Consider the following 60,948-nt stretch of genomic DNA (forward strand, 5'->3'; position numbering starts at 1 on the left):
TACAGCAGTAGTCCTACCTACCAATCTGTGGTCTATGTTCAGAAAGGGATGAAAGACTATAGAGTGGCTCTGCAGCTGTCTTTGGGTTGACTGCGTGTGCCAACACATTCTGGGAGTGTTTTTCTGTGTATGTGAATCACTTTCTCTCAGGCCTGCCTTGTTCTAGGTCTACGCCTGTGTCGTCTTCGATCAGGCAATATGATGCCTTCATCAATCACCTTGACCTTATTCTGAACTGCTTCCAACAGGCAAAGGCTCTGCTTACCAGAGTCTGTAGAGACAACATGTGTGGTAAGAGTTCTGATGTCTCACAGGCTATTCAACATGGTCAGTGGATGAGATAAACGAGACAGTACACCAAGTCAGTACACCAAAAGTACACCAAGTCAGAGTTTCTGTAACATTCAGGTTAGCAGGGGTGTATTTTCTATAGGCCTAATCATAGAATTCCATATAGAACTGCTATTAATTCAATAGGATCTCTGTAGACCTAGTTGTAAATATTTGTCATTTAACTTTTAAATGCAATCACTTCAAAGGAATCCCTTACTAGGCTAACCTCACACATTCATCCACTCTCAACATACAGTGCATTCGGAAAGTATTCAGACCCCTTGACTTTTTCCACATTCTGTTATGTTACAGCCTTATTCTGTAACATTAAATTGTTTTGTTTTTTACCTCATCAATCCACACACAATACCCCATAATAACAAAGCAAAAACAGGTTTTTAGGAATGTTTGTACATTTAGAAATAAATAAATAACTGAAATATCAAATTTACATAAGTATTCAAACCCTTTACTCAGTACTTTGTTGAAGCACCTTTGGCAGCAATTATAGCCTAGTCTTCTTGGGTACGGCGCTACAAGCTCGGCACACCTGTATTTGGGGAGTTTCTTCCATTCTTCTCTGCAGATCCTCTCAAACTCTATCAGGTTGGATGGGGAGGATCGCTGCACAGCTATTTTCAGGTCTCTAAAAAAAGAGGTTTGTTCGGGTTCAAGTCCAGGCTCTGGCTGGGCCACTCAAGGACATTAAGAGACTTGTCCAGAAGCCACTCCTGCGGTGTCTTGGCTGTGTGCTTAGAGTTGTTGTCCTGTTGGAAGGTGAACCTTTGCCCCAGTCTGAGGTCCTGAGTGCTCTGGAGCAGGTTTTCATCAAGAATCTTTCTGTACTTTGCTTCATTCATCTTTCCCTCGATCCTGACTAGTTTCCCAGTGCCTGCCGCTGAAAAATATCCCCACAGCGTGATGCTGCCACCACCATGCTTCACCGTAGGGATGGTGCCAGGTTTCCTCCAGACGTAATGCTTGGCACTCAGACATTCAGGTTTTATCACACCAGAGAATCTTGTTTCTCATGGTCTGAGTCTTTAGGTGTCTTTTGGCAAACTCCAAGTGGGCTGTCATGTGCCTTTTACTGAGGAGTATTTTAATAAATAAATTAAACAATAAACACGAAACACAAACAACGCACCGACATCAAAACAGAGTCAATAACACCTGAGGAAAGAACCAAGGGGAGTGACAGATATAGGGAAGATAATCAAGGAAGGGATGGAGTCCAGGTGAGTGTCAAGAGGGGCAGGTGCGCGAGACGATGGTGACAGGTGTGCGGGATAATCAGCAGCCTGATGACCTTGAGGCCGGAGAGGGAGCATACGTGACAGAGACATCTGTTACACAAAACACCAAACATTTGAATGAGGTTAGACTTATGAAGGTCAGTGTTTGCATATACTTTATACAGTAAGCATAATTAATGACATCATCCACATTGAATGTAATCTCCTCAATCCCATCTCTGAACGCTTTTCCCCCGATCTCCACATGCATCCATTTTATTCATCTTTTCCCCCGATCTCCACATGCATCCATTTTATTCATCTTTTCCCCCGATCTCCACATACATCCATTTTATTCATCTTTTCCCCCGATCTCCACATGCATCCATTTTATTCATCTTTTCCCCCGATCTCCACATGCATCCATTTTATTCATCTTTTCCCCCGATCTCCACATACATCCATTTTATTCATCTTTTCCCCCGATCTCCACATACATCCATTTTATTCATCTTTTCCCCCGATCTCCACATGCATCCATTTTATTCATCTTTTCCCCCGATCTCCACATGCATCCATTTTATTCATCTTTTCCCCCGATCTCCACATGCATCCATTTTATTCATCTTTTCCCCCGATCTCCACATGCATCCATTTTATTCATCTTTTCCCCGATCTCCACATGCATCCATTTTATTCATCTTTTCCCCCGATCTCCACATGCATCCATTTTATTCATCTTTTCCCCCGATCTCCACATGCATCCATTTTATTCATCTTTTCCCCCGATCTCCACATACATACATTTTATTCATCTTTTCCCCCGATCTCCACATGCATCCATTTTATTCATGGTTGTTTTTTGTTCTCTCTTTAACAATGTTTCTTTCTTTGAAATTTCAGCTGACTGAAAAATACATTTCAGCATTTGATTAGCGCCTCTATTTGAACGGTCCTGGCTAATCAAATTAAACTATGTAGTGTGTCTTGCTCCCATCTGGTTTGCTGGTTTGGGATCAACCGCACATTCTGATGATTCAGCAATTCACCACACTATGTGTGTGTGTGTGTGTGTGTGTGTGTGTGTGTGTGTGTGTGTGTGTGTGTGTGGTGTGTGTGTGTGTGTGTGTGTGTGTGTGTGTGTGTGTGTGTGTGTGTGTGTGTGTGTGTGTGTGTGTGTGTGTGTGTGTGTGTGTGTGTGTGTGTGTGTGTGTGTGTGTGTGTGTGTGTGTGTGTGTGTGTGTAAGAACCATATCTACCAGACATCGATGGTGACTCCATGTTTGTGAACACTTACCTGATGATAAGAGAATAGAGAACGAGACTCCAACAGTCCAATGAACCCTCACATATGGTCCTGTTTTTAACTGTGGTTTGGCTAAGGTCACATGCTCCATACTTTGTGGTTTTAACATTTTATTTTCATTAGCTTGAGGCCTTTTTCAGAAATACTTTGGGGGTAATTCTAAAGGGGAACCTTTTGGGTATTTTCATACAGAAAGCCAAAACTGTCAATGAGACACAAACCCACAGAGATTATTCCTGTAACTGTTGATAAAAGATCAGTTATACATGAGGGTCGGGAGAGTTTGTACTGGGTGCTGTCCAATATTGTTGTAATCAAGGATTTCCCGGGAGAGATAGCCGACTACCAGTGTTAAACATTGGCAATTTTAGATGTTTTAAGCGAAGAAGCATATTTCAGTGTATTGTGTCCACTATATTTCTTTCCCAAGCAACAACGAATTCACAGTAGGGAATGAGAATCCATCAGCTGACTTGCTACATTATCAACATTCAGTATTGAGGACAAATGACTTGACAAAGGTGCAATTACATTTGTTTTATTCTATCAGATAATTAATTTGTTTGCTTTTTCAATTTTATCGTGTATTTATATATTGTAACAACTCTAAGAAATTCACATTTACACAATGCATTTTACACTAATAGGTAAGTACATGTAACATTCAGCTTTTGGGGGGGAGGGGTCTGAAATTTCTGTGTGGATTTATTATATCTTGGATATTACCGTAGAGAATCACAGTGAATCCTCCTCATACATGGCATGTCTGTCCACAACCTCTGGACAAACTGAACATGTAAAAACATACTGGTCATGCTCATCACATATTGCCACTTTTGCACTGTAGGTAGAGTATATTGTGGTCGGTAAAATAGGACCACAGCAGATGGCATGTACGTAGATGATGCTATATGGATTTCAACAACATTAGTAGTACGTTTGAACCTATGGCCTATACTTCCTGAAACCTTCATTAACACTCACATGAAACAAAACACAGATCATACAACAAGTGAGAATAAAAACAGAAGAAGAAGAAGAACAGAAAGTGTTCTGAACAGAACTCAAAGACACCTGACTCTGTACACAGGCACTTGTATAGCACAGTCTGTGAGTGTGCCTATTACATCTAATAAGTGCTAAAACAAGAAACCGTTTTACAAAAAAATACTGATTTCAAGAAAGAGAATAATATTCATAACAAAAACAATAGAAGAACATTGAATGTTTTGCATATTTATGTCTGTAACGTTATTCAGCTTTACATTCTTATATTATCGCCCTTCACTTTACCAGTGTCCCCTGCTGTGGAGGAACAGTACAGATTGAGTCATACTGTAGATTCTATATTGACACCTCTATTCACCTGTGAGACAGCACAGTGTTAGATTGGGCCCGTGGGGCCGCCAGCCACAGTGAAAGGTTCAGTTGTTCACTAGTCGTTGATGACAATCCCTCCTGTCAGTCAGTGGTATTATGCCAATCAGTTGGTCCACGGGGTCCTACTGCACTTCCATTGTGGAGCAATATGAATCACACTGCTGTCAATAATATTGTGTGAAACACTGTGTGTGTGAAGCCACTGGATATGTCACAAGCAGAAAGAGGCCCCCAGGGGGAATATAGTGTGGGTGTGTTGGTCTGTTTTCTATTCAAAAGCCTCAAAACTCACTACTATGAGAGCGTCTTCCCTGCTGTATCTTTGCTATGCCAGATTATCTCTCTCTCTCTCACAACACACAAAAGTATCTCTGCTAATATCTCTACTTTGCTGTCTACCTACATCTAAATTCAAGCACCAAACCACACCAAAGGGACCCTGAGTAATCGCATGTCCCTGGGAATCAAACCTGGACTTCAAAGCAGTACAGTTACAGTAAGCGTAGCTACATTGCTAACATCTAATACCTACTGCGTGTTCAGTATGCTGCGTGCCAATATAGATACATACAAAAGTGATCCAAGGCAACACATACATACAGTTTATCATGAGAGAGTGTTGGGGGTGTATAAGTGCTTCAGATCACTATTGTGATACAGTAAAATGTCACTGCTCTCTGACACATGAGAGGTGAGTAATGGTACTGTCACATTGTTGCCACTTTAAAAGTGTTCTGTATGTCTCTGTGCAGTACAGAACAGAGGGATTCAGATGAGAGCCAGCTGACTGAGTGAAGCTAAATGAACCTGAAACCCTGAGGTAATTATACCTGCCTGTCAGGAATGTCTCCCTAATGGCCCATGTGTTTACACCCATACCCCTACCATACCATACCACAGCAGACACATTAGCGCCACCGCACACTCTTTAGCACACACACATATCTGCACGTGAGTGTGTGTGTGCAAGTGCTTGTGTTTATTTCAGTGAGACGGAAGTCTCTGACGAGTGTCCCATGTCTCCACTCATTAGCAAGTACAATATAATGGATAATTAAGGGGAGTCTTGAGTATAGCCTACTATACAGTGTTTGTATATAAACTGTGTACTATTTCTAGACAACTCTCGTCAGGCTACCATGGACCAGCCTCGAATACTGATACTGCAGAGCCTCTTTCTGATGATGTCACCAGTTCCATGGTTTGGCAATGTGGGTGGGGTTATATCCTTCCTGTTTGGCCCTGTCCGGGGGTGTCCTCGGACATCACATTACGCGTCAGGTCAATGAGTCAGCAATGTTCAACAGTCCCAAATTGCTCCTCATATTGCATATCACAGCTCCTGGGGTAATGGAGCTACACTGCTGAGGAGGCCTTGTAACTCAAACCACTAAGAGAGGCGGATGTGCCACAAACAGACACGAGAGAAACATCTAGAATCTGTTACATTCAAAGCATGAATCATTCCAACATAATCCTGGAGTCCATGTTGGATGGAGGAAAGGACTCAAGTGTGTCAGAAAACAGAGGAGGGATGGTGTTTCATGTTGCTGTGACAGAATGATGGAATGATCCACAGCCAATGAGAATATGAGAGCAGTAATCAGAGGCAACAGTCTAACAACAACACACATGTGTCAGTCACATGTGTCAGTCCCTGTACACCTTAGGAATGTCTGTGTCTGTGGTAAAGAAAAAGGATAGGAGATTTTGGAATGGATGACTAATGCTGCATTTAGACGAGGGACGCAGAAACCGTCATACAAGAAGAAAGCAAGTCAGCACGACGGTATGTGTTGCTATGGTGATTTCGGTAAACAAACAGTGCAAATCAACATCCGGTAGAAAACAACGCTACGACAGACAACAAAAGTTTAAATATTTTAACTCTGGTGGCATGTCCCGTCTACCGTGACCTCCACAGCATTTACCGTCATGCTCTCATTGAAAACAATGACATCCAGACGCCGTCTACCTCGTACCATCTAAACGCAGCATAACAGTTCCCCCACTGAGTTGTGTTGAATAGATAACAGTGGGATACTATCAGACAGGTTCACATGGAGGATTACAACAAGCTGCTACTGCTGAGGTCTGAGAAGACAGTCTGGGGGTGTGACGGAGAGACTACTGCAGGACTTGCCCTGAGAACACACTAGGGTAGGTACAGATGGAGGGATGGAAAGGGGGACAAATAGTTACACGCTGAGAGAGAGAGAGTACAGACAAGGGGAGAGAGGGGACAGAGAGTTTATCTACCTCTGAGGCACAAACATTTGATGATGTGAGTGAGTAGGGGGGAACCGGGGGGTGGATGAATAATAATTTTAGCAAATGGTCAAAGGAAGTTGGGGGTGAACTTATGGGGACACAGGATGAAACTCCTTCATGGGATAACATACTAACACACTTTTCATAATGATTGGTCAACACCAGCTGACAGAAAAGACGGAGACCAGGATATCTAACACAGTGATGCTTCTTGGATTATGGGTGGTAGTGATATTGCAACTTTAGTGACTTGAGGCAGAGGGTTGGTGTTAGGGTTGGTGTTAGGGTTGGTGTTAGGGTTGGTACTGGCAGAGAGGTTTAGTGTTCAAAGACACACTGGCAGAGTTGAGTTCTGTGTAGAGATAATGGGTCAGTCTCTGATGTTCCAGTCTGTCTAATAAGGGTCCATACTGGGACAAGAGGCCAGTCAGAAACCAGTGGCCACACTTGGTGAAAAGGGTAATGTCGTCAACTTCCTTGTTGTATCCAAGAAGCCCACTCAGTCTGTACTCTTATACTGTATGTCCGTTCCCACATCAAGGTTTCCATGGCAACCCCACTTCCCCCTCTCCTCCTTTTCCTCCTTCCTGTCAGCGGCTTCTCTTCTTCCTCAGACCTGGGGGGGAGGTGAGTCAGGTCCCCCATCCACCCTCACCACTGAGAGAGAGAGAAACATGTTAAAAACATATATGATCAGTGGTGAAACATGCAGATGTTCTCTGGTCGTATGAATTAGCACAGTATCAGTGGTCAGCGGTCTATGACGCTGTGTCCACTCTGACACACTTTGCCCTGTAGGGGGCCTTGTGAGGTCACAAACTCATCAACCCCTCCAACTGTTTCACTGAACTCATTACTACAGGGATAGAGGAAGTGGGACAAATGTCCCCTTTTCCCACAAGCCCTCTCAACCTGTTGTCAGTTGAGGGTTGCCATGGAAACGCTTCCGGAATGCAGAGGCATTTTTTAGAGGAGCTCCGAGCTCACTGGTTGTTTTTTTGTCTTGATCAATGCACCCCTGTGCCAGCCAGAAGAGAGCTCTAATTCTAAAGGTTCACAAGAAGGGCTTTTTTGTATCAACCACGCTATGACATCATCAGGCCTGTTTAAGTGTATGTGGTGCACACAGAGGCGGAGCTTCTGCTACAGTCGATCTTCTCTCATTCTACACACATTCCATATTATTTCTGAAATCCTCTCTTTTTCCTCTGGCTCTCCTTTAGCTCTCGTTATTCATGCTGATTCTCTCCAGAGCATGTCATGCAGTCTGTGACTTGTTCTCCTTCCTGTTCAGACAGCCATCCTGCAGGCATGACAGACACTGCAGACAGACACTGAGCAGTCTTGCTGAATCAGTCTGTCTTTTCATGATAGCAGCAAAATATTTGTGTTCCTCTTCAGGATCTCCACTTTGAATGGTTCATGCAGCCCTCCCTAGACTTCATATGTTAACCTACTGAGTCAGTTGGTGGCTTCCTTGATAAATATTGTTGACACAGAAAATGTAATGGTTGCTTTAAATGGGAACCACTGTTTCACCCATTCCATTTCTAAGCTATTGACCAGTCTTTATCAGATTAAATTCTACTGGGCATGTTCAGAATAGTCGATCTAACAGCCGATCTTCCATTAGCATGTTCAGCCGTTGCTGATTGAATTTCAGCCCACTCCGAAGCTTTAAAGATAGCTGATTAAGACGGAGATTGAGATCGGTAGTGAATAGGCAATCAACTGCTCTCCTCTTAATGGCAAGAATGGAATACAGGAGACATGCTGATTACTTTCTGTTGCCCCAGGGTCATTTGACCAGCCCTAACCAGACCCCTCATACACTACCTGTCAATCAGCCGGCAGTTACATGTATGTCATTGTCTCTGGCACCTTGAGGCGTCTCACATTCCTCCTCACATTCGATGACCCTCTCTGTGATGGGATTTTGCTTAAACAGGGACTGTGATTTGTGGTTGTCTTACCTACATTAATTGAAAGTGTACATGCAAAATGTAAATGTGACCTGGCCCTAGCTTCTCTGTCTGATTGTCGCACTGTACCACTCCCACCACTGACATCCCTCTTTCTTTTAGAACTGAGTCAATACAGACTCAAGTTATTCTATTTAACTCAATACAGAGGTCCCCACTACAATATGTTACATTTATTCATGATTAATACCAATAATGGATTAGCATTTATATAGCTCTTCATTTAGTCTCAAAGTGCTTTGGACAACGCAATACGTCAGTATTTGTCCTGCTCTAAAGCTCTTGCTGTCTACCTCATCCACATCCCAGGGCTGCCTCCTCAACAGAAAGGGCTTTACTCCCTACTACACCAGCTTTCTACTGCACAAACTACTCTCCTACCCCACTAGCTACTCTCCTACTCTACTAGCTACTCTTCTACTACACTAGCTACTCTTCTTCCCCACTAGCTATTCTTCTACTAGCTACTCTCCTACCCTATGAGCTACTCTCCTACTACACTAGTTACTCTCCCACCCCACAAGCTACTCTCCTACTCTACTAGCAACTCTCCTACCCTACTAGCTACTCTCCTACCCCACCAGCTACTCTCTTATCCTACTATCTAGCTTCTCTCCTACCCCACTAGCTAGCTACTCTCTTACCCTACTAGCTACTCTCCCAAAGCACTAGCTACTCTCCTAACCATCTAGCTACTCTTCTACGCTACTAGTTACTCTCCTACCCCACTGGCTACTCTCCTACTCTACTAGCTACTCTCCTACCCTACTGTCTACTCTCCTACCCCACTAGCTACTCTCCTACCCCTCTAGCTACTCTCCTACCCCACTAGCTACTCTCCTACCCCACTAACTACTCTCCTACCCATCTAGCTACTCTCCTACCCATTTAGCTACTCTTCTACCCCACTAGCTACTCTCCTACCATCTATCTACTCTCCTACCCATCGAGCTACTCTCCTACCCCACTAGCTACTCTCCTACCCTACTAGTTACTTCCCTACCCCACTAGCTACTCTCCTACCCATCTATCTCCTCCCCTACCCCACTAGCTACTCTCCTACCCATCTATCTCCTCTTCTACCCCACTAGCTACTCTCCTACCCCTCTAGCTACTCTCCTACCCCACTAGCTACTCTCCTACCCCACTAGATACTCTCCTATCCTACTAGCTACTCTCCTACCCCATTAGCTACTCTCCTACTACGCTAGCTCCTCTCCTACTGCACTAGCTACTCTCCCAATGCACTAGCTACTCTCCTACCCCTCTAGCTACTCTTCTACCCCACTAGCTACTCTCCTACCCCACTAGCTACTCTCCTACCCCACTAGCTACTCTCCTACCCCACTAGCTACTCTCTTACCCCACTAGCTACTCTCCTACCCCACTAGCTACTCTTCTACCTTACTAGCTACTCTCATACTGCACTAGCTACTCCCCTACCTCTAATAGTTACTTTCCTACCATCTATCTACTCTCCTACCCCACTAACTACTATCCTACCCATCTAGCTCCTCTCCTACCCTACTAGCTACTCTCCTACCATCTATCTACTCTCCTACCCCACTAGCTACTCTTCTACCCTATTAGCTACTCTCCTACCCCACTAGCTACTCTCCTACCCTACTAGTTACTCCCCTACCCCACTAGCTACTCTCCTACCCCTCTAGCTACTCTCCTACCCCACTAGCTACTCTCCTACCCCACTAGCTACTCTCCTATCCTACTAGCTACTCTCCTACCCCATTAGCTACTCTCCTACTACGCTAGCTCCTCTCCTACTGCACTAGCTACTCTCCCAATGCACTAGCTACTCTCCTACCCCTCTAGCTACTCTTCTACCCTACTAGTTACTCTCCTACCCCACTAGCTACTCTCCTACCCCACTAGCTACTCTCCTACCCCACTAGCTACTCTCCTACCCCACTAGCTACTCTTCTACCTTACTAGCTACTCTCATACTGCACTAGCTACTCTCCTACCCCTAATAGTTACTTTCCTACTACACTAGCTACTCTCCTACTACACTAGCATTGTACTACACTAGCATTAGCCCACTGCCCCTCTAACCTGGGACGAGCAGACTTTGACTGACAGTTTCCGTGACTATCGTTCAGGTAGAGAATGGGATCAGATTAAGGACAGAGGCACGATGATGAGAGATGAGTGAGAGGTTTGAGTCTCATTTAAATTTTAAACACCCCTCTGCCCCTTGAGGAAGGAATACTCCAGCGTAAAGGGGAAGGAGCCTCAGAGGGAAAAGACAGATTGCTATTTAAAAGATCACCAGATTGCACTGGAGAGTAGAGAAGACTTATTATAGATGTCTGTAAGTCTTTTGGGAGTTATTACCCCAAGGCAGGGACGCGGGGAGTCCTTTTGAGCTTGTCAATCAAAGCACAGGGCATCTTTTATAGACTTTAATATTTCACTTGAAATCTTAATTGACTTGTTGTTGACTGGGTATGACACCGTCTACAAAGACTGCTGTGGGATTTTCAGTCATACTGTATGTGTAAAATGTGGTTCATTTGAAAAGGGAAATCCATATGATTTTATGGATTTATTGTACATATTCTCACCCCCCTTGGGTGTTTTATATTTTAACAAGTCCCCATTTACTAGTGGAGTAGCCGCCCAGCCCACAGCATGCTGTGTGCAGTACTGTATTTTAATGGCTTCTGCGCCAGAAGACAGAGCTGACGCTAATCAGCAGACATTAAACACTGTTGCTGGATCAAATTTAAACAGGCAGGGGGATCGGGCCTGGCCTCCATCACACAACACCTGCTAATGAGGCTCCATCACACAACACCTGCTAATGAGCCAATCACACAAAGAGACAAGGGTTAAAGGGGCGGGCATCTACTCAATGACCCAATCACATGCTAATCCCCAGGAAAAGATGCCCCCTTTTCTCCATTATACTGAGGCTTTGCATTTCTGAGTGGGGGGAAATGAATAGAATTCCCACAACACAAAATAAAACAATAGCAGCATTTCCCAGGCTTCCCAAACATCACATGGGCATGGGTATGCATTTGGGTTGTGGGTAAGATCCAAAACAGCAGAAGTCCAGGGTCAGATCAGGTGATGGTGCATAAGTTAACTATTAACAAACATAACTTTATAATTGTCTTCTGAACTACCTCATTACTACTTCATAACTTCTTCAGTTATGCATTCATGACTGCATAGAGAGAGATGCTGAGTCACTGGATGTGTGGGGCCCCTTAGGCTCTGGCTCAGCACTTAGGAGGTTGACGACAAAGCTCTCTCTATCACTCCTCTGAGTGGATAGAAGCCGTGCCACGCCACTGAGACTCCAGAGAGAGAGATAAAGAAAAGGGGAGATAGAAAGGGAGGGAGAAAGAGTAGATATGTAGAGAGAGACAGAAAGAGAGAGATAAGTTGAAAGAGCTAAAGAGATGGAGAGAGGAGTAAGTAGAACATGGTTCTCCTCAGTATAAGAGGACTGACTGTGTCTCTGCCATGGATTTTTAAATGAAAGGAAGGTAGGTTGCTCCAGGCTCTATAGAGAGACCACTTCACATTCCTGAAGCTCTTGCTTTTGTTTTCACTTGTTCCGTTTAAAAAGTTGCTCTCCTCCTTCACAACCATTCTTCATGTATTTCCCACAAGGCAGTGGTGCTGTCTCCCACCGAATACTGGACCACCCTGTCCTCTCTCTCTCTCTCTCTCTCTCTCTCTCTCTCTCTCTCTCTCTCTCTCTCTCTCTCTCTCTCTCAAATATCAAAGGCTGGGTCACATGTAGCATAGGTAAAGGGGTATACTGTACATTGGTAAAACACAGATATCAGATGTAAATTGTGTAGACTACTCATCCTTCCCACCTTCATAACCTCCCATGTTAAGACTTCTTTGGTGACATTTCCAAAGTCGTGTCTAAGTATGTACCCAGAACGGGATAATATCTGAGACTCGCTATGTACAATAATAAAATATGTATCCTAAATTCACTTTGTTACCACTTTCATCTCTATATGCCTAGTCCAGCTAGCATAGAATCTCCATACAGACCCAACAGGTGAACACACAGACATACAGACTTCCATTACAGCATCTAGCTAAGTGTACAGTGTGTGTTGTAGAGCTCACCTATCTGTTCCTGTCTGTGTGTCTGTGTCTGGGCCTGGGCTGTATGCTGCTGCTCCTGCAGACTCTGGCTGTCCACTGAGATGCCGCTGTCGCTGTGCAGCTTCTCCCCCTCCGGCGTCACCGTTTGATTGGCTGCTGTGGCTTGGTGGTTGTTAGCCGGCTGTTTGTTCTGCTTGCAGCTGTTCCACCTGGGAAGGTGTGAACGGAGAAGAAGTGAGTCAAGCCCACAACACTGTGTTCCCAGAAGTGGTTTAATTGATGTGATACAAGTAATGGACGTTTTGTGATTGAGATGGTCATCAGGAAACATGGAAGGGAAGAGGAGTGATCAGTCATCAAACATCTCTGAAAGTCTTCCAGTAAACAGAAAGGACCAGCAGGGAAACAAGCCTTCTGGCTTCATAGTGGTTTTATCCTCAGTCATTTTTACTGTAATGTTGTCTCTGGCTGGAACAGCCTCCTAGTCGTAATGATCCAATCTAATCAATCAGTCAATCAAGGCCTTTTAACAGACCGTGTTGGACCTGTTTATACAGTGGAAGGAGACAGATATTAAAGTAGCCCCGTAACTGTTTGTGTTGACGAAGTAGCCACTCGGATTTCAACTGGACTGCACTTTACAATCGATACTGGATTTGATGATGAGCTTGTTTACTTGGTACATGGTGTGTCTGAATTGGCGTGTATGCTTGTGTGTGTATGTGTGCGTGCGTCTGTGTGCGTAATTTCTAATGTTAAATATGTCACTCACCTCTGTCAATCTTTTTGTGTGACCTTTGAAATGCATTATTGTGTGTGTGTGTGTGTGTGTGTGTATGTGTGTGTGTGCGTGTGCGTGTGCAATCATGTGGTGTAACTGGGTCAATATCTTGCCATTCCACAACAGGCATGAATATTTCACCATACAGTCACTCTCTATCTGGCTCCCTGCCTTTCTTTAGCCATGGGCTACATCACTCAAACACCATCCTGCCTGTCATTCCCCTTCCCTGACAAGTCAACCTCTCTGTCCTAGTTCACTCTCTCTCCCTCATCCAGCCTGACCCCACTGTCTGCATACATGTATCATCCTCCCTGCTTTGTCTCTGGTCCTATCGGTGTGATAGCTGCTTCTATTTGTGTGATAGCTGCTTCTATTTGTGTGATAGCTGCTTCTATCTGTGTGATAGCTGCTTCTACTTGTGTGATAGCTGCTTCTATCTGTGTGATAGCTGCTTCTATCTGTGTGATAGCTGCTTCTAACTGTGTGATAGCTGCTTCTATCTGTGTGATAGCTGCTTCTATCTGTGTGATATATTATTCTAACTGTGTGATAGCTGCTTCTATCTGTGTGATATATTATTCTATCTGTGTGATAGCTGCTTCTATCTGTGTGATATATTATTCTAACTGTGTGATAGCTTTTTCTATCTGTGTGATATATTATTCTAACTGTGTGATAGCTGCTTCTATCTGTGTGATATATTATTCTACCTGTGTGATAGCTGCTTCTATCTGTGTGATATATTATTCTAACTGTGTGATAGCTGCTTCTATCTGTGTGATATATTATTCTAACTGTGTGATAGCTGCTTCTATCTGTGTGATATATTATTCTAACTGTGTGATAGCTGCTTCTATCTGTGTGATATATTATTCTAACTGTGTGATAGCTGCTTCTATCTGTGTGATATATTATTCTATCTGTGTGATAGCTGCTTCTACCTGTGTGATATATTATTCTATCTGTGTGATAGCTGCTTCTATCTGTGTGATATATTATTCTATCTGTGTGATAGCTGCTTCTACCTGTGTGATATATTATTATATCTGTGTGATAGCTGCTTCTACCTGTGTGATATATTATTCTACCTGTGTGATAGCTGCTTCTACCTGTGTGATATATTATTCTATCTGTGTGATAGCTGCTTCTACCTGTGTGATATATTATTCTATCTGTGTGATAGCTGCTTCTATCTGTGTGATATATTATTCTATCTGTGTGATAGCTGCTTCTACCTGTGTGATATATTATTCTATCTGTGTGATAGCTGCTTCTACCTGTGTGATATATTATTCTACCTGTGTGATAGCTGCTTCTATCTGTGTGATATATTATTCTATCTGTGTGATAGCTGCTTCTACCTGTGTGATATATTATTCTATCTGTGTGATAGCTGCTTCTACCTGTGCTCATATCCTATCTCCCTGCTTTGTCTATGCTCCCACTCCATGGCCCCTCACCTTTTGAAGACGATGTAGGCCACCAGCCCCACCACCACAGCAGCCAGGATGGAGCAGTAGATAGGGATGAGGTTCTCGTTGAAGCCTGGTCTGATGAAGTGAGGGCTGGGCTGGGCCGTGGTGCTCTCTCCCCCTGGGGAGGGGCTGCTGGAGCTGTCTGGTGGGAAGATGTCTGTGAAAGAGGGGGAAGACCGGTCCAGGGGAGTGGTGGGAGACGTGTAGGATGGGAGGAGAGGATCTAAGGAGAGGAAAAAGGAGAGAATGCTATTATATAAGACGGGAAGAGGTCATTTTCGTATGAGGTCATTATTTTACGGTAAGAATGTTTTTTTGTTTTTTTAAATCACACACTTAACCAGCAGTAATTAATAGCCAGTTTAGGAATACATTATCATTGGCTAAGCAACCTACATCAAGTCTCCTTGGAACCAGCACATGGTACTGTAGTTAGCACACCGGTATATCAAAAAGGTCATTTACAATGGGGACCAGGGAAATAAAAACAAACCAAAAAGATACGTTTCCCCATAATGAAAAAATAACTATAACTGTATACATCCTTCTTCAAGTAGTTCTGAGCCTGGGTTTAGTCACGACAATGTCCCTAAGCAGATGTTTGAGTGACAGTGCACACATGTGAATGCTTGTTCTTATTAATCGGAATGGCCGATTTCAAGTTTTCATAACAATCGGAAATCTGTATTTTTGGACACAGATTTGGCCGGACACAGATTTTTCATAACACCTTTATTTAATCTTTATTTAACTAAGCAAGTCAGTTAAGAACACATTCTTATTTTCAATGATGGCCAAGGAACAGTGGGTTAACTGCCTCGTTCAGGGGCAGAACGACAGATTTTTACCTTGTCAGCTCGTGGGACACAATCTTGCAACCTTACAGTTAACTAGTCCACTAGTTCTAGTTCTCTTGTGTTCATTGCACGCAGAGTCAGTGTATATGCAACAGTTTGGGCCACCTAATTTGCCATAATTTTACGTAATTATGACATAACATTGAAGGTTGTGCAATGTAACAGGAATATTTAGACTTAGGGATGCCACCCGTTAGATAAAATACGTAACGGTTCCGTATTTCACTGAAAGAATAAACGTCTTGTTTTCGAGATAATAGTTTCCGGATTAGGCCATATTAGTGACCTAAGGATCGTATTTCTGTGTGTTATCATGTTATAACTAAGTCTATGATTTGATAGAGCAGTCTGACTGAGCGATGGTAGGCACCAGCAGGCTCGTAAGCATTCATTCAAACAGCATTTTCCTTTGCCAGCAGCTGTTTATGACTTCAAGCCTATCAACTCCCGAGATTAGGCTGGTGTAACCGATGTGAAATGGCTAGCTAGTTAACGGGGTGTGCACTAATAGCGTTTCAAACGTCACTCTCTCTCCGACTTGGAGTGGTTGTTCCCCTTGCTCTGCATGGGTAACGCTACTTTTGTGGAGCGATGGGTAACGCTGATTCGAGGGTGGCTGTTGTCGTTGTGTTCCTGGTTTGAGCCCAGGTAGGAGCGAGGAGAGGGACGGAAGCTATACTGTTACACTGGCAATACTAAAGTGCCTATAAGAACATCCAATAGTCAAAGGTTAATGAAATACAAATGGTATAGAGAGAAATAATCCTATAATTCCTATAATAATTACAACCTAAAACTTCTTACCTGGGAATATTGACGACTCATATTAAAAGGAACCACCAGCTTTCATATGATCTCATGTTCTGAGCAAGGAACTTAAACCGTTAGCTTTCTTTCATGGCACATATTGCACTTTTACTTTCTTCCCCAACACTTTGTTTTTGCATTATTTAAACCAAATTTAACATGTCATTATTTATTTCAGGCTAAATATATTGTATTGATGTATTATATTAAGTTAAAATAAGTGTTCATTCAGTATTGTTGTAATTGTCATTATTACAAATAAATACATTTTGGTCCTCCAATAATCGGTATCGGCGTTGAAAAATCATAATCGGTCGACCTCTGGTTCTTATAGGCAGATGGGTTCCGGCTAAGATGCTATCTGGAGAAAAAGGGGGAATGCTTCTAGAGGAGGAGGAGATGGGAGGCAAACTGTCACTCACCCACATAATAACCCAAGCCCAGCAGCACATAATGACTCTCTCACCAGGGCCGCATCCCAAAGGGCACCCTATTTCCTACATAGTGCATTACTTTTGACCAGAACTCATAGGGCTCTAGTCAAAAGTAGTGCACTATTATATAGGGAATAGGGTGCCATTAGGGACGCACTCCAAGTCCTACTCCATATGGGAGCATGACTGTGATCTCTGTACATAACATGACACACACCATGTGGAGTACCCGCAGTACAAACTGAAGGGCTTTAGAGGGTCAGTGTGTTCAGCTTAACCTCTCGTGCTGCAGGCCAGGCCTGGGAGTGCAGCAGTAGGAACTCTCTCTCTCTCTCTCTCTCTCTCTCTCTCTCTCTCTCTCTCTCTCTCTCTCTCTCTCTCTCTCTCTCTCTCTCTCTCTCTCTGCTACTGGAGGGGTCTGGTTTTCATCAGGCTTAACTCACTAAAGAGGAGACATTTTTATAAATTGTCCCATTTCCTCTCTCTCTTTCTGTTTCTCTATTAATTGCATTAATGAACAACTGCTATTTTCCAGTGTGCCAGCAACACCATTCACCATGGCTGCCCAGAGGCCTTCTTGCTTCTGCTTCCCTTGGCAACGTACATACAGCACAGGACAACTCAGTCATGTTCTTTGTAGTGGTTACCCTGTTATCTGCTGTGTCACGCACTCCTACTGTGTGTGTTGTGTAATAAAACTGTTATGCTTCAAGCATTAGATGTAGTTACAGTATGTCTGCCATTATCCACACCCCGAGGGGAGTGTGGTGGATGGTGGAGATGGGCCTTGTCTCTCTCTCTGGTGGTGTGGATGTGAAGGAGTAATCCCCAACAGAACAGAACCCCATGCAGGCTTCCTCAGCCCTCAAATAATATGATTTTCCTGTGTTTTATAATCACCGGGTCAGACCTAAAAGTCGGAAACATTCCACAGTGTTGTTGGTCTGTTGACACCAGGCAGGATGGGTCCATGGACTCATGCTGCTTACGCCAAATCCTGACTCTGCCATCAGCATAAAGAAACAAGAACCGGGATTCGTCCAGTGTTGGTGATCGTGTGCCCACTGGAGCCGCTTCTTCTTGTTTTTAACTGATAGGAGAGGAACCCAGTTTGGTGGTTTTCTGCAATAGTCCATCCGTGACAAGGACCGACGAGTTGTGCGTTCCCGAGATGTCGTTCTGCACACCACTGTTGTACTGCCCCGTTATTTGTCTGTTTGTGGCATGCCTGTTAGCTTGCCCGATTCTTGTAATTCTCCTTCGTCGTTGCTTATCCACAAGTTGTTGTCCCCCACAGGACTGGCGTTGACTGGATTTTGTATTTGTTGCACCATTCTCTTCATAAAAAGCTCAAAAGGCCAGCTGTTTCTGTGATACTGGATCCGGCGCGCCTGGCACTGACGATCAAACCAGACTCAAGGTCACTCGTTATGCCCATTCTAACATTCAATCCAACAGGAACTGAATGCCTCGATGCCTGGCTGCCTGCTTTAGATAGCAAGCCATGGCCAAGTGACTCACTGTGTGTAGGAGCGATCCATTTTTATGAAACGTTGTGGTGTACTTAATAAACTGGCTGGTGAGTGGATATTTCCACACTATGAGTGAGGTTGGTATAACACTGTGAAATTTTGAAAATTATGATAATGCCATTTTAGTGAAAGAACTGTTTGAAAATAATGCCTGAAATTTCTGCCTGTTTTTGGTGGGACGGAGTTTTGACATCACCAGGCTGTAAATTAGTTAATAGACCAATAAGAAAGAGTTCCAAACCTCTCTGCCAATAACAGCTAGTTTTCACTTTTCCCCACCCCACTTGAGAAATTGCTCTTTGCTAAGAAGCTATTTTTCTTTCTTTTTGACCATTTTAATTCAAAACAATCACTGTAAAGTACTTAATCGTTTCCCAGAAATGATTTGATATTGAGATAAAAATGACTGCGATGGAACTTTAAGAACACAGTGAAGTATGAAATGGCAGTCCTGGTCAGTGATGTGGTCTCTTGACAGTTTGACACAAAGTTAAGCAGTGGACTATCACAATAATAACGAACTGTCAAAATTCAGCACTTCTTTTTATTACTGACAAGGCTGTTTTTCAGTATTTTTTCTCCACATTGATTGAATGCATATTTATTTACGCTCCCCAGGGACACTGATGGGAATCTTAGGGTACATTTGTTCAATTCTGCAGCTTGTGAAGATTAAGATATCTCCTGGCTGTTTCCTTGGCGATGACAGGACATTCCTTTGTCCGTAGGTTTACTGAAACTGTAGAGAATACCGTTCCATACTGGACACTCCCTGCTCACAGCCACATCACACCAAGACACAAAAATTAAACTCAACCTATTTAAAGGCATGGTATCGATTGCAGGGAATTATTTTAGGCCAAGGTCAGGTCACAAGTGATGTTGCCAGTAGGAATGGTAGTCACGTTTCCAGTCTGTCAGTCCCAGTGCAGGTGTAACAGAACATGCTTGAACTTTCAGGAAGTGCGCTTCTCCTTCCATCTCTATTCACCTATCAGTTACAGTCAGTTTAGCATTATGGTGATAAAACAAGAGGATCCCAAAGATGAGATTTCCACAATCACTTCAAATTCCCCTCTTTCCACTTTTTCCACTGTGTGAGTCATACAGTGCATGCAGCGACTACGTCAGCCATATAATTCTACAATGACCACACACACACACACCATTTATTCACACCTTTGGAGACGGTGTGTGTGAGTTCTGATAGCCGTGTCCATTTCATCCGGTACCCTACGGATGGCAATCTGGGGTGATCACAGTGAGTCAGAGTGACTCAAAACTCACTGTCAGCAACACAAACCTTCTGTATCTCTTTTTCCTCTCTTTCTTTCTATATTCCTCTGAAACCCTTGCCCTCTTTCTCTCTCTTTCTCCCTATTCTATGTCTCTCTGTTTTTCTCTCATATCTCATGCTTACCTGCATGTATGCATCTGCCCTGTGCTGATCTAGAAAGTAAGGCAGTTAACTGGGAAATAAACCTGCGGCTCCAGTGCCTGTCTCGGTCGGCTAAGCGTGTTACCCAAAGGCAGTCGTGGTTTAACTGTTTTATTTCAGCTTCAATGGATTTAAACGTCTCTGAAACAAATAAAACTTCCCTGAGCTTTTATGAGCCCAGGCTGGTGAATAACTGTTTATTAGGGGGAGTGGAGGAGGATAGAGAAATGCTATTCAATTGTATTTTATTTGGCATTTTAGGTTTTGTATTGTAAAGTTAACCCTGTACAGTGCCTTCAGAAAGTATTCATACCCCTTGACTTACTCCACATTTTGTTGTTACAGCCTGAATTCAAAATGGATTAAGTAATGTTTTCCTCACCCATCTACACACAAATATGACAAAGTGAACACGTTTTTTAATTGTTTTTGCAAATGTATTAGGACATGAAATACAGAAATATCTCACTTACATAAGTATTCACACCCCTGAGTCAACGCTTTGTAGAAGCACCCTTGGCAGCTATCTTCAAATAGATTTAAGTCAAAACTGTAACTAGGCCACTCAGGAACATTTATTGTCTTCTTGGTAAGCAACTTTAGTGTAAATGTGGCCTTGTGTTTTAGTTTATTGTCCTGCTGAAAGGCAAATTCATCTCCAAATGTCTGGTGGAAAGCAGACTGAAGTTTCCTGTAGGATTTTGCCTGTGCTTCGTCCATTCCATATATTTTTTATCCTAAAAAACTCCCCAGTCCTTAATGATTACAAGCTTACCCATAACATGATGCAGCTACCACTATACTTGAAAATATGGAGAGTGATACAGGTGATGTATTGATTTGCCACAAATATAACACTTTATATTAAGGAAAAAAAGTGAATTTCTTTGCCACATTGTTTGCAGTATTACTTTAGTGCTTTATTGTAAACAGGATGGATGTTTTGGAATATTTGCATTATGTACAGGCTTCCTTCTTTTCACTCAATTAGGTTAGCATTGTGAAGTAACTACAATGTTGTTGATCGATCCTCAGTTTCCTCTTATAACTGCCATTAAACTCTATAACTGTTTAAAAGTCACCATTGGCCTCTTGTTGGAATCCCTTGTAACTGAGTTAGGAAGGATGTCTGTATCTTTGTAGCAATTGGGTGTATTAATACACCATCCAAAGTGTAGCTAATAACTTCCCCATGCTCAAAGGGATATTCAATGGGATATTTAACCCATCTTCCAATAGGTGCCCTTCTTTTTGCGAGGCATTCGAAAACCTCCCTGGTCTTTGTGGTTGAATCTGTATTTGAAATAGACTGCTCAACTGAGGGACATTACAGATAATTGTATGTGTGGGGTACAGAGATGAGGTAGTCATTCAAAAATCATGTTATACACTATTATTGCGAACAGAGTGAGTCCGTGCAACTTATTATGGGACTTGTTAAGCATATTTTTAGGCTTGCCATAACACAGGGGTTGACTACGTATTGACTCAAATACATTTCAGCTTTTCATTTTTAATTAATTTGTCCAACAACAAAAGAAGTATAGAAACATAATTCCACTTTGACATTATGGGGTATTGTGTGTTGGCCAGTGACAAAACATCTCAATTGAATAAATGTTTAATTCAGGCTGTAACACAACAAAACATGGAAAAAGTCAAGGCACTGTATTCCCTCCTTGGTTCCTTGCAGTCAAGTTGGGGTGGAGGACAGTTATCAAACACACCACACGCACAATGACCTCTTTATCTATCAGAGAACACTCTCCCACTGTCTCATTACGGCCTATCTCTATTTGCCTAGGCCTCTTGTAAACACCACACACACACACACACACACACACACACACACACACACACACACACACACACACACACACACACACACACACACACACACACACACACACACACACACACACACACACACACACACACACACACACACACACACAGACACTTCTCTCTCTGGATGAAATGATTCAAGTTGGCGTTCTGCTTTCCATAGAGAGTGAGAGTTAATAGGGAGAGTGAGGGTAGAGAGAGTCAGAAAGGGACGGTATTAGGAGGGGGAGAGAGGAGGTGAGAGGATGGAGGAGTAGAGGAACAGAAGCACTGCTGTAAAGTGCTCTGATTAGCAGGAGTAATTACACTGCAGCAGTGAAGCACTGAATGACCCACTCCTCCCCTCATCCCTTTTCTCCCTCTTTTCCCTCGGCCACCACTCAAGGCTGCTCGGGGAGAAAGGGAGGAAGGAGAGAGGGGAGGAGAAGAGAAATTGAGAAAGAGAGAGTGGGGAAGAGATAAGGAGGGAGAGAAATAATTTCTCCCTCTTTATCTAAGAAGGGTCTGTAGGTGATAAACTGAGTCATGAAAAGCTAAACTTTAGTGTGTAAGGAATTGTGCAATAACCCTGTTACACACACAGTCTGCACACTCACAGACACACACAACTAACCGTATGGTGGAGGAGAGAGACCGCTGAGCTGAGGGATGAAGAGATGAACAGAGAGGGAAGGAGAGAGATAGAGATGTGAGCTGAGAGAGGATGAGAGAGGGAGAGATGTGAGCTGAGTAAGAGAGAGATAAAGAGATGTGAGCTGAGAGAGGATGAGAGAGCGAGATGTGAGCTGAGAGAGAGAGATGTGGGCTGAGAGAGAGATGTGGGCTGAGAGAGAGATGTGAGCTGAGAAAGAGATGTGAGCTGAGAGGAGGAGAGAGAGAGATGTGAGCTGAGAGAGGATGAGAGAGAGAGATATATGAGCTGAGAGAGAGATGTGAGCTGAGAGAGAGAGTGTCTAAGTCTGTGTGGGTCCTGCTGCAGAGTGTTCGGTGCTCTTAAAGGTCACCCAGCGAAACCTGAGTGTGAGCAGGAGAAACCCCAGCACTCTTATCGACCCTCCAGTCCACACAGAACAGCACAGTACATCTGATGCACCCCCCCCTCTCTCTCTCTAATCATTCTCTCATTGTGTGTGATTGCCACTTGGAAACAGCTGGATATGAAGGGAGTATGTGAAAATGCCTGCCGCAGCTACTTAAGCACACACGTGCATGCACACACACACACACACACACACACACACAAGCACACACGCACACTGTGTCAGCAAGATTGAAATCTAGTATCACACACATTGACTGAGTTAGGCCTAAATTCAATCAGATCAAGCGTTAACCGCCGAGGTCTGGATAATTTTTTATTGAAAAAACGGTTTGAATGGTCCACTGGCTCCCAGAGGCAAGATTTTGATTGGATGTTACATTTCAAGAACCCTCCCCCACTGATATCCCTCCAGTAGTTGTGGCCTATGCTAGTTTCAAGTTATGAAAGGTGGCCGACAGTCTGCAATTTATTTTCATTGAAATTGAAAGTGAATTATACTGGTAAAGTCAAACATCACAACTAAACCACTCTGGTGACTTTTTTCCCCTGTCTCCATTCATCAACATGGCTGCTTGCTGCACTTTGTTACCACTGCAAATATCGTGAAGATTGCCCATTATATATTTGTTTTTGTGTAGGACCCAAAAAACTGAGGCAGTGGGAGAACCTAGAAAGTAAATACAAAAACAATGTATTATTAACTAGCTAGCTGGCTACAGTAGGCCACTTGTAGGGTAATGCCAGGTGTGCACTACATGACTTTCAAAATCCTAACATGGCTGAGCCTCTCACACTAAACGACCGCCTTTCCAGTAGTATTTTGTTGTCTTGCCAACGTAGTGGTGCCACACTAAACCATGTGGCACAGACAGGGTTCACACACTAAACCATGTGGCACAGACAGGGTTCACACACTAAACCATGTGGCACAGACAGGGTTCACACACTAAACCATGTGGCACAGACAGGGCTCACACACTAAACCATGTGGCACAGACAGGGCTCACACACTAAACCATGTGGCACAGACAGGGCTCACACACTAAACCATGTGGCACAGACAGGGCTCACACACTAAACCATGTGGCACAGACAGGGCTCACACACTAAACCATGTGGCACAGACCGGGCTCACACACTAAACCATGTGGCACAGACAGGGCTCACACACTAAACCATGTGGCACAGACAGGGTTCACACACTAAACCATGTGGCACAGACCGGGCTCACACACTAAACCATGTGGCACAGACAGGGCTCACACACTAAACCATGTGGCACAGACAGGGCTCACACACTAAACCATGTGGCACAGACAGGGCTCACACACTAAACCATGTGGCACAGACAGGGCTCACACACTAAACCATGTGGCACAGACAGGGCTCACACACTAAACCATGTGGCACAGACAGGGCTCACACACTAAACCATGTGGCACAGACAGGGCTCACACACTAAACCATGTGGCACAGACAGGGCTCACACACTAAACCATGTGGCACAGACAGGGCTCACACTCTAAACCATGTGGCACAGACAGGGCTCACACACTAAACCATGTGGCACAGACAGGGCTCACACACTAAACCATGTGGCACAGACAGGGCTCACACACTAAACCATGTGGCACAGACAGGGCTCACACACTAAACCATGTGGCACAGACAGGGCTCACACACTAAACCATGTGGCACAGACAGGGCTCACACACTAAACCATGTGGCACAGACCGGGCTCACACACTAAACCATGTGGCACAGACCGGGCTCACACACTAAACCATGTGGCACAGACAGGGCTCACACACTAAACCATGTGGCACAGACAGGGTTCACACACTAAACCATGTGGCACAGACAGGGTTTACACACTAAACCATGTGGCACAGACAGGGCTCACACACTAAACCATGTGGCACAGACAGGGTTCACACACTAAACCATGTGGCACAGACAGGGTTCACACACTAAACCATGTGGCACAGACAGGGCTCACACGCTAAACCATGTGGCACAGACAGGGCTCACACGCTAAACCATGTGGCACAGACAGGGTTCACACACTAAACAATGTGGCACAGACAGGGCTCACACACTAAACCATGTGGCACAGACAGGGCTCACACACTAAACCATGTGGCACAGACCGTGCTCACACACTAAACCATGTGGCACAGACCGTGCTCACACACTAAACCATGTGGCACAGACCGGGCTCACACACTAAACCATGTGGCACAGACCGGGCTCACACGCTAAACCATGTGGCACAGACAGGGCTCACACGCTAAACCATGTGGCACAGACAGGGCTCACACACTAAACCATGTGGCACAGACCGGGCTCACACACTAAACCATGTGGCACAGACAGGGCTCACACACTAAACCATGTGGCACAGACCGGGCTCACACACTAAACCATGTGGCACAGACAGGGCTCACACACTAAACCATGTGGCACAGACAGGGCTCACACACTAAACCATGTGGCACAGACCGGGCTCACACACTAAACCATGTGGCACAGACAAGGCTCACACACTAAACCATGTGGCACAGACAGGGCTCACACACTAAACCATGTGGCACAGACAGGGCTCACATACTAAACCATGTGGCACAGACAGGGCTCACACACTAAACCATGTGGCACAGACAGGGCTCACACACTAAACCATGTGGCACAGACAGGGCTCACACACTAAACCATGTGGCACAGACAGGGCTCACACACTAAATCATGTGGCACAGACAGGGCTCACACACTAAACCATGTGGCACAGACAGGGCTCACACACTAAACCATGTGGCACAGACCGGGCTCACACACTAAATCATGTGGCACAGACAGGGCTCACACACTAAACCATGTGGCACAGACAGGGCTCACACGCTAAACCATGTGGCACAGACAGGGCTCACACGCTAAACCATGTGGCACAGACCGGGCTCACACACTAAACCATGTGGCACAGACAGGGTTCACACACTAAACCATGTGGCACAGACAGGGCTCACACACTAAACCATGTGGCACAGACAGGGTTCACACACTAAACCATGTGGCACAGACAGGGTTCACACACTAAACCATGTGGCACAGACCGGGTTCACACACTAAACCATGTGGCACAGACAGGGCTCACACACTAAACCATGTGGCACAGACAGGGCTCACACACTAAACCATGTGGCACAGACAGGGATCACACGCTAAACCATGTGGCACAGACAGGGCTCACACGCTAAACCATGTGGCACAGACAGGGTTCACACGCTAAACCATGTGGCACAGACAGGGCTCACACTCTAAACCATGTGGCACAGACAGGGCTCACACACTAAACCATGTGGCACAGACAGGGTTCACACACTAAACCATGTGGCACAGACAGGGCTCACACACTAAACAATGTGGCACAGACAGGGCTCACACACTAAACAATGTGGCACAGACAGGGCTCACACACTAAACCATGTGGCACAGACAGGGCTCACACACTAAACAATGTGGCACAGACAGGGCTCACACACTAAACCATGTGGCACAGACAGGGCTCACACACTAAACCATGTGGCACAGACAGGGCTCACACACTAAACCATGTGGCACAGACCGGGCTCACACACTAAACCATGTGGCACAGACAGGGCTCACACACTAAACCATGTGGCACAGACAGGGCTCACACACTAAACCATGTGGCACAGACAGGGCTCACACACTAAACCATGTGGCACAGACAGGGCTCACACGCTAATCCATGTGGCACAGACAGGGCTCACACACTAAACCATGTGGCACAGACAGGGCTCACACACTAAACCATGTGGCACAGACAGGGCTCACACGCTAAACCATGTGGCACAGACAGGGCTCACACACTAAATCATGTGGCACAGACAGGGCTCACACACTAAACCATGTGGCACAGACAGGGCTCACACACTAAACCATGTGGCACAGACCGGGCTCACACACTAAATCATGTGGCACAGACAGGGCTCACACACTAAACCATGTGGCACAGACAGGGCTCACACACTAAACCATGTGGCACAGACAGGGTTCACACACTAAACCATGTGGCACAGACAGGGCTCACACACTAAACAATGTGGCACAGACAGGGCTCACACACTAAACCATGTGGCACAGACAGGGTTCACACACTAAACCATGGCTCACACACTAAACAATGTGGCACAGACAGGGCTCACACACTAAACCATGTGGCACAGACAGGGCTCACACACTAAACCATGTGGCACAGACAGGGCTCACACACTAAACCATGTGGCACAGACAGGGCTCACACACTAAACCATGTGGCACAGACAGGGCTCACACACTAAACCATGTGGCACAGACAGGGTTCACACACTAAACCATGTGGCACAGACCGGGCTCACACACTAAACCATGTGGCACAGACAGGGCTCACACACTAAACCATGTGGCACAGACAGGGCTCACACACTAAACCATGTGGCACAGACAGGGCTCACACACTAAACCATGTGGCACAGACAGGGCTTACACACTAAACCATGTGGCACAGACAGGGCTCACACACTAAACCATGTGGCACAGACAGGGCTCACACACTAAACCATGTGGCAAACCATGTGGCACAGACAGGGCTCACACACTAAACCATGTGGCACAGACAGGGCTCACACGCTAAACCATGTGGCACAGACCGGGTTCACACGCTAAACCATGTGGCACAGACAGGGCTCACACACTAAACCATGTGGCACAGACAGGGCTCACACACTAAACCATGTGGCACAGACAGGGCTCACACACTAAACCATGTGGCACAGACAGGGTTCACACACTAAACCATGTGGCACAGACAGGGCTCACACGCTAAACCATGTGGCACAGACAGGGTTCACACACTAAACCATGTGGCACAGACAGGGCTCCATGTGGCACACAGGGCTAAACCATGTGGCACAGACAGGGCTCACACACTAAACCATGTGGCACAGACAGGGTTCACACACTAAACCATGTGGCACAGACAGGGCTCACACACTAAACCATGTGGCACAGACAGGGCTCACACACTAAACCATGTGGCACAGACAGGGCTCACACACTAAACAATGTGGCACAGACAGGGCTCACACACTAAACAATGTGGCACAGACAGGGCTCACACACTAAACCATGTGGCACAGACAGGGCTCACACACTAAACCATGTGGCACAGACAGGGCTCACACACTAAACCATGTGGCACAGACAGGGCTCACACACTAAACCATGTGGCACAGACAGGGTTCACACACTAAACCATGTGGCACAGACCGGGCTCACACACTAAACCATGTGGCACAGACAGGGCTCACACACTAAACCATGTGGCACAGACAGGGCTCACACACTAAACCATGTGGCACAGACCGGGCTCACACACTAAACCATGTGGCACAGACAGGGCTTACACACTAAACCATGTGGCACAGACAGGGCTCACACACTAAACCATGTGGCACAGACCGGGCTCACACACTAAACCATGTGGCACAGACAGGGCTCACACACTAAACCATGTGGCACAGACAGGGCTCACACGCTAAACCATGTGGCACAGACAGGGCTCACACGCTAAACCATGTGGCACAGACAGGGTTCACACACTAAACCATGTGGCACAGACAGGGTTCACACACTAAACCATGTGGCACAGACAGGGTTCACACACTAAACCATGTGGCACAGGGCTCACACGCTAAACCATGTGGCACAGACAGGGTTCACACGCTAAACCATGTGGCACAGACAGGGTTCACACACTAAACCATGTGGCACAGGGCTCACACACTAAACCATGTGGCACAGACAGGGCTCACACACTAAACCATGTGGCACAGACAGGGCTCACACACTAAACCATGTGGCACAGACAGGGTTCACACACTAAACCATGTGGCACAGACAGGGCTCACACACTAAACCATGTGGCACAGACAGGGCTCACACACTAAACCATGTGGCACAGACAGGGTTCACACACTAAACCATGTGGCACAGACAGGGTTCACACACTAAACCATGTGGCACAGACAGGGCTCACACACTAAACAATGTGGCACAGACAGGGCTCACACACTAAACAATGTGGCACAGACAGGGTTCACACACTAAACCATGTGGCACAGACCGTGCTCACACACTAAACAATGTGGCACAGACAGGGCTCACACACTAAACAATGTGGCACAGACAGGGCTCACACACTAAACCATGTGGCACAGACAGGGTTCACACACTAAACCATGTGGCACAGACAGGGCTCACACACTAAACCATGTGGCACAGACCGGGCTCACACACTAAACCATGTGGCACAGACAGGGCTCACACACTAAACCATGTGGCACAGACCGGGCTCACACACTAAATCATTTGGCACAGACAGGGCTCACACACTAAACCATGTGGCACAGACAGGGCTCACACACTAAACCATGTGGCACAGACAGGGCTCACACGCTAAACCATGTGGCACAGACCGGGCTCACACACTAAACCATGTGGCACAGACAGGGCTCACACGCTAAACCATGTGGCACAGACAGGGTTCACACGCTAAACCATGTGGCACAGACAGGGCTCACACACTAAACCATGTGGCACAGACAGGGCTCACACACTAAACCATGTGGCACAGACAGGGTTCACACACTAAACCATGTGGCACAGACAGGGCTCATACACTAAACAATGTGGCACAGACAGGGCTCACACACTAAACCATGTGGCACAGACAGGGCTCACACACTAAACAATGTGGCACAGACAGGGCTCACACACTAAACAATGTGGCACAGACAGGGCTCACACACTAAACCATGTGGCACAGACAGGGCTCACACACTAAACAATGTGGCACAGACAGGGCTCACACACTAAACCATGTGGCACAGACAGGGCTCACACACTAAACCATGTGGCACAGACAGGGTTCACACACTAAACCATGTGGCACAGACCGGGCTCACACACTAAACCATGTGGCACAGACAGGGCTCACACACTAAACCATGTGGCACAGACAGGGCTCACACACTAAACCATGTGGCACAGACCGGGCTCACACACTAAACCATGTGGCACAGACAGGGCTCACACACTAAACCATGTGGCACAGACAGGGCTCACACACTAAACCATGTGGCACAGACCGGGCTCACACACTAAACCATGTGGCACAGACAGGGCTCACACACTAAACCATGTGGCACAGACAGTGCTCACACGCTAAACCATGTGGCACAGACAGGGTTCACACGCTAAACCATGTGGCACAGACAGGGTTCACACACTAAACCATGTGGCACAGACAGGGTTCACACACTAAACCATGTGGCACAGGGCTCACACGCTAAACCATGTGGCACAGACAGGGCTCACACACTAAACCATGTGGCACAGACCGGGCTCACACACTAAACCATGTGGCACAGACAGGGCTCACACACTAAACCATGTGGCACAGACAGGGCTCACACACTAAACCATGTGGCACAGACAGGGCTCACACGCTAAACCATGTGGCACAGACCGGGCTCACACGCTAAACCATGTGGCACAGACAGGGTTCACACACTAAACCATGTGGCACAGATAGGGCTCACACACTAAACCATGTGGCACAGACAGGGCTCACACACTAAACCATGTGGCACAGACCGGGTTCACACACTAAACCATGTGGCACAGACAGGGCTCACACACTAAACCATGTGGCACAGACAGGGCTCACACACTAAACCATGTGGCACAGACAGGGCTCACACACTAAACCATGTGGCACAGACAGGGCTCACACACTAAACCATGTGGCATAGACAGGGCTCACACGCTAAACCATGTGGCACAGACAGGGTTCACACACTAAACCATGTGGCACAGACAGGGCTCACACACTAAACCATGTGGCACAGACAGGGCTCACACACTAAACCATGTGGCACAGACAGGGTTCACACACTAAACCATGTGGCACAGACAGGGCTCACACACTAAACCATGTGGCACAGACAGGGCTCACACACTAAACCATGTGGCACAGACAGGGTTCACACACTAAACCATGTGGCACAGACAGGGCTCACACACTAAACAATGTGGCACAGACAGGGCTCACACACTAAACCATGTGGCACAGACAGGGCTCACACACTAAACAATGTGGCACAGACAGGGCTCACACACTAAACAATGTGGCACAGACAGGGCTCACACACTAAACCATGTGGCACAGACAGGGCTCACACACTAAACAATGTGGCACAGACAGGGCTCACACACTAAACCATGTGGCACAGACAGGGCTCACACACTAAACCATGTGGCACAGACAGGGTTCACACACTAAACCATGTGGCACAGACCGGGCTCACACACTAAACCATGTGGCACAGACAGGGCTCACACACTAAACCATGTGGCACAGACAGGGCTCACACACTAAACCATGTGGCACAGACCGGGCTCACACACTAAACCATGTGGCACAGACAGGGCTCACACACTAAACCATGTGGCACAGACAGGGCTCACACACTAAACCATGTGGCACAGACCGGGCTCACACACTAAACCATGTGGCACAGACAGGGCTCACACACTAAACCATGTGGCACAGACAGGGCTCACACGCTAAACCATGTGGCACAGACAGGGTTCACACACTAAACCATGTGGCACAGTCAGGGTTCACACACTAAACCATGTGGCACAGACAGGGTTCACACACTAAACCATGTGGCACAGGGCTCACACGCTAAACCATGTGGCACAGACAGGGTTCACACGCTAAACCATGTGGCACAGACAGGGTTCACACACTAAACCATGTGGCACAGGGCTCACACACTAAACCATGTGGCACAGACAGGGCTCACACACTAAACCATGTGGCACAGACAGGGTTCACACACTAAACCATGTGGCACAGACCGGGCTCACACACTAAACCATGTGGCACAGACAGGGCTCACACACTAAACCATGTGGCACAGACAGGGCTCACACGCTAAACCATGTGGCACAGACAGGGTTCACACACTAAACCATGTGGCACAGACAGGGTTCACACACTAAACCATGTGGCACAGACAGGGTTCACACACTAAACCATGTGGCACAGGGCTCACACGCTAAACCATGTGGCACAGACAGGGTTCACACGCTAAACCATGTGGCACAGACAGGGTTCACACACTAAACCATGTGGCACAGGGCTCACACACTAAACCATGTGGCACAGGGCTCACACGCTAAACCATGTGGCACAGACAGGGTTCACACGCTAAACCATGTGGCACAGACAGGGTTCACACACTAAACCATGTGGCACAGGGCTCACACACTAAACCATGTGGCACAGACAGGGCTCACACACTAAACCATGTGGCACAGACAGGGTTCACACACTAAACCATGTGGCACAGACCGGGCTCACACACTAAACCATGTGGCACAGACAGGGCTCACACACTAAACCATGTGGCACAGACAGGGCTCACACGCTAAACCATGTGGCACAGACAGGGTTCACACACTAAACCATGTGGCACAGACAGGGTTCACACACTAAACCATGTGGCACAGACAGGGTTCACACACTAAACCATGTGGCACAGGGCTCACACGCTAAACCATGTGGCACAGACAGGGTTCACACGCTAAACCATGTGGCACAGACAGGGTTCACACACTAAACCATGTGGCACAGGGCTCACACACTAAACCATGTGGCACAGACAGGGCTCACACACTAACCATGTGGCACAGACAGGGCTCACACAATACAAGAATCCTCACTTGGTCGTGAGGATTGTTGATGGCACGTTCTATGGTATATTGGTGATCACACAATTGAATGTGCATCCCGCCACCTACTATGCTGGAGGGAAACAGGATTCCCCACAAAAATGAACAAACTATCCAAAAATAAATCAAATCAAATAAATTCAAACATTTTTGTTAAAATATAAAACAGATCTGATCCCTACACAGGCTCAAGGGGAACCTGGAAGGGCAGGTCTTCCGGCGCCAGCACCCCTTGAAAGTCTTCAGATTTAAAATCCTTAAGTCAGTTTGTCCAGTTTTCTAGACTTCTTTGAGACTTGTGCTGTATACCTCATAACTGTTGAAATGAATGCAACAAATTCCACCCTTTTAACACACAGGGTATATTTTGTCTGGCAGCAAACATTTACTACAGGCTGTGGTGTATCCAGTACCATATCTTCACTTATGCTGCTCAGTCAATACAATTCTGGTCTGACCAATCGGATTCCACGCTTCATGATTGCTTCGATCACGTGGACAGGGATATGTCCCGGATAGCCTCAGACAATAACATTGACGTATACGCTGACACGGTGAGCGAGTTTATTAGCAAATGCATCAGAGATGTCGTTCCCTCTCTGACCATTAAAACCTTCCCTAACCAAAAACCTTGGATTGATGGCAGCATTCGCACGAAACTGAAAGTTAATCATGGCAAGGTGACTGGAAACACGGCTGAATACAAACAGTGCAGATATTCTCTCCTCAAGGCAATCAAACAGGCAAAGCGTCAGTATAGAAACAAAGTAGAGTCGCATTTCAACGGCTCAAACACGAGGCGTACGTGGTAGGGTCTACAGTCAATCATGGATTACAAAAAGAAAACCAGCCCCGTCGCGGACACTGACGTCTTGCTCCCAGACAAACTAAACAACTTCTTTGCTCGCTTTGAGGACAATACAGTTCCACTGACACGGCCCTCTATCGAATCCTGTGGGCTCTCCTTCTCAGTGGCCAACGTGAGTAAAACATTTAAACGTGTTAACTCTCGCAAGGCTGCCGGCCCAGACAGCATCCCTCGCTGCGTCCTCAGAGCATGCGCAGACCAGCTGGCTGGTGTGTTTACAGACATATTCAATCAATCCCTATCCCAGTCTGTTGTCCCCACATAATTCAAGATGGCCACAATTGTTCCTGTTCCCAAGAAAGCTGAGGTAACTGAACCAAATGACTATCACCCCGTAGCACTCACTTCTGTCATCATGTAATTTTGCACGCCCAATTTTTCAGTGTTTGATTTGTTAAAAAAGTTTGAAATATCCAATAAATGTCGTTCCACTCCATGATTGTGTCCCACTTGTTGTCGATTCTTCACAAAAAAATACAGTTTTATATCTTTATGTTTGAAGCCTGAAATGTGGCAAAAGGTCGCAAAGTTCAAGGGGGCCGAATACTTTCGCACGGCACTGTACCTGCTCTCCAGGACACCTACAGCACCCGATGTCGCAGGAAGGCTAAAAAGATCATCAAGGACAACAACCACCCGAGCCACTGCCTGTCCACCATAACGCCATTTTAATCATGTTTACATACCCTACATTACTCATCTCATATGTATATACTGTATTCTACAACATCTACTGCATCTTGTCTATGCCGCACGCCATCGCTCACCCATATATTTATATGTAATATACTTATTCATCACTTTACATTTGTGTGTATTTGTGTGTATAAGGTAGTTGTTGTGAATTTGTTAGATTACTCGTTAGATTTTACTGCATAGTTGGAACTAGAAGCACAAGCGTTTCACTACACTTGCATCTGCTAACCATGTGTATGTGACCAATAACATTTGATTTGATGGGACTTGTTTTCTCAATTATTTTAATCGCCTCCTCATAGGAGATTTGATTGACAGCTCTAACTTTTGCCACCTCCCTCACCTTCACAGGGCACTCCAGGAACTCGGGATCATGATCCCCACCACAATTGCAACACCATGTTTCTACACAACATTCTTCAGAATACTCTGTTCGTCTACACACAGTTGAAACATGGTCAAATCCTTTAATATTCTTACACTGCAGTGGTTTGGGGACGAAAGCTTCCTACATAACCAAGCTTCACATGCGTAGGTATTTGCTCTTTATCAAAAAAACAACAGAATCGACAGACTTTCTTCTATTTCTCCATTCCCCCAGCGGTTCAGACGCCGGGCACCAACCACACCAGGAATTCTCTTCAGGTATTCAACCTGAACATCTGTCGTCGCCCCCTGAGATGACTCTTTTAACAGGTGCTCTACTCTGACGTTCAAAACATAAAACTTCTGTTGTCCGGATTCGTTTGAGTCCCACTGAAATCTTCCTCTGCTCTTCAGAAATACAATGAATCAAAATACGCCATTTTAGACACCTCAAACGGGTTTCCCACATATGCATCCTTACTCAACAAACGCATCCCAACAAGAAGCAATTCATTATCATTCACACACGTGTCCTCCACTCCAATTTGAGACAATTTCAACTACTGTTCTCCATTCAGAACATTCGTCTTCACCAAATTTGCTCGACGCGCTGCTTGATTCCAACTCAGCATCCACTTCAGCCATCTTCCCACACTCTAGTCGACACATTGAAATGAAAGTGGACATGTAAACGTTGCATCATCTACTCAGATGACAGATAAACCAACACATGTATTGACCCAAATTACTTATTGATATTGGTATGAGTGGGTCATGTTGTTTTATAGATCTACACAAGCTGCAGTTTGCTATTTAGAGTTGTTGAACTAGACTTTCCATTGCAACAATTATGTCATTTCATTTAACGTAGCTACAACACGCTTTGGCTCAAAGCAGCCTCATAAATGTTTTCAGTCAGACATTCATGCTTGCCACACAGAGTTGAAATGTCTAGCCAACATTTTGAATTGAATAACATTGCTTGTGCACTTCAGAGCTGTAACGATTTAACGTTTTGGTTAAAGGCAAGTATAAACGCATACTAGTAGTAGTCATCGTTCCTGCTGGAGAGTCTACACATTCTGGGTGAGGTGAAATAATGTCAACATCTCACTGGCTTCTTCTCTGGCGAGCTCTCATTGGCTATTGCTGATCACAGTTCTAAAAGCTTGTTGTTGCACATTTCACACTACAAGAGCATTGTAGATTTTGCGACGATAAAATCCAACATGTCTGAAAATATCGGGATGTCTGGGACTGCTCGAAGACTAGATCGGTAGCTCTCAGATTGCGTCTCTGACCTGTTCAAGTTAAATGAGCATTGGTGTCAGCCGCGCGCCCTGAGTAGGCAACGACATGGGGGTTTTGTATCAGATTTCAGGTACAGCTAAAATTGTGTAGTGTACACCCGGCATAACTCAATTCAACTGCTAATTAGCTGACTTTACACACTGTTAAGCTAAGTGAATTAAATGTCATCAGCTAGCAAACGTCCTATTAGCTAGCTATCTTGATATAATCATTGTTAATTAAAAACACAGTCTCCAAATGCCATGGAAGGGGGTGAAATTGAACCTCCAGCTGTCAGTAAAGGGAGAGTGTCAGCTGCTGGACAGGGCAGGTCATTTTGTGCCAGGACATTATGAAAAGATTGTCCAGTTCCAGTACCTAGAGGGGAAAAGTTTGAGGACAGCGAGATAATTACAACATAATATTCTGTACTGTGTAATTGAAGTATAATGAAGCCTGTATCTTTATAATGTTTTCTGTCTTCAGATATGGAATGCTGTGAAAGCCTGTTTGTGTCACACCCTGATCTGTTTCACCTGTCTTTGTGATGGTCTCCACCCCCCTCCAGGTGTCACCCATCTTCCCCATTATCCCCTGTGTATGTATACCTGTGTTCTCTGTTTGTCTGTTAGTAGTTTGTTTTGTTCATAAAACCTACCAGCATTTGTTCCGCTGCTCCTGCCTGTTTTCTTGCTCCTGTTTTCTAGTCCTTCCCGGTGTTGACCGTCCTGACCCTGAGACTGCCAGCCTTGACCCTGAGACTGCCTGCCTTGACCCTGAGACTGCCTGCCTTGACCCTGAGACTGCCTGCCTTGACCCTGAGACTGCCTGCCTTGACCCTGAGACTGCCTGCCTTGACCCTGAGACTGCCTGCCTTGACCCTGAGACTGCCTGCCTTGACCCTGAGACTGCCTGACGTTTTGTACCTTACCCCACCGTTCTGGATTATTGACCCTCATTAAAATGCTAATCAATTTATATTTTTTTTTACGTATGCTTTTCTGGATCTTTTTGTTGTTATTCTGTCTCTCACTGTTCAAATAAACCTACCATTAAAATTATAGACATGGCAAACGTACAAATCAGCAGGGGTATCAAATAATTTTTTCCTCACTGTATATGCCATGGGTCATTGTGGCTAGCTACTTCTTGTCCCTCATGCTAGCCTTTACAACCAAATATCACTTCAGAAATGTCAACATTTTAAATATTGACATGGCAGCATTGTAGACCATTTCTCCCCTCTTGCTGCAGATTGAACTGATCTAGAAATAACAGAGACATGCTGTTAAAACCTGCATGCTGTAAATGTTCTCAAATGTTTTGTCACCACTGCTTGTTTTGTAGATGTTGTCCTCATGCACTGTTGCTACTTGTATTTATTATTTATTTCACCTTTATTTAACCAGGTAGGCAAGTTGAGAACAACTTCTCATTTACAATTGCGACCTGGCCAAGATAAAGCAAAGCATTTCGACACATACAACAACACAGACTTACACATGGAGTAAAACAAACATACAGTCAATAATACAATAGAAAAATAAGTCTATATACAATGTGAGCAAATGAGGTGAGTTGGGAGGTAAAGGCAAAAAAAAGGCCATAGTGGCGAAGTAAATACAATATAGAAAGTAAAACACTGGAATGGTAGATTTGCAGTGGTAGAATGTGCGAAGTAGAAATAGAAATAATGGGGTGCAAAAGAGCCAAATAAATTATAGATGGGCTATGTACAGGTGCAGTAATCTGTGAGCTGCTCTGACAACTGGTGCTTAAAGCTAGTGAGGGAGATAAGTGTTTCCAGTTTCAGAGATTTTTGTAGTTCATTCCAGTCATTGGCAGCAGAGAACTGGAAGGAGAGGCGGCCGAAGGAGGAATTGGTTTTGGGGGTGACCAGAGAGTGAGCACCAGATTTGTCCTCATAGACCACCGGGGTGTCTTGGGAACAGAACAGTCATGGCAATGGTTTGATGGCGTCCACATGTTTCCGTGTGACCTTATGGGTGTATGACTGTGGCTCCTTTCACATGCCAGAGTCCCCCTGACACACCACACAGGGCAAGGTCACCCAGAGCCACCCCAAACTGCCACTACTGTCCCTAGCACTGTCTCTAGTCCTGTCCGTGGCCAGCGGAACACAACACATGGTCACAGAGAAGAAGAGCCCTGAGGTCAGAGGTGAGAGGCGCTCTGCTTGTGTGCTGTCGTTTTCTCCACTACTGGTGGTCCTCTATATGGTACAGCACAAGGCTGCATTGTACCCTACTATACATCACTCATAATAGAAGGCCTGACATAGATGTTCACTCACTGTATGAGGCACACATGGTGCGGTTTGACTGGATTTCTGCAGTCCATATGAATTGGGAAGGTTCTGGACTTGTTCATGTGACTTTGAATTGGGAAGGTTCTGGCCTAGTTCATGTGACTTTGAATTGGGAAGGTTCTGGACTTGTTCATGTGATTATGAATTGGGAAGGTTCTGGACTTGTTCATGTGATTATTAATTGGGACGGTTCTGGACTGGTTCATGTGATTATGAATTGGGAAGGTTCTGGACTGGTTCATGTGACTATGAATTGGGAAGGTTCTGGACTGGTTCATGTGACTATGAATTGGGAAGGTTCTGGACTGGTTCATGTGACTTTGAATTGGGAAGGTTCTGGACTCGTTCATGTGACTATGAATTGGGAAGGTTCTGGACTGGTTCATGTGGCTATGAATTGGGAAGGTTCTGGACTGGTTCATGTGATTATGAATTGGGAAGGTTCTGGACTTGTTCATGTGATTATGAATTGGGAACGTTCTGGACTGGTTCATGTGATTATGAATTGGGAAGGTTCTGGACTTGTTCATGTGATTATTAATTGGGATGGTTCTGGACTGGTTCATGTGATTATGAATTGGGAAGGTACTGGACTGGTTCATGTGACTATGAATTGGGAAGGTTCTGGACTGGTTCATGTGATTATGAATTGGGAAGGTTCTGGACTGGTTCATGTGATTATGAATTGGGAAGGTACTGGACTGGTTCATGTGACTATGAATTGGGAAGGTTCTGGACTTGTTCATGTGATTATTAATTGGGATGGTTCTGGACTGGTTCATGTGATTATGAATTGGGAAGGTACTGGACTGGTTCATGTGACTATGAATTGGGAAGGTTCTGGACTGGTTCATGTGACTATGAATTGGGAAGGTTCTGGACTGGTTCATGTGACTATGAATTGGGAAGGTTCTGGACTGGTTCATGTGATAATGAATTGGGAAGGTTCTGGACTTTTTCATGTGATTATTAATTGGGAAGGTTCTGGACTTGTTCATGTGATTATTAATTGGGATGGTTCTGGACTGGTTCATGTGATTATGAATTGGGAAGGTTCTGGACTGGTTCATGTGACTATGAATTGGGAAGGTTCTGGACTGGTTCATGTGATTATGAATTGGGAAGGTTCTGGACTGGTTCATGTGATTATGAATTGGGAAGGTTCTGGACTGGTTCATGTGATTATGGTGCTGGGACATGTCTTATTTTGTCCTCACTACCTTCTACTCTCTTGCTGTCTCTCTGTCTCTTTCGATCTCTTTCTATCTCTTTCTATCTCTTTGTCTCTCTCTCTCTCTCTCTCTCTCTCTCTCTCTCTCTCTCTCTCTCTCTCTCTCTCTCTCTCTCTCTCTCTTCTCTCATTTTAATCTCCCTCTCTCTGAATAGAGATGTCCCTGGCTGATCAGAAGCAGGTGTTTCTGCCTTTTTGAGAACCCAGAAACAGCTGTCAGTTTGCCTCCTAAATGACACGTTACTCACTATGTAGTGTACTACGTTTGACCAGGACACACCACAGGTTCTGGTTAAAAGCAATTCACTATATTGGGAATAGAGTGCTATTTTGGACATAGACTATGTGTGGGTGAGAGAGTGTTTCCTCCTCTCCTGATCTTTCCTCCTCTTTGGATCTTTTCTCAGTTTGTTTCACAACTAACTGAGAACTTCCAAGAGATGACAGAACATTAAAAGAAGAGCGATGTATATGGCCCCATCTGCCTGACAAGCATCTCCAGCACAGTGCAGCAGGTGTCCACGGATATCCCACTTGCATTTGAAATGTGGCATTTCTGGCCCAGGCAGCATCCAAGCCCAGCACACAAACCTCACCCAAGTCCCCCATCCAAAAAGTAACTAATCCTAGTAAGTGTGCAAGTTCCAAATTCCGAACCTAACATCCAAAACCATTACAGAAATCTTGTTTCCAAAACCCCAAATTAATGTCCATGATCCAAAACCAATATCAAGCCTTGTTTTTATCACTTTTACAAAACCTTGGAACATTCTAGTCCATCTGTACCAAATGCCATCTGGAGGTGGCATTAAGGACTTCTGTTATAAATTTGATCATTACCTTCATACAGTATATTTACTGGAACTCAAACCTGCTGGTCCCATAAACCTAACCCAGCATGTGGAGCCAACACATTACTATAAACCTAACCCAGCCTGTGGAGCCAACACATTACTATAAACCTAACCCAGCCTGTGGAGCCAACACATTACTATAAACCTAACCCAGCCTGTGGAGCCAACACATTACTATAAACCTAACCCAGCCTGTGGAGCCAACACATTACTATAAACCTAACCCAGCCTGTGGAGCCAACACATTACTATAAACCTAACCCAGCCTGTGGAGCCAACACATTACTATAAACCTAACCCAGCCTGTGGAGCCAACACATTACTATAAACCTAACCCAGCATGTGGAGCCAACACATTACTATAAACCTAACCCAGCCTGTGAAGCCAACACATTACTATAAACCTAACCCAGCCTGTGGAGCCAACACATTACTATAAACCTAACCCAGCATGTGGAGCCAACACATTACTATACACCTAACCCAGCCTGTGGAGCCAACACATTACTATAAACGTAACCCAGTCTGCTACCAAAGCAGGGAGCTCCATATCTTGCAGCCCTAGCAGCAGTGGACCTCCCAGAGGCTGGGCTTATTATTCACTGACATGGCTGATTTCATGCCACATCCACCCTACTGGATTGACAGCTTCCTGGGTATGTTCTCCAGTGCTGCAGCCTGCCCTGTAGTGCATCTGTGTTCACCGTGCCTGCAGAGGGAATACCTGGCCTCTAGTTAGAGCGTTTGGAGATTATGCACTGTCTCTGTGTTGACACTCCACCACTTCTTGACCTCTGTAACCGCTGTTCTGTTTTTTCTGCAGTCTGACAATTTGGCCTGCATGGCCCTCTGACCCTGACTGTAGAACAGACACATGTGGAAGTCACCCCTGTTGACCTCCTAAATTCACATGAGAAAGAAAACATTGTGATAGAGACATACAGGCCTTTACTATACGACCCTGATAGGACAGGAGGGCAAAGATTACCATAAGTTCCCAGACGTTACTGCTACTGGCTAGCTTGCAGGTTGTGTGTGTGTATGTTGCTGTGAGTGTGCGTTGGTTCTCTTACTATGGCAGAGGGAGTCGCTGATGGGGGTGCAGGCGCTCAGCTCCACCTCGATGCCCTCATCACATATGGTGCAGGGCAGGCAGGGGTCCAGGGAGCTGTCCCGGTCAGAGTAGGTGTCGTCTATACAGTCCTCACACACCGTGTCGTGGTTGTGCTCGCAGTGTGCCAACACGCCCTGGCCTGCCGGGCACACCGTGCAGGGCTCACAGCGCCCAGACACCTCATTCAGGTAGTAGTTGTAGTCACACACGCAGATGGCATTGTTGGAGTCGGTGCAGGGCGTCTGCATGCGCATCAGGCCTGTACACATGGTGCAGGGGATACAGGTGTCTGTGTGGCTGTAGGTCTCTGAGTAGGTCTCACCTGGAGGAGAAGAAAGAAGAGGGGGATAGAGAACAATGAAGGGAGGATGAGACAGAGGAGAGAGGGGGATGGAGGGAGGAGAGAGAGACAGTCAGTCTAATGACATGAATCATGTTTACTGCTGCTGTGTTCATCGAGAGGGGACACACAGTGATCCAGTGGGCTCTGGATGATTAGTGTTCTGAAGGAGTCTGAAGCCCACCGTGCTCATTACTAGATTGATCTCTATGTGGACTGTACCGACTGTACTGTAATGATATAGCTCTCTACTGCTCTGAACAGAAGATGAGATGGCCTGTATTCAAAGTTAATCAAGCTGGGGTTTGGCACAAATGATCACTGATTATTTGATGCTTGGCCACTCTTCGTCATTTTAAAGTATGTTTCAAACTATTTCTGAAAAGAATACATACGTCTAACAATATTGAGATGTATAAACGTAGCGCACGCCATACGCATGTTTCCCATTGTAAATCAGACTTGTCATGAAACTGTGCGTGTGTGAACAAGCATTATAACTCCGCCAGGAAAACGCCCTCCATTCACCTGACTATAACACCCTTCAACACACTTTATTTGTTGTATGATGTGGAACTATTGGAATTAGACCATGGTACGGCAGTTTCTAAAAGAAAGAGCAATGGCCAATTTGATCACATTTCTGTAGAGGTGTGGGCAGAATGTTTTAGTCTTTTACAGTGACTTTTTCAAACTAAATATGCATGCTGTGTCACGCCCTGACCTCAGAGAGCCTTTTTATGTCTCTATTTGTTTAAGTCAGGTTGTGATTTCGGTGGGCATTCTAGTTTTCTATTTATTTTTTGGCCAGGTAGGGTTCCCAATCAGAGGCAGCTGTCTATCGCTGTCTCTGATTGGGAATCATACTTAGGCAGCCTGTTTTCCACCCTAGTTTGTGGGATTTTGTTTTCGCATAGTTGCTGTGGAGCCTGCAGAAATGTACATGTGTTTGTATTTTGTTGTTTTTTGGTGACATTTGAAAATAAAGTCAAATGTACGTCTACCACGCTGCACCTTGGCCTCCTTCTAACGACAGTAACATGCTGCCTATACCGAGTGCCAAACACTTTATTGATTGTATATTCAAAAATGTTTTAATTAAAATGCAACAGCCCACACTTCTTTGCAAAAGACTAATTGTTTTGATTATCAATAGATGATTGTGTTTCTTCAGTATCTCCTGCCTTGGGTCTCTGAGAAGTCGCACTCCTATCGCACAGCAATACTGTAGACGAAACCCATACTGGCAAGTCTTTTACACAAGCTACTGATATATTTACTGTGTAGGAAGAATGTATTAATATTTTTCAGTAATTTATACAGTATCTGGCTGTAAAGGACAGTAATTTATGCAGTATCTGGCTGTAAAGGGCAGTAATTTATGCTGTATCTGGCTGTAAAGGGCAGTAATTTATGCTGTATCTGGCTGTAAAGGGCAGTAATTTATGATGTATCTGGCTGTAAAGGGCAGTAATTTATGCTGTATCTGTCTGTAAAGGACAGTAATTTATGCTGTATCTGGCTGTAAAGGGCAGTAATTTATGCTGTATCTGGCTGTAAAGGGCAGTAATTTATGCTGTATCTGGCTGGAAAGGGCAGTAATTTATGCTGTATCTGGCTGTAAAGGGCAGTAATTTATGCTGTATCTGGCTGTAAAGGGCAGTAATTTATGCTGTATCTGGCTGTAAAGGGCAGTAATTTATGCTGTACCTGTCTGTAAAGGGCATTAATTTATGCAGTATCTGGCTGTAAAGGGCAGTAATTTATGCTGTATCTGGCTGTAAATTGCAGTAATTTATGCTGTATCTGGCTGGAAAGGGCAGTAATTTATGCTGTATCTGGCTGTAAAGGGCAGTAATTTATGCTGTATCTGGCTGTAAAGGACAGTAATTTATGCAGTATCTGGCTGTAAAGGGCAGTAATTTCTGCTGTATCTGGCTGTAAAGGGCAGTAATTTATGCTGTATCTGTCTGTAAAGGACAGTAATTTATGCTGTATCTGGCTGTAAAGGGCAGTAATTTATGCTGTATCTGGCTGTAAAGGGCAGTAATTTATGCTGTATCTGGCTGTAAAGGGCAGTAATTTATGCTGTATCTGTCTGTAAAGGACAGTCATTTATGCTGTATCTGGCTGTAAAGGGCAGTAATTTATGCTGTATCTGGCTGTAAAGGGCAGTAATTTATGCTGTATCTGTCTGTAAAGGACAGTAATTTATGCTGTATCTGTCTGTAAAGGGCAGTAATTTATGCTGTATCTGTCTGTAAAGGGCAGTAATTTATGCTGTATCTGGCTGTAAAGGGCAGTAATTTATGCTGTATCTGTCTGTAAAGGACAGTCATTTATGTTGTATCTGGCTGTAAAGGACAGTAATTTATGCTTTATCTGGCTGTAAAGGACAGTAATTTATGTTGTATCTGGCTGTAAAGGACAGTGACACTTTCTGACAGAGAAAACAGTGGCCAATTGTTGTGGACTTGTCAACAATGTTTTGATTTCAAGTACAAAAATAAAACACATTGAGTTTCGTTCTTCTCACTAACAGAAAATGGTTGCATCTTGTTATTATGTTTTTATGAATAAGCGTGTCCTCATATCCCCCATTTGCACAACATACTTACTTGCCTGCTTGCAATACAATACTACAACTAACAGAAAATGTGCGTGGAGGAAAGCACATTCTCAAGCCAAGTTCACTTTTTATAAATTACTACTTTTGCGTCCAAACTGGCGCACGCATGTTTTGTGGTATATTTTGTCGCTACGCAATGTTTATAAAGGAGGTCCCCTGATGACTATTTGCTGAGACAGTTGTAGTTGTCTTTATGAAGTTGCATTTGTAGAATGTGCTCTTCAGGAATGTTGGTGCTAGAAGTTGAGCCATGAAGGTGTTGACCCCAAACTGGGTTATTCTCATGCTGAGAGTTCTTAGCGGTACAAAGTCATCCATTAATATTGCATGTTCTTATAGAATGTTTTCAGATATAATTGGAACCCTGCTGAATTATTCATAGAGTCTGTTATTTTCGTGGCTGTAGGAGATGAGAGTGACGTTTGGCGGGAGAGGAGGAGAGGGAGGATGAGGGAAGAGATGAGGATAAGAGAGGAGAGGGTGGAGAGGAGAGGATAAGAGAGGAGAGGAGAGGATAAGAGAGGAGAGGGGAAGACAGTGGAGAGGAGGAGGAGAGGATAAGAGAGGAGAGGAGGAGACGGTGGAGAGGAGGAGAGGATAAGAGAGGAGAGGAGGAGACGGTGGAGAGGAGAGGATAAGAGAGGAGAGGAGGAGACGGTGGAGAGGAGAGGATAAGAGAGGAGAGGAGGAGACGGTGGAGAGGAGGAGAGGATAAGAGAGGAGAGGAGGAGACGGTGGAGAGGAGGAGAGGATAAGAGAGGAGAGGAGGAGACGGTGGAGAGGAGAGGATAAGAGAGGAGAGGGGAAGACGGTGGAGAGGAGGAGAGGATAAGAGAGGAGAGGAGGAGACGGTGGAGAGGAGGAGGAGAGGATAAGAGAGGAGAGGGGAAGACGGTGGAGAGGAGAGGATAAGAGAGGAGAGGGGAAGACGGTGGAGAGGAGGAGGAGAGGATAAGAGAAGAGGAGACGGTGGAGAGGAGGAGGAGAGGATAAGAGAGGAGAGGAGGAGACGGTGGAGAGGAGGAGGAGAGGATAAGAGAAGAGGAGACAGTGGAGAGGAGGAGAGGATAAGAGAAGAGGAGACGGTGGAGAGGAGGAGAGGATAAGAGAAGAGGAGACGGTGGAGAGGAGGAGGAGAGGATAAGAGAGGAGAGGAGGAGACGGTGGAGAGGAGGAGGAGAGGATAAGAGAAGAGGAGACGGTGGAGAGGAGGAGGAGAGGATAAGAGAGGAGAGGAGGAGACGGTGGAGAGGAGGAGGAGAGGATAAGAGAAGAGGAGACGGTGGAGAGGAGGAGAGGATAAGAGAAGAGGAGACGGTGGAGAGGAGGAGGAGAGGATAAGAGAGGAGAGGGGAAGACGGTGGAGAGGAGAGGATAAGAGAAGAGGAGACGGTGGAGAGGAGGGGCAGGCTGGTTTGAATAATAGAACACCGGGTTCCCCACCGGATATAGGGTTCCCCAAATCCCTCTGTACTCCTGTGTGATGCTCTTCTAAATGGGGAACAGGAGAGAGGAGGCATCTTCTGCAATCTATTCAATGTAGAACTTAAGAGGCTTCCCTTGCTATTAGAAACAGCAAGTGATGTGTGTGTGTGTGTGTGTGTGTGTGTGCGTGCGTGCGTGCGTGCGTGCGTGCGTGCGTGCGTGCGTGTCAGCAGTGAGAAGTGTTGGATGGCAGTTGTTGTGTTCAGTAAGAGAGAGAGAGAGAGCGTATTGCTGGTGTGAAAAGCCCTGCAGCAATGTCCCAGCACTTGCCTTGCCTTGTAAACTCCTCCAGCATGTAAACACAAGCACAGGCTGAGCCTAATATCTCTAACACCTTGTAAACAGCAGCACAGCTTACTACCTGACAACACAGGGTGTCATCTCCCTTACTTTAAACACACTGGAAACAGAGGATGTGAGAGGTAACGGCATTGAAACATTAGTGGAGGATAAACAGAACAGGATTGGATAAAACAGGCTCATACTGTGACAACAGGATTGGATAAAACAGGCTCATACTGTGACAACAGGATTGGATAAAACAGGCTCATACTGTGACAACAGGATTGGATAAAACAGGCTCATACTGTGAGAACAGGATTGGATAAAACAGGCTCATACTGTGACAACAGGATTGGATAAAACAGGCTCATACTGTGACAACAGGATTGGATAAAACAGGCTCATACTGTGACAACAGGATTGGATAAAACAGGCTCATACTGTGACAACAGGATTGGATAAAACAGGCTCATACTGTGACAACAGGATTGGATACAACAGGCACATACTGTGACAACAGGATTGGATAAAACAGGCTCATACTGTGACAACAGGATTGGATAAAACAGGCTCATACTGTGACAACAGGATTGGATACAACAGGCTCATACTGTGACAACAGGATTGGATAAAACAGGCTCATACTGTGACAACAGGATTGGATAAAACAGGCTCATACTGTGACAACAGGATTGGATAAAACAGGCTCATACTGTGACAACAGGATTGGATAAAACAGGCTCATACTGTGACAACAGGATTGGATAAAACAGGCTCATACTGTGACAACAGGATTGGATAAAACAGGCTCATACTGTGACAACAGGATTGGATAAAACAGGCTCATACTGTGACAACAGGATTGGATAAAACAGGCTCATACTGTGACAACAGGATTGGATAAAACAGGCTCATACTGTGACAACAGGATTGGATAAAACAGGCTCATACTGTGACAACAGGATTGGATAAAACAGGCTCATACTGTGACAACAGGATTGGATAAAACAGGCTCATACTGTGAGAACAGGATTGGATAAAACAGGCTCATACTGTGACAACAGGATTGGATAAAACAGGCTCATACTGTGACAACAGGATTGGATAAAACAGGCTCATACTGTGACAACGGGATTGGATAAAACAGGCTCATACTGTGACAACAGGATTGGATAAAACAGGCTCATACTGTGAGAACAGGATTGGATAAAACAGGCTCATACTGTGACAACGGGATTGGATAAAACAGGCTCATACTGTGACAACAGGATTGGATAAAACAGGCTCATACTGTGACAACAGGATTGGATAAAACAGGCTGATACTGTGACAACGGGATTGGATAAAACAGGCTCATACTGTGACAACAGGATTGGATAAAACAGGCTCATACTGTGACAACAGGATTGGATAAAACAGGCTCATACTGTGACAACAGGATTGGATAAAACAGGCTCATACTGTGACAACGGGATTGGATAAAACAGGCTCATACTGTGACAACAGGATTGGATAAAACAGGCTCATACTGTGACAACGGGATTGGATAAAACAGGCTCATACTGTGACAACGGGATTGGATAAAACAGGCTCATACTGTGACAACAGGATTGGATAAAACAGGCTCATACTGTGACAACAGGATTGGATAAAACAGGCTCATACTGTGACAACGGGATTGGATAAAACAGGCTCATACTGTGACAACAGGATTGGATAAAACAGGCTCATACTGTGACAACGGGATTGGATAAAACAGGCTCATACTGTGACAACAGGATTGGATAAAACAGGCTCATACTGTGACAACAGGATTGGATAAAACAGGCTCATACTGTGACAACAGGATTGGATACAACAGGATGTTGGAAACAGGAGTTTCCTACACCAACCATTTGACACAGTGAAAAACACAGTGAAAAACATTGACGATGGTCCAAAATTGGATGATCCAAACATGACAATATGTTACAGACCATCAAATAGTAAATATAAATGCATATGTTTCATAAGAATCAGGGAACATGTGACAGGGCAATGGAGAGACCTGAGGTTGAGCTCCCTCCACTGACAGGTGGTAGCCCTGGTCCAGTGTTATTTTTCTCTTACATGATCCTCGTGGTTCCTCTCAACCTGACCACCCTCCTCTAGATATCTAGCAGTATGATCCTCATGGTTCCTCTCAACCTGACCACCCTCCTCTAGATATCTAGCAGTATGATCCTCATGGTTCCTCTCAACCTTACCACCCTCCTCGAAATATCTAGCAGTATGATCCTCATGGTTCCTCTCAACCTGACCACCCTCCTCTAGTTATCTAGCAGTATGATCCTCATGGTTCCTCTCAACCTGACCACCCTCCTCTAAATATCTAGCAGTATGATCCTCATGGTTCCTCTCAACCTGACCACCCTCCTCTAGATATCTAGCAGTATGATCCTCATGGTTCCTCTCAACCTGACTGCCCTCCTCTAAATATCTAGCAGTATGATCCTCATGGTTCCTGTCAACCTGACCACCCTCCTCTAGATATCTAGCAGTATGATCCTCATGGTTCCTCTCAACCTGACCACCCTCCTCTAGATATCTAGCAGTATGATCCTCATGGTTCCTCTCAACCTGACCACCCTCCTCTAGATATCTAGCAGTATGATCCTCATGGTTCCTCTCAACCTGACCACCCTCCTCTAGATATCTAGCAGTATGATCCTCATGGTTCCTCTCAACCTGACCACCCTCCTCTAAATATCTAGCAGTATGATCCTCATGGTTCCTCTCAACCTGACCACCCTCCTCTAGATATCTAGCAGTATGATCCTCATGGTTCCTCTCAACCTGACCACCCTCCTCTAGATATCTAGCAGTATGATCCTCATGGTTCCTCTCAACCTGACCACCCTCCTCTAAATATCTAGCAGTATGATCCTCATTGTTCCTCTCAACCTGACCACCCTCCTCTAGATATCTAGCAGTATGATCCTCATGGTTCCTCTCAACCTGACCACCCTCCTCTAGATATCTAGCAGTATGATCCTCATGGTTCCTCTCAACCTGACCACCCTCCTCTAAATATCTAGCAGTATGATCCTCATGGTTCCTGTCAACCTGACTGCCCTCCTCTAGATATCTAGCAGTATGATCCTCATGGTTCCTCTCAACCTGACCACCCTCCTCTAGATATCTAGCAGTATGATCCTCATGGTTCCTGTCAACCTGACAACCCTCCTCTAGATATCTAGCAGTATGATCCTCATGGTTCCTCTCAACCTGACTGCCCTCCTCTAGATATCTAGCAGTATGATCCTCATGGTTCCTCTCAACCTGACTGCCCTCCTCTAGATATCTAGCAGTATGATCCTCATGGTTCCTGTCAACCTGACCACCCTCCTCTAGATATCTAGCAGTATGATCCTCATGGTTCCTCTCAACCTGACTGCCCTCCTCTAGATATCTAACAGTATGATCCTCATGGTTCCTCTCAACCTGACCACCCTCCTCTAGATATCTAACAGTATGATCCTCATGGTTCCTCTCAACCTGACCACCCTCCTCTAGATATCTAGCAGTATGATCCTCATGGTTCCTCTCAACCTGACTGCCCTCCTCTAGATATCTAGCAGTATGATCCTCATGGTTCCTGTCAACCTGACCACCCTCCTCTAGATATCTAGCAGTATGATCCTCATGGTTCCTCTCAACCTGACTGCCCTCCTCTAGATATCTAACAGTATGATCCTCATGGTTCCTCTCAACCTGACCACCCTCCTCTAGATATCTAACAGTATGATCCTCATGGTTCCTCTCAACCTGACCACCCTCCTCTAGATATCTAACAGTATGATCCTGTCAGCAGTTAGTGATTGAAGGCTGAGGGATGTAGTGTAAATGTGCCAATTCAGCCTGAGAAGGCTCCTCCTCTCACATCCAAGTGTTTCGACCCCATTAGATTAGCATCATTAATAATGCAGGTCTGGACATCCTTAAGTTTCTCCTGTGTCCATCCTCTTTCATCTTCTCCATTGTCAGCACTATCCTGCTGTGTTCTTCTAGGGGACTGTGGCCAATGGCCATTTCCCCACTAATGTCAGACAGCTTTCCTTCCTTAACTCTTTTCTCTCTTTCTGCTATGCTAACATAACATACTGACCTTTCACTGGCTCTTGTTTCTCTTTAGGGCTATACGTTAAACGTTCTGAAACCTGCATGCCGGTTTCTATTTGTCTTTTAAAACTTGAAACATTTATTTAACAGTGTGTAATTATCGCCATGCTTCAGGTGTCTGCTTGGCTCGACCCCAAGGTTTACAACATCTGTTTAGGGTATTATTAACGTTCCTATAATGCTATTATTAGGATGTTTAAAAGAGAAGTCATATCTGGTGACAGTTATGTTATCCCTCATTAGCTCACCTAGTGCTGTTGTGGGATCAGTGGAGTAATGCAGTAATTTCCGCTGTAGGAGCCACAGAGGACTCTCAAACTAATTTCTACTCATTCCCCCATTAACCACTGATCCACAATCAGTCAGTCCTCTTGTACACACTCCATTGACGAAGGAAGCTGTGGTTCTCCTCTCTCTATGTCCTTCTCTGTCTCTCTCTCTTTCCCCCTCTCTCTCTCTAAATCCCCAACTGAACCCCATTCAGTCAGAGGACTTTCTAAACGCTTCATTGACTGGCCTTTTCTCTCTCCATCCCCACTGATCCCCAGTTAGTTTCAGCCCCCTTTGTGATGCTTCACTGAGAAGCAGCTCTGGATGTGCTGTGTCCCATGACAGGCAGAGAGAGAGAGAAAGTGGAAAGGACTGATAAATATTTTAGCGGTGCTGACGTTGGCAGGCGTCTAGACCTGAAAGGATAGGGCAATGAGGAGGGGAGGTGTTAGCAGGACAGGAAGTAGAGTATCCAGAGAGGAAGAAGAGGTAAATAAAGATGCACCCATATTTACCATGAAACAGGAAATGGATGCTCTGAATGTTTTTTCACCTTTTAAAATATTAATACCTGCGCTTTATGAAATACTGCTTCTATCTACGGATATAGCTTTTGTTATTCAGGTAAAGGTCCGTGTTTTCAGCCACTGACATCCATTTATAACACTCTCAGGCCCTATTTTTGTTAGTGTTTCAGGGATGCATCAAGCACAATAAGATTTTATTTGGACTAACAAAAATGGACAGGAAGAGAACAATTGTAAATTGACTCAAATTGTCACAAACTAATGCAATTCTGCTAAATTGTGGAATGTTTACCACATTATTGATACCATGTCTGTATCGTGGCTCACGATAATAGTTTTCTAGGGCTTCCCGAGTGCAGCGGTCTAAGGCACTGCATCTCAGTACTAGAGGTGTCACTACAGATCCGGATTCGTTCCCGGGCTGTGTAGCAGCTGGCCGCGACCGGGAGACCCATGAGGTGCAGCTGGCTTCCGGGTTAAGCGAGCAGTGTGTCAAGAAGCAGTGCGGCTTGGTGGCGTCGTGTTCCTGAGGACGCATGGCTCTCGACCTTCACCTCCGTACAGGAGTGTCAGCGATGGGACAACACTGACAACATTGTTTTCTGCATCCCTGTGTAGGATATCAAATGGACGTGGCGCACTGGTATAATTGGTCTGTTTAAATGTGTAAAGATGCAGTCATATAGCACGATGCAAGATGAATGGGCAGACCCTGCTCTTTGGTGCCTGATGCTCCCTCAGACCAGTTTTTGTCCCCGTTACAGCCGATGAGTCACATAAAGACTGGTAGGGGATGAGAGTGGAGCGCTCTGTAGTGGTTTATTATTTCCCATGAAAAGAAGTGACAGCATTTATACATTTTAATTTAGGGCAGGCTTCAGTCAAACCTTAGAATACAAGTCCATATTAGGACGTCCCTGCTGCTTTTGCAGAGAAGCCAAGCGGCTCCAGTTTCCTGCTGTAATCCATCACTTTGTGTAATTTGCTAATAATAATGATTAATTAGTCTCCATTCCTCATCCCCTCCTCTTCCATTTCCATTTCACCTCCCTTCCAGTTGTTCTTTTACCTCTCCATGTACACTGTCTGGTTGGCTGTTCCCCAACTGACCAGCTGCTGTGGATGAGACTTTGATCTTAAACTGCCAAGCTCCAGGAATGTTTGGAGGTTACATTAAATAATATGGGCATACCATGTCTTTACACATTGTTGGGCAGCAGTTCACAGGCATCCCAGGCCAGTGTTGTGTCTGTAGGAGCTTGTTATGGTAATACTATATCAAGCAGCAACACAGGCCATCTTCTGACTAAATTACTTAATTGATCTAATTTTAGACCTCGTCTGTTCTGTGTCCTGCTCAAATCGTGTTGGAAGACACTGGCATTCCTGGGATTTGTAAAGGACCTCAACTGAAGAATACTTTGTCTGTGAATTGTCACAGTTATGAAAGAAGATCCTATTTGTACGACTCAGTCAATAGAGTAGACCTGAACCCAGTCATGAGTCACAATGCACTCTGACATTCTGCTCATCCACCACAACCATGCAGTGACCTTTGAGAACTACATTTTTACTTATAGAAGTGCTGTAGAATCCAGCTGACTCTCTCTCTCTCTCTCTGGATTCTATTTCTATGCTACGCAGTGACCTTTGAGAACTACATTTTGACTTATAGAAGTGCTGTAGAATCCAGCTGACTCTCTCTCTCTCTCTCTGGATTCTATTTCTATGCTACGCAGTGACCTTTGAGAACTACACTTTAACTTCTACTATGCATCTTAGCTACTGTAAAGGACAACAACAGAAAGAGAGAGAAAGAGAGGGAGAATGGTGAAACAAACCCTCAGAAGAAGTGCATATGTATGTTTTTGCATAAAGGCTCTTCCTCTCTGTAGGACGTTGTTGCACAACATTGGTACCTCTCCCGTCCCGTTTTATCCTCCCTCTGAATCAAAGGGTTTCAGCCTGAGTTGTAAGTGAACACATTTGGTCCCACTTACAGCCGTCAAACATAGGAATCCCTGCCTGTTTCTAGAGAACACTTTGTTAGTAAAGCAGGGACAGAAGGATTTTTTAAAGTTATGTGCAAATTGGACAGTAACATTTTTGTTCAGGCTTTTTTCTGTTTTGATTGGATGGTTTTAGACGGTGGGGTATTAATGTGTAAATTGCCGTTGATGGTGTAAATGAGTGCATATAAGGTGAATTGTATAGTTCAGGGATTTTTCTGCCATTGAAATCATTGAGGTGGCTAAGTCCAAACAGTGTAAGAAAAAAGTTCTAATATACTGTATATGTACTTTTTTAAATACATTTTCGGGATATAAAAACACTTTCAGTGTGTACTTAAATGACTAAAACCAGACATAAAGTGTGTAAAAAAGATAATGGACCTATATATTTCTTGATAAGATAAACATTGAGAACTAACAATCCCCCAAATAAAAACTAGACAGTCAGGGAGAATTGAAAATTCTAAAAACAATGAATTTACCATTATAGATGTTGTTATTGTGTTTGAGCAAAAGAACACAACATTAGCCATTCTTTACCCCGCCAAGATGGGGGCTTCTAAAATGATGACGTGCCGACGGGCTAACCGCGCCCACAACATAAACCCCTTTTTGATCCCGAAGAAAACCTCTAGTTGTGCACCTGAAAATATCTGTGTGTTCGTGCCTGTGTGCATGTGCATAATACAGTATGCCTGTATAGATGTGTGCTTGTACATTTGAAGGATGAACTCACTGTCTAGGCACTGGGCACAGACGGTCTGGTTGGCACCACACCTCCTCACCACCCCCTCTCCAGGTGGGCACACCTCGCAGCACTCTCCACCCTTGGTGTACTGGCCTGAGTCACAGGGCACCTGCACCGCCCGCTCCGTCTTAGAAGCCACCAACACCCCAACCTGCCACAGACAGAGGAACAGACAGAAGGGTGTTAAAGCAGAGGTCACCCATAATACTGGCTCATTTTTATTTTTTTAAATTTTATTTTTTACCTTTATTTAACCAGGCAAGTCAGTTAAGAACATATTCTTATTTTCAATGACGGTGGGTCTGTTCAGGGGCAGAACGACAGATTTGTACCTTGTCAGCTCAGGGGTTTGAACTCGCAACCTTCCGGTTACTAGTCCAACGCTCTAATCACTAGGCAAGCTGCCGCCCCTCATAGAGGGGAACGCAAAAAAGGCAAAAATGACAGCCAGGTGCGTATTACAATCATGTTCCTAATCTAACCTCGTATCATGATTCGCAATAAATCGTTTTGTCTACATCTAAATCAGAGACTAATTCTTCTACAGAGCAGTACATTGTCCCATCCTCAGAGAGCCTTTAAAGGCACATAAAGGCAAGCCTCAAGGTGCTCACCCATGACTGGTCCAAGTAACACCTATAAACATATGTGCCTAATGCACAACCTCATGTTGCACTTCAATATATCCTCCCCATACACACACACACACACACACACACCCATGCATGCACACACTCGTGCACACACACACACTTCCCCCCAGAATTCCTGTTCCGATCATCCATGTCCAGCCCACTGCCCTTCGCACTGAAGCTGTCAGTCTGCAGGGTGTTTACAAAGACTCCTGAACCCATTCATTTATAAGGAGAAGATCTACCTTTGTTTTTCTAATACTTGATTTGTGTTTTCTTCACCATAGGGGTTACTCTCCTCCTTATTTATTCGCTTGTAGTGCAAGTGTTAGTTGAATACTGCTGGCTGGAGCATACTGCAAGTCCAGGCGGGACTGTTTCGGGAAGTAAAGCATTTGAGCAGCTTAACTTTTTCTTTAAGGCCAAGACAAACGGAGCTGTCTACGGGGCTATTGGTCAGACTCAGTAGAGGGCCTGGGAGAGTTAACATTCTTTTTTTTCTCTCTAATTTCTAGGTGTGGTAAAAGACAGATTCTTCTCTGGAATTTGCATAACAAGTCCTCATATTGCGCAACTTAAAACTATAAATTCACACACGCACGCAAAGGCATACACACATGCTGCTTCCTGCTACACACAATCTTCTCTCTGTCTCTTTATTTCCAGTCTTTTTCTCACTGTCTCTCTCCACTCTCCCTTCTCTGTCTCTTTATTTCCAGTCTTTTTCACACTGTCTCTCTCCACTCTCCCTTCTCTGTCTCTTTATTTCCAGTCTTTTTCTCACTGTCTCTCTCCACTCTCCCTTCTCTGTCTCTTTATTTCTCTGTCTCTTTAGTCTTTTTCACACTGTCTCTCTCCACTCTCCCTTCTCTGTCTCTTTATTTCCAGTCTTTTTCTCACTGTCTCTCTCCACTCTCCCTTCTCTGTCTCTTTATTTCCAGTCTTTTCTCACTGTCTCTCTCCACTCTCCCTCTCTCTGTCTCTTTATTTCCAGTCTTTTTCACACTGTCTCTCTCCACTCTCCCTTCTCTGTCTCTTTATTTCCAGTCTTTTCACACTGTCTCTCTCCACTCTCCCTTCTCTGTCTCTTTATTTCCAGTCTTTTTTCACACTGTCTCTCTCCACTCTCCCTTCTCTGTCTCTTTATTTCCAGTCTTTTCACACTGTCTCTCTCCACTCTCCCTTCTCTGTCTCTTTATTTCCAGTCTTTTTCACACTGTCTCTCTCCACTCTCCCTTCTCTGTCTCTTTATTTCCAGTCTTTTTCACACTGTCTCTCTCCACTCTCCCTTCTCTGTCTCTTTATTTCCAGTCTTTTTCTCACTGTCTCTCTCCACTCTCCCTTCTCTGTCTCTTTATTTCCAGTCTTTTTCACACTGTCTCTCTCCACTCTCCCTTCTCTGTCTCTTTATTTCCAGTCTTTTTCTCACTGTCTCTCTCCACTCTCCCTTCTCTGTCACCTCCTCTCTCTCGCTCTGATATAAATGCCAAACAGCTTCACAGGCACAAGACTAAAGCATGTTTTCATACATACAATACATTTAAATAAGGAAACAATCATGTGAAGCACATTCTGAAGTCATAATCATCAAAACCATTAGACTGAAGCGCTTTAATGTTTAATGCCTCACATTTTACTAAGAAACACTGCTGGTCTCACTCTCACTGAAATGCCTTCTCTCTCTCTTTAACTGTCTCCCTCTCTCCCCCTCCCTCAGCCCCTGCTTTCATTCAGAAACAGATGCACTGAGAGCAGCCACCAGCACAGCTCTCTCTCTCACTCTCCGTCGATCGACTAATCCGCTCTGTACATTTCTCCCTCTCTCTCTTCCCTCTCTCTATCTGCTCTGTGTGTGCGTACGTGTCTGTCTGTGTGTGCGTTCCACCCCCCCCAGTGATATCCCCCACATAATCTCAAACCCTCTCAAGGGCACAACTTTGGTTTTAGAAGTGGGGGGACATAACTATTTTATTACATTTTTATCCAGTCGGATAAACACTCCAAACAGTCTACCCGACCGCTTGGATTGATCTGCATGGTCCTAAAGCACACCATTGCCTCATTTTGTACCACAATCCAATGATAAAACTGAGGACAACTAAAGTGCAATTTCAGAATCCCCCCACTCTTGGCATGTCTCCATCTGTTGGAGAATTGCCCAAAGCATTGTTAAACCACACATAAGCATATTTTCTTATCCTTACTAATTCATGCAAACCTTGGCTCAAAACCTCTGTTTTTATTTGAATATGGTCTTACACTATAATCACCAGGTCGGTGAATGTGAACTTGGAATGCCGCCCAAACCCCCAAGTTTATCTGTATCTGTGTGCATCTTGTCAGTGAAATAAACAATTTACCAGCTTCACCTCTGATACGGAGCCTGCTACTCTCAACATGATCTACAAAAATAAAACTGTTTGGCCATAATAACCATTGTTATGTTTGGAGGAAAAAGGGGGAGGCTTGCAAGCCCGAAGAACACCATCCCAACCGTGAAGCAAGGGGGTGGCAGCATCATGTTGTGGGGGTGCTTTGCTGCAGGAGGGACTGGTGCACTTCACAAAATAGATGGCATCACGAGGGAGGAAAATTATGTGGATATATTGAAGCAACATCTCAAGACATCAGTCATGAAGTTAAAGCTTGGACACAAATGGGTCTTCCAAATGCACAATGACCCCAAGCATAGTTCCAAAGTTGTGGCAAAATGGCTTAAGGACAGCAAAGTCAAGGTATTGGAGTGGCCATCATAAAGCCCTGACCTCAATCCTATAGAACATTTGTGGGCAGAACTGAAAAAGTGTGTGTGAGCAAGGAGGCCTACAAACCTGACTCAGTTACACCAGCTCTGTCAGGAGGAATGGGCCAAAATTCACCCAACTTATTATGGGAACCTTGTGGAAGACTACCCAAAACGTTTGAACCAAGTTAAACAATTTAAAGGCACTGCTACCAAATACTAATTGAATGTATGTAAACATCTGACCCACCTGGATTGTGATGAATGAAATAAAAGCTGAAATAAATCATTCTCTCTACTCTCTACATTTACATTTACATTTAAGTCATTTAGCAGACGCTCTTATCCAGAGCGACTTACTCTCTCTATTATTCTGATATTTAAAGTTCTTAAAATAAAGTGTTGGCAGGGTAGCCTAGTGGTTAGAGCGTTGGACTAGTAACCATGAAGGTTGTAGTTCAAACCCCCGAGCTGAAAAGGTACAAATCTGTCGTTCTGCCCCTGAACAGGCAGTTAACCCACTGTTCCTAGTCCGTCATTGAAAATAAGAATTTATTCTTAACTGACTTGCCTAGTTAAATAAAGGTCAAATTAAAAGAATAAAAAATAACTGACCTAAGACAGGGAATTTTAAATGTCAGGAATTGTGAAAAACTGAGTTTATGTATGTGGCTAAGGTGTATGTAAACTTCCGACATCAACTGTACCTATCATGTCAATGAGAAGCTATACGGAGCCCTCCGCATTGTCACAAAATTAGAGCCGCGCGCAGCGACTTCCCTCTGTAGACTGCGCAATAGCATCACACCATCCATACGGAGCCTCCGACCACATTGTCGGATCAAGCATAAATTGGCTTTAAGTCTTTAACTCAAACGTGTAGAATAAGGCAATGCCCTCACACACACACACGCACACACACGCAAACACACACACATACACACACCAGGTCACATCCCCAGCCTTGAGATGCCTGCTTTGCACTCTCCCCGATTTCACAGTCAATTAGAGACTATTTCTGAATCTAATTCCACAAACATGCTCTATAATACCACAATGTTGTAAAGAAGCTGTCAAAACAGACTGCTCCTGAGTAATGTAGAGGGCTGTTCACATGGTGAGTGAATGAACAAGCCTTATTAGACCAGCAGGTCTTGAAATATCAGGAGGATTAGCCTATGACAGCCACTCACCAAATAATAGCAAATAGTTTGTAATCATCCCCATCACCAGTATCATAACCCAACTATCGAAAATTCACACTCATGTCATGAATTCCTCAAAACTTTCTGAACTTCAGATAAGAGTCACTACCTCCACTTCAACAGAAGCCCACTTCCATAAAAAGAGAAAATATGGGTATTTTAGGATTTCATAACAGATTCATGCATAAAAACTGTTATTAGATCACTATGGACTGAAATGTTAAGGGTTTGATCAGTCATCAGTAAATGGCACAGATCTCTTTCATATATGCATACTCAGTGTTGGGGAAGCTACTATAAGCTAAATATAAGCTAAATATATTTTACCAAGTTACCAATTAATTCACACTGGAAGAAGTTAAACTGGGTATATGAGCGAAGTAGGCAATCATTTTCTTTTTTTCAGCATTAGACCTGCCTAATTCTCACTTGAAACATTCGTTTTTTTTATTTCTTAAGGTTAAATTACACATTCTGTTAACATATGACCTCAATTACAATTTGTTATCTATGGCATTTCAGGTGCACATATAAACGTTTTTTAAGAACTAGTTTGGATGTGGTGAACTACTTTTTCAAAGTAACTTTAGTTCAATAAACTATATTTGTCTTATGGGTAGCTTTAATGTAGCTTAACTTCTTCCAGTGTGAAGTAATTGGTAGCTTGGTAAACTACATTTTCTAAGTAGCTTCCACCACACTGAGTATGCATATTTACCGATGACTGAGCAAGCCTTTCATTTCAGTCCGATGTTTTGAATGGATGGACCTGCTATGAAAACCTACATTGTAAAAGGAACCTTGGGCTATGGCACCTGCCTATGAAAACCATTCAGGATGGTTGTTCTATAAAGGATTCAGATGAAGAGCATGGGGAACTATAACTGTTATTATAAAACACACATTCGGGTTTATTATGCTTAGTTCTGAGATGTGTGTGTGTGTGTGGGGGGTTGGGAGATAAACACCTTCCCTCCAGCAGCTCCTCAGATTAGTATCGTGACTAATTTTCCAGCATTAGATGGAGAAATACGAGGAACAGTGCAGGGATCCCCAGTCCAATACAACTACAGTGTTATAACGCAAAGTAATAAAATGCAAACAATGAACACGTTTCTCCCATGCTACCTATTCAATCAAATGAAATATATCTTTATGAAATCAGAGTTATAAATCATGCCACTACTCACCACTCCAAACAACATCACCAATGATAAGGTACCCGCCATGCTTCGGTTTCCTACAGTGTCATAAACAAATAGACTATACTAAATGGATACTGCAAAGGAACATACAGGACGAATTGTTCATTTTAATTCCAGTGGCAATTCTTTATCAATGAGTCCGCAGTGAATTCCCCATGCTCTTCGCTGCGGTGTAGTGTTCGAGACCTTTTGAGAGTGAGATGCGTCGCATTGGCAGGTCACTGGTGCGTGCGTGAAGCGTCCCGGCGCAGACTGACTGTACTGAGCGCTATCCAGCAGTGCACTGCGGAGGCAAGAGTCGTGCACGAACTGAAGAGAGGCACGTCCACTCCTTCCCGATTTACCCTGTGACTTCTGCAGTCGTCGACTTGCACGATCTACACCTGGTATCATCAACTAGATTCAGACGTGCGTCAATTTTTTTTCTTGAGTGGATGGTTGGGGGGCAAGAACATAGTTACAAATCATTTGTAGACTTCAAATTGACCGCATTAAGCCCAAACATATATAATATTTGACTAACACATAATACTTCCACACCTTGCTTGCATTTGTATATGGTAATGCGTGTCTATATTATGCATGGACATACTTGGGAACAGATATTCCAAATTAAAACTTGGAGCTGGCTGATGTACATTGTTTTATGTCCAACAATGAAAATGCAACCAAACAAAAACACCTGCAGTACAAATTCGTCACTCTGGCTGCCAGTTGGGGGACCCTGATCTACACAGACAAGAGACAAGGATCAACTAGAGCCACTTTTCAGACACGTCATCTATATCTCGCTCTCTCTTTCTCTCTATCGCTCTCTCTCTCTTTCTCTCCCTCCCCCTCTCTCTCTCTTTCTCTCTATCGCTCTCTCTAGCTCTCTCTCCAAAGCGTTGCATTGCATGTTGTTTGCCAAAGAAAGCATCCCCGGAAATCTACTTGAAATCTACTGCTTTTTAGCTGCTTTTTTTCACATGCATTTTCAATGACCATTTCTCATTTATGTGGTCTGTATTATTGTGTCAACTGGTTGAATTTCGTGAGCTGGTGCACACCCCAAAAGTTGGTAGAGGTGCTGACCAATGGCGAGCAAACTATGTAAAAAAATGAAATAAAAAAACAAAAGAGAGTTGCATACTCTATATACAAGCTCCCAGTAATGTACTGGGTAAAACACCAACGTTTTGGCATCACTGTGCCTTCTTCAGGGACTGGTGTCAAGCACATCATCATTCTAAGCACAGCTTGATTCTTGCGCTTTCTACATGGTCACGTAGTAGGCTA

General features: G+C 44.8%; 1 protein-coding gene across 1 annotated transcript; it reads right to left on the reverse strand.

Moving 5' to 3' along the window:
* Positions 1-3,396: 3,396 nt before the first annotated feature.
* On the reverse strand, positions 3,397-60,370 carry LOC118370909 (tumor necrosis factor receptor superfamily member 16). Its single transcript, XM_052519261.1, has 6 exons — positions 59,656-60,370; positions 53,874-54,036; positions 41,391-41,753; positions 14,850-15,087; positions 12,627-12,814; positions 3,397-7,182 (listed from the first exon to the last, which is right to left on the reverse strand). The coding sequence occupies exons 1-6, from the start codon at positions 59,692-59,694 to the stop codon at positions 7,136-7,138; spliced, it is 1,038 nt and encodes a 345-aa protein (XP_052375221.1). The 5' UTR covers positions 59,695-60,370; the 3' UTR covers positions 3,397-7,135.
* Positions 60,371-60,948: the final 578 nt, after the last annotated feature.

The sequence above is a fragment of the Oncorhynchus keta genome, chromosome 5 (assembly GCF_023373465.1).
Source record: "Oncorhynchus keta strain PuntledgeMale-10-30-2019 chromosome 5, Oket_V2, whole genome shotgun sequence".
Classification (NCBI taxonomy): Eukaryota; Metazoa; Chordata; class Actinopteri; order Salmoniformes; family Salmonidae; genus Oncorhynchus; species Oncorhynchus keta.

Bases quoted from the DNA above. Each gene is read 5' to 3' on its own strand.
- LOC118370909 (XM_052519261.1), bottom strand. From the start codon at position 59,694: ATGGCGGGTACCTTATCATTGGTGATGTTGTTTGGAGTG. The intron at 54,037-59,655 runs GTGAGTAGTGGC...TGTCTGTGGCAG, and splicing joins TGGTGATGTTGTTTGGAGTG to GTTGGGGTGTTGGTGGCTTC. The intron at 41,754-53,873 runs GTGAGTTCATCC...CTTCTCCTCCAG, and splicing joins CTGTGCCCAGTGCCTAGACA to GTGAGACCTACTCAGAGACC.